The following is a 71,717-nucleotide window of genomic DNA, read 5'->3' on the forward strand; positions in this document are numbered from 1 at the left end:
ACCAACAAAGGCAAGCAGACCAACCGGAGATTTTGAGGTCGTGTCACAAATTGCAGGGTCCAAGTCATCTGGGAGATCAAGTAGGTCCTCAGCCAGTGCAGCAGCTACCAAGGCAAAAGCTAAAGCAGAGGCGGCCCTGGTAGAAGCCAGGTATGCAGCACAAGAAGCGGAGATGATGAAAGAAAAGGCCCGCATTGAAGCTGAAAATCGAAAAATGTTAGCTGAAGCAGAACAGCGCAAAGCAGAGTTGGAAGCAAATCTGTATGTCCTAAAAGTAAACAGGAGCGCTAAAGCAGCCTCAGCAGAAGCAGCAGTTTATGAAGCTGCAGCAGCAATAGAGTCTAATCCACTGGAAGAAATGACCCAGATATATCCTGAGGATCGCACTCAACGCACAAACGAGTATGTGCAGGCCCACTACGTGACACCAAACGCTCAGCAGCAAGCTCCGGTCTCACAGGAGTCACCTGCCATACCCATGAGTGCACAACGAGCATGCCCCGATCTGATTCAGCGGTATCCAACTCATGACCAGGACTCCCATTTAGCTAAGCTCCACATCGATAACGAAGGAATGCCTGGGACACAAAACAGAGGCTACCCACTTAGGGTTCCTGCCCCCAATGTCTTACACATCCAGTCTGAGAGATACCCATGTGAACTAGCACAAACAATGGATCTCACCAAATATCTTGTTAGAAGGGAGATGGTAAGCTCTGGACTGCTGAAATTTGATGACCGTCCAGAAAATTACTGGGCCTGGAAAACATCTTTCCAAGACATTACTGGAGAGCTCAACTTAACAGCACGTGAAGAACTTGACCTCTGATAAAGTGGCTCGGTCCAACTCATCTCCACAAGCCATGCGTATCAGGTCAGTGCATGTCCACAATCCAACATCAAGTATCGCTATGGTGTGGCAAAGGCTAGATGATACATATGGCTCTCCTGAGATCATAGAGAATGCACTTCTGCTAAAACTAGAGACTTTTCCAAAAATATCTAACAAAGACAACCAGCGTCTTAGAGAACTGGGAGATATTTTAATGGAGGTTCAGTCAGCTAAATCAGGTGGAAAGTTACCAGGTTTAGCCTATCTTGACACGGCAAGGGGGGTTAACCCGATTGTGGAAAAGCTTCCCTATGGCTTACAAGAGCGCTGGATTACACAGGGCTCTAAGTACAAGGAAGAACATAATGTTCCTTTTCCACCCTTCAGCTACTTTGTAAGCTTCATATATGGTCAAGCAAAAACCCGTAATGATCCAAGTTTTGCGTTCTCTACATGCAGTACTGCAACCCATGTAAAGCCAAGAGAACCATTAAGACACAACAATTACAAAACAGTGTCAGTGAGAAAAAACTGAAGTTGCAATTGCACCTGCGGTCAACAATAGTGTGTCGAAAAGAAATTAGAGGAGCCAGCTGAGCGGTGCCCTATTCACAGTAAGCCACACCCCTTAGCAAAGTGTCGGGGGTTTAGAGTCAGACACTTAGATGAGAGAAAAGCTTATCTAAGAGAAAACTCTTATCTGTTTTCGTTGTTGCGCATCCACTAAGCACTTGGCCAAAGACTGTAAAGTTGCCGTGAAGTGCAAAGAGTGCAATAGCCGACAAGCACCTTCTGCTTTACATCCTGGCCCAGCTCCTTGGTTACAGACGTTGAAGCGACAAGGCAAGAGCATGGCGGGGAGCAAGAAAATAGCCATCTCTGGAAGTCACTTCAAAATGTACAGAATCTGTGACACAGTTCATGGACTCAGGTCATGTTCAAAAATCTCTTTAGTGAACGTGTACCCTGTTAACTGTCCTGATAAAGCACAAAAATGTATGTTGTCTTAGATGACCAAAGCAACCGATCTCTTGCCAAGTCAGCCTTCTTTGATCTCTTTGGCATTAATGCAGTGTCCTCCACTTATACTCTAAGAACCTGTGCAAGGAATAAAGGAGGCAACAGGAAGGAAAGCTCACAATTTTGTTGTGGTCGTCGTTAGATGGAAAGACTCATTAGCACTCCCACCTCTTTTGGAATGCAACACTATGCCAGATGATCGCTCAGAAATTCCTACGCCTGACATTGTGCAACATTTCCCTCACCTAGCTCCTGTTGCAGGTGAAATACCACCGATTGAGCCAGAAACGCCCATCCTTCTCTTATTGGGGAGAGATGTGCTGAGTGTGCACAAAGTACGTGAACAGTACAATGTCCATACAACACACCATATGCCCAGCGGTTTAGATTTGGGGTGGGTCATTGTAGGCGAGGTGTGCCTTGGAGGGGCACACAAACGAACAAAGGTCAATGTCTACAAAACAAATGTGCTAAACAATGGGCGCACTTCCTTCTTGAGCCATGTCCAAGTGCAATCCATGTAAAAGAGAAGTTTAGTGCTCCCATCCAGCAATCTATAGATCATGCATCGGACATCATACAAACAGCTCCACCCAAGGTAACAGACAACCTGGGGCTTAATGTTTTCCAAAGAAACCCTGATGATGACAAAACAGCCTTGTCTATTGAGGACAAGATCTTTCTTGAAATTATGGACAGAGAGGTTTACATGGATAATGACAATCACTGGGTGGCGCCACTACCATTCCGTACACCACGTCCTCTACTTCCCAACAACAGAGAACAGGCCTTGAAGCGTCTCACTGTTCTGTTACGGACGCTAGAGAAAAGAAAAGACATGAAAGAGCAATTCACTGAATTCATGCAGAAAATCTTTGATAATGACCAGGCAGAAGAGGCACCACCACTCAAACCAGGGGAAGAATGCTGGTACCTACCCACATTTGGAGTGTACCACCCCCAGAAACCAGGCAAAATACGAGTTGTGTTTGACTCAAGTGCCTCATTCAAGGGTATTTCCCTAAATGACGTTCTACTTAGTGGGCCTGACTTAAACAACACACTGCTCGGGGTTCTATTGCGCTTTAGGCAGGAACAAGTTGCAGTCACCGTAGATGTTGAGCAGATGTTTTACTGCTTCAGAGTCAAAGAAAGCCACAGAAATTATCTCCGGTTTCTGTGGTTCCAAGATAATGACCTTAGCAAGGAAATCATGGAGTTTCGCATGAAGGTGCCGGTTTTTGGAAACAGTCCTTCCCCGGCTATTGCAATCTATGGTCTAAGACGGGCAGCTGAACTTGGAGAAGAAGAGTATGGCTCCAACACAAAACAGTTTGTCTTGCGCAACTTCTATGTGGATGATGGACTGGCCTCTGTGCGCAGTGAAGGTGAAGCCATTGAACTCTTAACACGAGCAAGAAACATGATGGCAGAGTCAAATATAAGGCTCCACAAAATAGCCTCGAATGTCACTCATGTGATGAATGCATTTCCCCCAGAAGAAAGAGCAGCAGATCTCAAAGATTTGGATTTGGATGTTGACCCTCTACCTCTTCAGCGAAGCCTTGGGGTTAGCTGGAACCTGGAAAATGACTGTTTCACATTTCGCGTTGCTAAAGACAATAAGCCCTTTACCCGCAGAGGAATACTCTCTGTTGTCAACAGCCTTTATGATCCCCTTGGATTTGCTGCTCCGGTTACGATCCAGGGAAAGGCATTCTACAGAGAGTTAACAGTTGGACAGCAGGACTGGGATGAACCTTTACCGGTAGACCGGGAGGCAGAGTGGTTAAGGTGGACTGATTCACTTACCGCTCTTGAGGAGCTCCAAATCCACAGACCATTTGTTCCAGTTTCATCATCACATGCTCAGAGAAGGGAACTATGCATCTTCTCAGATGCTTCAACAATAGCAATAGCAGCTGCAGCATACCTCAGGGTCATTGACACTGGTAGCCAATGTTATGTTGGATTTATCATGGGCAAATCCAAGCTAGCACCCTCATCCACGCACACTATCCCACGCTTGGAATTATGTGCAGCTGTATTAGCAGTGGAGTTGGCCCAAGTGATCATAGATGAAAGTGACATTGAGTTTCATGCAGTAAACTTTTATACAGACAGCCGAATAGTTCTAGGCTACATACACAATGTCACCCGGAGATTCTACGTGTATGTGGCTAACAGAGTTGCTCAGATTCACAGGTCTACCAAACCAAACCAGTGGCATTATGTCACTACTGACCAGAACCCTGCGGATCATGGGACTAGAGCTGTATTGGCAGCTCAACTGCAACAGACCACCTGGCTCTCTGGGCCTCAGTTTCTCACACTATCTGACACTGAGCCAAGAGATCCAGAACAGAGCAAAGAGACTTTTGACCTTGTGCAGCCCTCAATGGATGTTGAAATTCGTCCTCAAGTGATTTGCTTAGCGACAAAAACAGAGGAAAAGGAGCTTGGATCTCACAGGTTTGCGCGTTTCTCAAGCTGGAAGTCTCTGGTAGAGCAATCACATCACTCATTCACATTGCTAAGTCATTCTCTAAAGCTTCAAGCACCTGTAAAGGTTGGCACAGTTGCAATCTTGTAAATGCTACAGAAATCTCACAAGCAAAGACAGCAATCATCCAGTGTGTTCAAACTGAGACTTACAAAGAAGAGATTGAAAGCCTTAAAAGAGGAAAAGACATCCCCCCACGCAGTCCTCTTGGAAAGCTCGACCCCTTTATTGATGGTGGGTTGTTAAAGGTTGGAGGACGCTTACAGGCAGCAGATCTTGCAGACGTGGAGAAACACCCCTTGATAATTCCAGGTGATCATCATGTAGCTGTTCTCTTAGTTAGACATTACCACAGCCAAGTAGCTCACCAAGGCAGGCAGTTCACTGAAGGTGCTCTGCGCTCAGCAGGACTATGGATTGTTGGTGGCAAGAGACTAATTTCCAGCACACTCCACAAATGTGTCACATGTAGGAGACTTAGAGGTCGCCTAGAAGGGCAGAAAATGGCTAGCTTGCCCTCCGACAGGCTTGCAGTTGACCCGCCCTTTACTCATGTAGGCCTGGATGTTTTTGGGCCCTGGAATGTCAAGTCCCATCGCACAAGGGCAAATAACATTGATTGTAAAAGGTGGGCTGTAATGTTTACCTGTCTGAGCACCAGGGCCGTCCATATAGAGGTCATAGAGGCAATGTCAACTTCGAGTTTTATAAATGCCTTACGCCGTTTCCTGTCGATCAGAGGACCTGTCAAACACTTACGGTCAGACCAAGGAACAAACTTCATTGGAGCCTGTAAAGAGTTGCAAATCGACACTCAAGGCCCGGAGATCAAAGCCTATCTAAGGGACCAAAGCTGCACCTGGACATTCAACGCCCCACATTCATCTCACATGGGAGGAGTGTGGGAGAGGATGATTGGGCTCGTTCGACGCATCCTTGATGGCTTGTTGCTGCAAACCTCAACCACCCGCCTCACACATGAGGTTTTGGTCACCCTTATGGCAGAGGTCATGGCCATAATGAACGCCAGGCCTTTAGTTCCTGTTTCAAACGATCCGGAAGCGCCTGAGGTTCTTTCTCCTGCAATGCTTTTAACGCAGAAGGCTGGTGCTGTCCCAACACCTCCTGGAGACTTTGAACTCAAGGACCTTTACAAAGCCCAGTGGCGGCAAGTGCAAGGTCTAGCGGATCACTTTTGGAAAAGATGGCGGCAAGAGTATCTTGCTACACTGCAAACAAGGCAAAAGTGGAAGGGAGAGAAGCGAAACGTCAAACAGGGTGATATTATTCTATTGAAAGACAGTCAAGTAAAACGCAATGAGTGGCCAATTGGGATTGTAGTGAAGGCCATTCCCAGTGAGGACAACAGAGTGAGAAAAGTTGAGGTTAAAATCGTAAAACAAGGTACCATTAAAACATATCTTAGGCCTGTTACTGATGTAATAGTACTTTTGTCTGAAGCTGAAACTAATGTTTAAAAAAAAAAAAAAAAGAGTGGTATATTTATTAATATACCAGACGGGGAGTGTATTGTGATGCTGAGAAATGTTTATATAGAAAAGCCTGTATTCTGTTGATTTACTGCCCCCTTGTGGCCGGATTTGAGTTAGGTTTCGTTTTTGTGTCAGAAAGTCAGTCAGTCAAGCATGGACTCTCACAGCATGGCAGAGAGACAGTGTTTTCAGCGTTTTTAAGCCTTGGAGTATCTTTGTCCGTAAGTTAACTAAATGTTATTGTATCTGAACGTTGTTTTGATGAGAAATAACCGAGCTGTTATGTTGCTGTTCATAATGTTTCTGTGTTAGCCATAAATTAGCTAAATGTGTTTCTAGCTGCCTTAACACTATACATGCAAGCTAATGCTAATAAGAGATACTTTGATTGCTAACAGACGTCTGTAGCCGATTGTGTGAGCAGAAATGGGTCGACAAGGTTGACACATTCTTTCTTTAATTCGTGTGTTTATTTAAAAGGCAAAATATGCATGTAAAGTTTGCAAAATGTTGATGCATATCTTTTTTATATTTATTTTTTCAGTTTTACATAAAAGATGAAAACGTTATCAACGCCTGAAGTCTTTTTTGTCAGCTATCTGTCTAGCATGGTCCAGAACGCTTGTGAGAGGACAGAATAGATATTGTGACTCCATAACAGGCATCTGTTTCACACATGCTCTACGATAAGTAACAATTAACGAGTGAAACATTGAAGTCATACAACAAGGGTCTTTATCTAAATGGGCATTTTTCCATGCATCCCTTCATGCTGATAGTTTTATGTTAGACTGATACAGCTGTGTTCCTAAATGAACCTCTGTAAAACACACATCTGGAAATGCTGGAAGATGTTGATGGTTCTTATCAGCTTTGCAGAGTGTAAATGCTGCTTTTACTCATGTTCCTGAGTCCTGATGAACATACTGATGTCCTGGTATGAGCAGGATTTAATTCTAGACAAAGCAAACAATTTCCAATGTAGCAGATGTGGAGTAATATTAACATTTATTCAATTTGATACAATTCAATTCACTACAATTCAGTTTAATTCAGTCAAATTATAATCAGTCGGTTGCTTTGGGACTGATGCAACAGCACAGAGTTCTGAGGAATTTACGGAAAAATCCCATTTTTTTCTTCTTTTTCTTCTTACGCTGAAGTTCAGCAGGAGGTTCCTCACTGGGAACACCCTCAGATGAGGAAGGAGGTTCAGCAGGGGGTTCCACAGTGGGATGACCCTCAGATGAGGAAGGACGTTCAGCAGGGGGTTCCTCACTGGGATGACCCTCAGATGAGGAAGGAGGTTCAGCAGGGGGTTCCACAGTGGGATGACCCTCAGATGAGGAAGGAGGTTCAGCAGGGTGTTCCACACTGGATGACCCTCAGAGAGGAAGGAGGTTCAGCAGGGGGTCCACAGGGGGATGAGTTTCAGATGAGGAAGGAGGTTCAGGCAGGGGGGTTCCACAGTGGGATAACACTCAGATGAGGAAGGAGGTTCAGCAGGGGGTTCCACAGTGGATGACCCTCAGATGAGGAAGGAGGTTCAACAGGGGGGTTCCACAGTGGGATGACCCTCAGATGAGGAAGGAGGTTCAGCAGGGGGGTTTCCACACTGGGATGACCCTCAGATGAGGAAGGAGGTTCAGCAGGGGGTTCCACACTGGGATGACCCTCAGATGAGGAAGGAGGTTCAGCAGGGGGGTTCCACACTGGGATGACCCTCAGATGAGGAAGGAGGTTCAGCAGGGGGGTGTTCCACAGTGGGATGACCCGCAGATGAGGAAAGGACGTTCATCAGCATGGGGTGTTCCACAGTGGGATGACCCTCAGATGAGGAAGGAGGTTCAGAAGGGGGTTCTCCACAGTGGGATGACCCTCAGAATGAGGAAGGAGGTTCAGCAGGGGTTCCACAGTGGGATGACCCCTCAGATGAGGAAGGAGGTTCAGCAGGGGTTCCACAGTGGGATGAGTCTCAGATGAGGGAAGGAGGTTCAACAGGGGGTTCCTCACTGGGATAGTCTCAATAGGAAGGAGTTCAACAGGGGGTTTCCTCAGTGGACCGAACCTCAGACGTCAGCAGACTTTGGAAAGGGGTTTTCCTCAAACAGAGTGCAAATTTGCTTCTTTGCTACAACAGCAATCGTACTGAGCAGCTTTGGTGCAAAGTTTGAAATGCTGAGAAGAATGTCGAGTGGTATTTCCTCTCTAATTTCTCTCAAGATGTTCTGGACCACGTCATCTCTGATGGAATTGGAGAAGATGGCCTGGCTTTCCATAGTTGTGACAGTCTTGGAGACCTTATCCAAAGTTGCCTTTGTAACACTGGTGCAGAGCATACTCAGACTCTTGGATGCCATGTTCAAGAGGGGTTTGGGAGGAAGCTGCCAGAAGCCCTGCAGGACTCGTGGAACCACCTCTATCACCACTTCCTCTGCGGTGAGCAGTCTGGAGGTCTGGGTTTCCTGCTGCATCTCTATGAGCATGTCAATGTACTTTTTGGCCATGCTGAGGAGTTTAGGATTTCTGTAGATTAAGGTTATATGTGTTGTTTTAAACCCAGAAATAGTGAAACACGGTAGTTGAACTGTTAATGATTGTTTGTCAATGGGACTCACTGAAATGTAGGAGGTGTGGCCTTTGGAAATTTCAGGAGCATGCGGGCCTGAAACTCAACATCCCTCATTCTGTTGATGACATTTACTGCCCACACCTGGAACAAAAACATATAGAGTGCACTTTTGTTTTGAGCTTTTGTGAACATAGTGAAAAAAAAAATCTCCAGATCAATACGAGCCTCATCAGCTTCCTAGTCTTACCAGTTTCAGAAGAGGTTTGGCCTCTTTTTCTTCAAAATCCTCCAGTTTAAACTCCCAGAGCCTTGAAAGGAAACAAAACAGGTTTTATGTCAGCATTTACACTTCATCACAAATAGACTTTCAGCTGTGAGCTGGATGCTCTGTAGGTGTGTCAGTAACTCACTGCTCTCTCACTGTCTTTTTGCTCTCCTGCACCAGTAAGTTGCTCATATCTTCAGCAGTGATCTGAGGTGGAATCTGATCTTCCTGCTGAAGCCTCAGGAACTCCCTCATCACTGCAATCTAAAAATAAAAGCAGATAGTTCATCAAGACCACACTGTTTTGCAGACTTCAACATATTTGATGTCAGTGTGGGCTTGGATGGATAGTGGATCTTACCTGGGTCTTGTAGCCCTGAAGATGCCAACAAGTGTCCACAGCTGTTTCATAGATGGGTGTGCCAAACAACACCTGCCGTAGAAATAAGAAGTTACTCATCATTAGTTCATTTGATTCTCAGTTTCTTAGCTTTTAAAAATACATCAACCTCTTTAAATGGTTTAAATGCAGTACAAAGAAAAACTCTCTCATACCCTGATGGGTTTGTAGATTCCTCTACTACTTTCCATCGAAATGCCGCTGTTGTGTATCGCAACAGGGGGAAAAAAACAGCCAAATACACTCCAAAAAGTTTGTGAACACAAAGATAGATGCCAAAATCCTCCAAACACGATCGCCTCTCTTCCACAAATGAATGTTTTTGAGTTTTGAAGCAGAATTCTAGAAGTTCTCTGTTTATGACACAGCAGGTCACCGTGGAAAGACTTCATGCAAGTCTCATGTTGTTACATTAAACATTCTCTCTTTATTTTACACTACATTTGATTTCTTTATCTCATAAAAATACATGTATAAATAAATAAAGTGTAGACTACAGCTGTACTTAGGTCACTAGTGTGAAAAGATGCATAAAAATGGCAGCTGCTCAGCTCCATTTTCTTATTGTAGATGTAAGCATGAGCAGTAAAACAACGGCTTACAAGATCTCAGTGAAACACTGGGCCGTGGACTGTGGAGGGGAATGATGTATATATCTGAAGCCTGACAGCAGCTGCTGTATATGCAGCTTTGGTCATTTGGATAAACTGGCCCTTTAAGCAGCCCAGAGGTAGAGACCTCTGTGTATTCTGTCAATCCTAAAGCCCCACAGCAGTAATACCTCAAATAATTCATTCTGTAATTACCAGGCTTCCTGTTGCCACATTCATTACAGTAAACACACGTTTATAATGATAGCATAATCGTGCAGCAGATACGGACTCTAGGCGGGAAACAGGACACATAAACCTCACAAGAAATCTATTTGTGGGTTTAGTTTAGGGATCAGCATTTCAAAATAAAAAAAGTATTCTGCCTTTTGCCCGATACCTGGGACAGGCTGCAGCCCCCCTGCAACCGTGAACTGAACAAATGAGAAGAAGTTGCATTGTGTTTTTGTGGAACAAGAGAAAGTATATGACAGAGTACCAAGAGAGGAACTGTGGTGCTGCATGAGGAAGTTATGCAGAGGAGTATGTGAAAGTGGTGCAGGGCATGCATCTACGTATCTATGTCAGTGTATGAGCAGTGAGACAGTGGTGAGGTGTGCATTAGGAGTGACCGATGGATTCAAGCTGGGGGTGGGATTATATCAGGGATTGACTAAGTTGGTTCTTGTTTACGATGGTGATGGACAGGCTGACACGTGAGGTCAGGCAGGAGCCTGGAGTGTGGATACATTGAAGGACCTCAGATTTAGTGAAGGAGAAGATTATTAGGACAGTGGGATATAGATGATGAAAGATATTTTAAAAGAGACACACCTTTATTAAATCACCAGACATATTTTATGCTGACCTCTTGTGAAAAAACATGATTAAAGGCTGTTGTGTACACATAATCATTTTGTTATTATATCTACAACAAGCACCAAAGATTTATCGCAATCTGAGCTACACTCTTTTATTAGATACATCTGATCTAAGCATCTGCATTTAATGTCTCTGTGACATGAAGGGAAATAATCAGTACTTTGGATGTTTTAGGGGGGTAAACAGTGTTAGCTGCATAGTTTGTGTTTCAGAAACTGTGAGCACAGAAAAAAGTTTGATTCTTTTAGGAACAAACCTACAGTATCATCTTACCATGTGTACAGAGATGCATCTTTTATGGTTACCTGTTACAACATGTTCTCTGTTTTTCTTTGCTTTGTTTTTAATAACATGACACAAAAACAAAGTGAGACATTAAAGCTTTAATTCAAACAAGTAGATGTTATACATGCATATATTACAATAAACCAAATGTTATCGTGAACGCTTGGATGAATAACATTACTTTTTTGTATAATGTAATAAAGACACATTAATAACACGAAAAGTAAAGATGTATATTGCGGTAATGTCACAATACACCCATTGGTACTGCTCTCAAACAGATGAGGCGTCTGAGGGGGTCTACCAAGCGGGGGACACGGGCCAACCCTTCATCTTTAAACCCAAAACGGTTCCTGGGTCGGATCTTTCTCCTGGGGCTGTGAGGTCCACCAACCAGATACATAGGGCATGTCATCATCTTCAACCCACAAAGGTTAAGGGGTCGGCAATTTTTCCTGAGCATGTGTCTGAGGGATCCACCATGCGATCACGTGGGGTGAGTCCTCATCTTAAATTCACCTTGGGTCGTGTGTCAGTGATTTCTCCTGAGGTTGCGTCGGTGGGGTCCAGCACGTGGGGACATAGGGCAGGTCATCATCTTCAACCCACAGTGGCTCGGCGGTCGGTGTTTTCCCCGCTCCCTGAAAAGGTGGCCATGCCCACTCTGATGCATCACTGTCCACGTAACTGGGGAAATGCCACAGATCTTCTTCATTACTGGTGTCAATTGTCCATGACTACGGAGGCGGGACACTCCACACCAACTCCGACGAGTCATTGTGCCAGTTTTCAAATGTAGCTCTGCTGGATGGGCCTTCGGAGAACGAAATCTTTCCGCCGTCACAGTCACTGTTGCTGATGCTCACGCCTGTACAGAGTTCCATAGTCCCGAGGGTTGTTTGAGAAGAGGGGTTGCAGGACGTCGTTCTGCATGTAGTCTGTGTAGTGAAAATACAGCAGTTTGACTCTGCTTTTAAAGACTCTGTCTGTGTGTGAAGTGTCAGCTTTGTGCTGGCAGACATTACGTGTCCTAACATGTACAAGGCTTGTCCTAACACATCCTACAGTAAATTTTATTGTATGTAATGTGTAGAATGGGAAATTCTAATGACAGGGCTTATCATAAAGATGACCGTCCAGGGATTTGTATCAACTTCAGCAACTGATAGTGATTTAAAGTTTTTATTTTTATTTAAACTTTATTTAACAAGGGAGGACCCATTGAGATTAAAAATCTCTTTTTTTCAAGGGTGTCCAGGCTAAGATAAGCAGCAACATAATATAAGTAAGAAAAACAGCATTACAAACATCACATAGTTAAAATACATGTTCAAAGACATAAACTAATTAAAAATTTGTAACATAAATTAAGTAAAACAAGTACAGATTATGGAATTAGTCACAAAACTTTGCAGTTTCATTTTAAATGCACACAATGAAATTAAATCTTTAAATCATTGTGGTTTGAAGCTCAGGTCAAATCACTCTTACCACAATTTGCATTTGTATGTAGTTGCTATCGAGGCTGTAGGAGAGAGGAATACCATCTTTGGTGAGACAAAACAGTGGATCAAGCAAATAATAAACAATTAAATAATACATTAGACAGAGAGCAACAGACAGAAAGTGGTGACTAACTTCTCTGCTTCCATGAGGAAGTGGACCAGCGAGGCTAAAGAGAGGCTTCAGGACTGCATGGAGCTAACAGATCGGAGTGTATTTGAGGATGCTACTGACAGCCTTGATGAATATGTGGACACTGTGACATCCTATAGCAGCTTCTGTGAAGACACCTGTGTCCCCCCCGGGACTCGCATAAAATATAACAATGACAAGCCCTGGTTTAATGCCAGACTGAAACAGTTGCGCCAGTCTAAAGAAGCAGCATACAGGAGTGGAGATGGGGTTCTGTACAATCAGGCTAGGAACACACTTAACAAAGAAATCAGAGCTGCAAAAAAGAGTTACTCCAACAAGCTGAGTAGTATGGTGTCCACAAATGATCCATCAGCCATCTGGAAGTGCCTGCAGAACATCACCAGCTACAAAAGGACCCCCCCCCCCCCCCCCCCCCCAGACAATGGGCGACCGTAACACCTTCTACTGCAGGTTTGAAAAGCCCAGCTCTATACACCCATCCAGCACAGATTCACACCTTCCTGTCTTTCAGCCATCCATTCAGCCTGACCTGAAGATCTGCGCAAAAGATGTGCAACGACTCTTCAGGAGACAAAAAGTGAGGAAGGCACCAGGACCAGATGGTGTTTCAACCTCTTGTCTCAGGGTCTGCGCTGACCAGCTCGCACCTGTCTTTACAGAACTCTTTAATAAATTACTGGAGCAGTGTGTCGTTCCTTCCTGCTTCAAACGTTCCACCATAGTACCAGGTCCCAAGAAAGCAACATCACAGGACTGAATGACTACAGGCCCGTTGCATTGACCTCTGTAGTCATGAAATACTTTGAGAGACTGGTGCTCTCCCATCTGAAGAACATTACAGAACCTCTGCTAGACCCCCTGCAATTTGCATACTGGGCAAACAGATCAGTGGACGACACAGTGAACATGGCACTCCAGTTTATTCTTCAACAGCTTGAACACTCAGGAACATATGCAAGAATTTTATTTTTAGACTTTAGTTCAGCTTTTAATACAATCACCCTGGGACAGCTACACAACAAATTACTCGAACTCAGCGTGCCAAGCCCCACCTGCCAATGGATCACCAACTTTCTCACTGGCAGACAGCAGCAGGTGAGGTTGGGAAAATTCACCTCAAACACCCAGATCATCAGTACAGGCGCTACAGGGTTGTGTCCTCTCACCACTGCTTTTTTTCTCTGTACACAAACTACTGTACCTCCACAGACCCTTCGGTCAAGATCTTGAAGTATGCAGACGACTCTACAGTCATTGGTCTCATCCAAGATGGTGATGAGTCTGCCTGCAGACGGGTGGTTGATGAGGTGGTCCTGTGTAGCAGCCACAATAACCTGGTGCTGAATACAGAAAAAACAGTGGAGATGACAGTGGACTTCAGGAAGAGCCCTCCAGCCCTGCCAGCACTCACCATCCTGGACAGAACTGTGATGGCAGTGGAGTCTTGCAGGTTCCTGGGCACAACAATTACCAGGGACCTGAAGTGGGACAGCAACATCAGCTCCATCATCAAGAGAGCCCAGCAGGGGATGTACTTCCTGCGTCAGCTGAGGAAGTTCAAACTACCCCAGGAGCTGATGGTGCAGTTCTACACAGCAATCATAGAGTCTGTCATCACCACATCCATCACAGTGTGGGGCAGCTCAGCTTCCAAGCATGACCTCCACAGACTGCAGCGCATCATCAGGTCTGCAGAGAGGACAATTGGGGTTAAGTTGCCTACACTGCTGGACCTGCACACCTCTAGAACCAGGAGGCGCGCAGAGAGGATCTTCACTGACCCGTCTCACCCCGGACACCATCTGTTTCAGCTCCTCCCCTCAGGTCGGCGTCTCAGCCAGATGAGGATCAGGACATCCAGGCTACAAAGCAGCTGCTTCCCACAAGCCATCACTCTCTTGAACAGTTAATTATCACACAAACAATATTTCAGTTTTTAAACTGCATCTTTACAGACACTCTTATATAGTATCAAGTCCAACTCCACCCTCTGGAATTGTTGCTCAAACCAGTGTTTGTTCCAGAATCTTATGTCTCCTGCCGTATTACCCCACCGGACCTAACTGTTACCTCACTGACTCCTTCTGTGCCACTAGACACCCTTTAACTGCTGTTGCACTCAGCTTTTTAACTTTAGACCCCTACTTCCCACAATATAAGGTTTATAGGTATGACCGCGCGTGTGTGTGTGTGTGTGTGTGTGTGTGTGTGTGTGTGTGTGTGTGTGTGTGTGTGTGTGTGTGTGTGTGTGTGTGTGTGTGTGTGTGTGCCTGAGTGAGTGAGGTAGTAATTGCAGGTTATAGTTTATTTATTTCACTTCTTATTTATTTTATCTTATGTGAAAGTCTGATACTGTGCACTGTTGAGCTCCTATAACCAAAATCAAATTCCTTGTATGCGTAGCATACCTTGGCCACTAAAGTTTGATTCTGATTCTGATATAACAGTCTGGCTGTGGCTCCTATCAGAGCTGAGGAGCTTTATTTGTTCTCAGGGGTGTTCAGGGTGTTGGAGTCGGCGCAGGAAGCTGCTGCAGGTTAATGATTGATCAGATTAAAGTCATATCAGGGTGCAGCAGCTGACGTTTGACCTGCGAGCTGCAGCTTTAGACTCTGTTATGGTTTGAAGTTTTCAGTGTCAGGACGGCTTGCAGAGACAGAGGACTGATGATGGAGAAGAAGCAAAGGATTTTCTCTTCTTCCACACAGATCTGGTCAAAACAGCAGAGAGCTGCAGAGTGAAGAAGTTCATGGGAAGAAGCTGAGGAAGAGGAACTTTGATTCATTAACTCTTCAACATCCAGCTCAGAGCCTTTCAAACAGAGTCTGCCTGCAAAGATTTGTTCTCCTCACATCAGACTAACAGTCTGTGTGGGCATCTTCACCAGACAGCTGCAGGTTGGTACCAACATCATGAAATGTTCCTCACTCTGCACTTCACAGCACACCTGCTGCTGTTTGATCTGCTTTAACAGAGGAAGTCTGACTGTGATGTGATGTTTAGTCAGACTCAGTCTTCATGTGGACTCTGAAGAGGCTCATAGTCAAACTATAAACCTGGAGTCCTGATATGAGAACCTGCCTCAAATGCTGGACTCCAGTTTGACTTTGATACTCAAGTTGTTTTATGAAGGTTCAGAGTTCATGTTTGTTAGTTAATATTCTCCAGGTTTGCATGGAGAATATTTCATTGGACTTAGTGATCGCCCCCTGCTGGTTCAGTCTCCAATGACCCAGTAGGATGGATTTATGGTGACTTTGAGGGATTCATTGTAGTCCCTCTGTAGTTAGGCCCTCACAGCTACAGTTATATGTTACATTTCACGTTCTGTGTCATCTGTGCAGCAACATTTTTTAAACTGGCAGTTTTCCTTTTTCAAATCTGTTTTAAAACTGCTTACACTAGTCAGATCTAATTTTTTATTTTATTTTTTTTAACTCTGCTTGCTGAAGCTTGACACAAACAGCCTGATATTGTGGATCATTCCAGGATTTCTCTAAACACGCGTCAGTCTCACTGTGAAAGCACAAAGCTGCATCCACACAGTCACATCTGACATCTGGACTCTGTTCCAGGAAGCAGCTTTAGGGAAAACCCCTGAGAGGAGGCAAAATCCCAGTTTGCTGTTCCACAAAGAGAGCTAACTTTAAGTGTGGATCAGTTCCTGACTTCTGAGTCGCTGGCAGCTTTTCTTCATCACACTCTGAGTTTCCCTCTGACACCTCCCCTCCTGCTGAGCCTGAAGCAGCTGTCTGTCACTCATTTCCTCATTCAAACAGTCCACATCACAGCAGACATCAGAGGAGTTCCAGCACAGCTCACTAACCTGTTAATCTAGCTCCATAGCCCAGCCCTCTGCTCTGATCCTAAAGCTCTCCTACGCTGGGTTCCTCGCTCTCATTTGGATTTTGGACCTCTCTGAGAGGATTCTCAAGATGTTTGGGAATACTGCCACAGCCCTGGAAAATCCTCTCCTGCCTCTTCCCCTGGCTGGCTGACTCAATCAGCTCCTTTTGGATTTAGTGTTTAGTCCCATTCACACACTCACTCAGACTCGGTGCACACACTGATGTGCTGACAGACACACACTCCTGTGTGGTTTGTGGGCTTCATTCAAATACTGAGTATTATCTACAGCAGGGGTGTCATACAGTCTAAGTCGTGGGCCAAAAGGATTAACATTTAATGAGCAGTCTAAAACTGAAGATATTTTAATAGAATAGAATAGAATGCTTTTATTTGTCATTATACAGGGCCACTCCAGTTCAGTGCCATGATGTAGAAAGTCACACTTTCTAAAAATTTAAAATAAAACTTTCTAGAAATATAAAATAAAATAGAATGTATAAAAAATATACATTATAAAAAATAAAATAAATAGATAAATATTTAGTCATCCCTCACTATATTGTGGTTCACTATTTGCAGCGTCATGGTATCACAGATTTTTTTTTTTAAATATACATATATATCTAATTCTGTTTTGAGGAGTTTTCACTAGATTTTGTGGTGTATAGGTATTTCTGTAACACCCCATAACTATGTTCACCTCTTGGACTAAGAGATAAGTTACGCCTACGAAATAGAAGTAACAGCCAAGGGCGAGGATACTGCACCACCTTCATCGCCATCAGTACTGCACAGCTACATAATTCATCATCTTCATCTACATCATTCAAGTTGTAATAAGAGAGTGGGAAAGGTTTATCAGAGTGTGGTTTATAAAGCCTTAAAATATATATAAATAATAAAATAAATCTATTATAAATATAACACCACTACTTTGTGGATTTTCACCTATCGCAGGGGTCTCTGGAAAATAAATCCCACGATAGGTGAGGGATCATGTAAACATGAAGATGGGTCAGTATTGCACTTCGGTGAATGACTATAGGATTTGCACATTATAGGAGTGATAGCTATTGTTCAGTATGAATAATATAATAATGCACAGAGATGTGGGTATTGCACAGTTAGAGTGGGTGAGTGTGAGAGTTCAGGGTGGTGATTGCTCTGGTGAAGAAACTGTTCTTGAGTCTGTTTGTTCTGGCTTTGATGCACCTGCAGCTCCTGCCAGAGCGCAGCAGGTCAAACAGTTCAAAGCCAGGGTGGGAGCTGTCCTTGATGATGTTTTTGGCTCTGCTGATGCAGCAGGAGGTGTAAATGTCCATCATGGAGGGGAGAGGGCAGCCAACGATTCTTTGTGCTGTCTTGACTACCCTCTGAAGCCTGACCCTGTCTGCCTCAGTGCAGCTGCTGTACCATACTGTGATACAGTACGTCAGCAGGCTCTCAATGGATGAGCGGTAGAAGGTCAGCAGCAGGTTTGAGTCCAAGTTGTTCTTCTGGGGACCCTCAGGAAGTGAAGTAACTGCTGAGCTTTCTTGATAACAGCTGTGATGTTATCTGACCAGGAGAGCTCAGCAGAGATGAGGACGCCAAGAAACCTGAAGGTGTGGACCCTCTCCACACACTCGCCGTTGATGTAGAGGGGGGTTGCATCAGTCCTGTGCTTCCTGAATTCGAGGAATTCAGGAAGCACAGTGAATGCATCGACAGTGAATGTATCCTGTGTCTGCTGGGCTGCAACTTCATGGCTTCATCTAGTGGACTGATGGTAGAAGCAGGGCAGCTGATGGCAGCTTCCTCTGCCTCACTGCTGTCTGACTGCATTCAGCTGACACTGAGATGAAGCAGGAAAGAAGCAGCTGATATTTGGACAGCAGACATGATGGAAAGGAGGATTTCAGTTGATGTGCACATAAATGATTTGTGTTTCCTCTGCAGATGAAGGTAGAAAGTGTGTGTGAGCTGATGTGGATGTGAATCCAGCAGCATGGATCAGTGTGAGGACAGAGAGGAGGGAGTCGCTCCCACTAAAACTACTCTGTGTGGGGGACATGAGAGCCAGGCCAAAGCTCAGAGGTGAGATGACCATATCTAACTGTCCATGACTCTTCTCCATGTCACAGCTCACCACACACATTACTGCTCCATCATTATTCACAGGAACCAACCTGAACCTAGCTGTGTGTCCTTAAAGAGTGACTGGTCTAAAGATGACTCTCCTGATTTCAAAGTCCAGCAGGCATCTGCTGCAGAGAGGTGAGCTGTTAGTAACCTCATTATAAATTTCCATTACCAGTTCTACAGAAATTTGGATTTGATTCATCCTTCATGCACTGGATCAAAACACTATACAGCTCCCCAAATGCACGTGTTGGGAAAAACAATCTTACTTCCCAAAGCTTCAGTCTGCAGAGGGGCACCAGGCAAGGCTGCCCACATTCCCCTTCACTATTTGTCAATTTTTGTCATGGATCATTTGACCCAGTGTTTTCATTTGTACTTTGTCTGTTGAAAGGAAATTGTGTTTTCCTTTTCAGTGCTTCTTTTATGGTGTTATCGGTAATGTTTTGATTTCTAGTTCCCCAGTGTTTCCTTGTGTTTAGTGTCTAGTCCGTGTCTTTGTTTCTCATGTCTTTGTCCCTTGTCTTGTGTTTAGTTTCTTTTCCTGGAGTATTGTGTTTAGGTTTCTCTTTAGTCATGTTTCTGTTCCCTGTGTGCTTGCCTCCTCACGTGTCAAGTCTGCATTTTTGTCTTATTTGTTCACTTCCTGTTTTATTTCGATAGTCTTCTTTTCCCTGTGTGTTGTGTTCTATTTTGCTTCCCCCGTGTCATTAGTGTTCTTTTGTTCACCTGTGTTCCTCTTGTATTTAAGACCTGTGTTTCCTCTGCTTGTTGTTGTGTCCTCGTTCCTGGGGCCTCGTGCCCTGGATTCTAGTCTTTTGTTTTGTAAGTGGATGTTTGTGTTGCAGGCTCCCGACCAGCTCTTCCTTTGCTCCGTGGTTGCTAATAAAGCTTGCAATAAGCTTTTTACCTTGGGTGTCCTGCGTTGTGGCCCTCTGCCTTGCCTGCCACAGTGTTACATGACATTTTCATTGAGCCACTGGCAGCAGCAATCTGACAAAATGTAGATATTAAAGGAATCCAAACTGAAAATACTCTCTGAGGCTTTTTGGCCATGGAAGGTCTGTCTAGGGTCTCTCATCTTTCTCCTCTGGGGTGTGCTCGCGGTTGCCATAAAGATGTGTGGTCTCAGGCCTTCTGAGCTACTGGGCTGTAGATGGCCCGGGTCCCCTGGGTATTTCTCTGTTTATCTCTAGATCTGAGGAGGCATTGTTGCAGCTTCTCACCCTCATTACTGAGTACGTTTCATGACAGAGAAACACATTGCAACACGGCACAGCAGGATTTTCTGTGTGTGTGTGTATATATATATATATATATATATATATATATATATATATATATATATATATATATTAGGGCTGGGACTTTAACGCGTTAATTTCGATTAATTAATTACGGGGAAATTAACGCGTTAAAAATTTTAACGCATTTTAACGCACTTTGCACTGTGGAACGTTTCTCAGTGCACGAGTTCCCGGCATACAGATTATATCGACGCACAATGTCCAAATTAGGGGCCGCATCCTGCGAAGGACCCGGCCCACGTCTTTCGCAGCCCACGAACACCACAAAGGCCGGAAGTGAGCGGCTAGCCTTCATATCAGCTGCCGTCACCTCTGCGTAGCTCATGTCGCCTAGCAACCGTGAGTGCGAAGCACAGCTGTGTAAAAGCAGCTGTTAAACGGAGAACGAACTTTTTCTCCTTTTTGTGGTTTAATTTTAATTCTTTTATTCAAAATAAGCTGTTAAAACAAGCATAGCACATTTCAACATCAAGGAATACAGCTGAGAGAATGATTAATTTCCAACTATATAAAGTGAGACATTAATGTTGAATAAAACTATCCAGTTATGATGCTTAACTTTAATTTCAGGTGTTTGCTTATCACAGGAGCACTTCCACCCTTCATTGGTCTGTGTAGTAGACTGGTGGGAAAATGAACAAAATTTTGAAGTTTAAGCTTATGTATATTGATTCATTCATCAACTAAACTTAAATTAATATTTCTCATGTCAAATATTGAAATGCGATTAAAATGCGATTAATTTCGATTAATTAATTACAAAGCTTGTAATTAATTCGATTTTTTAAATTTTTTTAATCGAGTCCCACCCCTAATATATATATATATATATATATATATATATATATATATATATATATATATATATATATATATATATATATATATATATATATATATATGTGTGTGTGTGTGTGTGTGTGTGTGTGTGTATATATATGTGTGTGTGTGTGTGTGTGAATATGTGTATCTGTGCTTTGTCCCCTTGTTTCTTCTGTTTTCTCAACTCTAAACTTTTCTCTCTCTCTCTCTTTTTTCCTTCCTGCCTGTCAGACCTGACAGTGATATACCATCAATAGTGTAGTGCATAGTGTAAATGACTGTGTTTACCTCTAGATGGCGCTCTGTTCTTACACTGCCAGCATTAGTTTGGCGTTTCCCTCTGTTCATGCTCAGCCTGCAAACCAGTTACTCTTTGAGATGTTCTATGCCCTCATTGGCTTCTGTGGCTGGAAATGAAAAAACACATTTTTCTTCTCTGTATAACAGGATCTATGTGCGACCTGCTGAACTTGAACCTGGACCCAGCTGTGTTTCCTTAAAGAGTGACTGGTCTAAAGATGACTCCCCTGACTTTAAAGTTCAGCAGACGTCTGCTGCAGAGAGGTGAGCTGTTAGTAACATGAACTCTTTGGGAGCTGATTTAACTGCTGGATGTCGTTGGATAGAAACTGCAATGCAAGCTGTTGGGCGTGTTTTTTGTTTGTGAAGGAAGACATTTAAATCACTTTAGTTCTCATTTAAAATATTTAATAACATTTAACATATTAAAGAATCAGATGATTTTACATGTACACGGGCACTCTCGGTTCAGGAAATCACAGGCCATAAAAGCAGCTGGCTGTGACCCCCCTCCCGAGAAGAGCAAAAATCCTACGCTAAACACAACACTTTATTCTACCGCTATCTACAAGCAAAACAGATATGGAGAGCCGTGGTCTGGCCTTCCCTCACTGGCCCGTCCAGTGGTGGGTTCTCATGGCTCAGACTTCTTCCATCAGTGATAAAAGCTCTGTAAAAAACGCATGCCTTCCTGTCCTCACATCTCCCTAATCATGACGAGGCAGTTTTATCCTGCTTAGTAACAGGGTGCAGTGACATTTACACACCCTCCTGTACACCTAATTGTACATATTGTGGCAAAACCTTCAAGGATAAGATAAAGATATTTTCCCCAAGACCGGGAAGACCAATAAGATGTCCATCAGTTCAATTGATTGAAGATATAAAAAAATGCAATCTGCAGTTAAATATGTAAAAAAAATTATATTATTTTAACAAGAACTAAAGCAGTGAATAATGCACGGAAATATGTCTTATTTGGTCATGTCCAAGGGGATTTCTGTATAATACAAAATTTGGAATAGAAAACAAGACACTTATAACAGTGCTTCTACATTTATTTACTGAGGTTATATCTTATTATGGCAGTAAATCGTGGGCTTGTACTGCTGTGGACACACCAGAGAGACTGTAGCTATGTAATGTCATATTAAAGACTTCGCCTTTAATATGACATTTCTGTGTGCCTTGAACGATCCATCCTTTTCATTGATTTAGACCAAAAGAAAATAAAATCTTTGGAGTTCATTTTTATTTCTGTGTGTGAGACTACTGCTACAAAAAAGCACGAATCCAGGTGGCTACTCTGATCAGGCACTCAGATGGAGTGGAGACCAGTCCAGTGCTGCCTGCAAGGAAGGATGTGCTTCCTGTCTATTCTAATTATGCTGGATCTGCTCACTTACAAGTTCTTGGCTTCACAGCAGTCATTACTGCATTATTTTATTTGCCACCACCAGTGCAGTTACAGCTGTATTTAGCTTTGCATGTGTGATTCTGAAACAAGAAACCCAAAACATATTGAACTGTGTGAAGGTTACATTGAATCCAAAACACACCTGTTCCTGCTTCTTAAAATCTTATAATCTCAACATAATAAAAAGTCACACATGAATCTATATTAACACTAGTACAGACAGCAAACACTACCCCACAGGATTAATACCAGCATTCAGAATGAACAGTGTATACAATTCCCACTGGAATGAAACAGCACATTCTGCTGGTCTCTAAAGAAAAGACAAACGTGGCCCCGCCTACAGCGTTACGTCCGTGGGGTCCAGCGAGCACCAAATAACCATCCTATCTAACTACTAATACAAAGACCAGGTGGTAGTATTACGCAACTAGAACTAACATAATGAGCATGAACATGACAGAAAGACCAGAACAGTATAGCAACATAAAGAAGTCAAGAACATGTAAGCTTTGCAATTAGTTGCTGCTAACATCAAATACAGTCCTTACTTGAAGTAGACGCACACAACTAGATGACAGCTACAACGGTATCTCAGAGTTAATAGTTCATGCTATTACTGTGCTGCTCATAGTGGACTCTAAAAGACTATGGCACAGTGTGTTGCTTGCGTCAAGGTGACTCCCGATTGTGCAACAGTCCAGATGGAGTGAGGTGTCCTGCAAATGGGGGAAACAAGTTAGGGAAAAGACCTTAGGTGCAGGACACCCAGAAGAGGGCCTTTTTTAAGTGTCTCCAGTTAGTTCAGAATGCTGCTGCTCAGCTTCTGACTGGCATTAGGAGGAGGGAGCATATTACTCCTATCCTGGCTTCCCTACATTGGCTGCCTGTACATTTTAGAGTTCAGTTTAAGATTTTTTTACTTGTGTTTAAATGTTTGCATGAGCTGGCCCCATCCTATCTTTCTGAGCTACTTAATCCATATCTCCCAACTCGCTGCCTCAGATCAGCTGATCAGCTGTTCTTAAAGGTACCAGGTCAAACTTGAAGCACAGAGGAGATAGAGTCTTTAGTATTGTTGTCCCTAAATTATGGAATGACTTGCCATTACATATTAGGAGTGCCCCTTCATTGTCAACCTTCAAAACCCTTCTTAAGTCACATTTTTATTCTTTGGCTTTTAATACACATTGAGATTCTTATTGTCTGTTTTTATTGCATTTTTTGTGTGTTTTTGATGTTTTTATTGTTTTATTGTACAGCGCTTTGTTGCAGTTTCTGCTTTTAAAGTGCTTTAAAAATGAATAAAGTAAGTAAAACTAAGTAAAACACTGCCTGTGTCGGAGATGACAGTCTCCACACACCTGCTTCATCTGAACTTATTTTATCCAACACTTCCTTCCCACTTGTTTCATGTTCAATATGCCTGGGGAGGGAGCTCAGGATCGGACTGTAAACGGGGGGAAAGTTGGTGACGTCCACCTCCTGGTTCAGTGACACCATCCCTGAACAGGTGCCTCAACCCCCATTTGCCCCCATTCAGGTGGCTTCAATTAGTCACTTGATACAATGAGGCAAAGTCACAAATTGGTTTCACCCCCGAAACCACTGATTGTAATGACCCTTGCCTCCTTTCACACCTTGGTGCATGTGATTATCCACATGAACAATAAATAGTGGGTCACAACCACCTCCATGGGGACCACGCCCACTGGGGTTTAAATACCTGGGTCTCTTCACCTTTTGGTTTTCAGGGTTTCAATATTTGTAAAATGTTTTATTGCATATATTGGTAGTATAGTAAATGTTTTAGTGCCTTCTGGGTATGGGGCAGACTTTGTGTCCATGAATGGTGAGCAGACAGTAAAACATATTTTTAATTCAAAAAAATTAACAGACTAATAAAATTGCCTGATATATCTGAGATACAATTTAAAGCACTGCAAATCTGATTGACATCAAGTTCTTTGAGAACTAATACACAGCAGAAAACCTCTGGATCTTTACACTGTGCTTGAACTAATTCTTGATGGTTCCTCCACAGAGTGGACCAGGAGAGATCAGTGGGTCCCAGTGGTCAGTCTGCCCAGCAGCATCAAACACATCTGGACTCCATATTTATGGTCTGTACTTGTACAACAACTACTTTTACATCTATTCTGTTCACAGTCATCTACATGCTGCTCTTTGTAGACCAGTGGATTGTCAGGGTGGCCAACATGGATCTGACGTTTGGCTCCAGTCTGATTGGGTCATTCATAAAGTATTCTGTTCCAGATGCTGGAAGACAACATCATCACTTTTGTGAAGAATGAGCTGAAGAAGATCCAGAAGCTTCTGAGTCCAGATTACCCAGAATGCTTAGAGAGGGAGGATGAAGAGCAGAGGAAGAGCAGCAGAGAGGCATTTGTGAAGATCACACTGAGCTTCCTGAGGAGAATGAAGCAGGAGGAGCTGGCTGAGCATCTGCAGAGCAGTAAGAGGATTTCTCTAAAGACTGAAGCTGCTGGATGAATGAGACATTTACTGACGTTTAAAAAGATGGACCAACATGTATTCAGTAATTGCTTAGAGGAATTAATTTTTTATGGGAATTTTGGAAAACATAAAATATGCATTATGAATTGTTTTTCTTGTCATTCAGAACTTTGTGCTGCAGTTTGTCAGCGAGAACTTAAATCTGCTCTGAAGAAGAAGTTCCAGTGTGTATTTGAGGGGATCACTAAAGCAGGAAACCCAACCCTGCTGAATCAGATCTACACAGAGCTCTACATCACAGAGGGAGGGGCTGCACAGGTCAATGATGAGCATGAGGTCAGACAGGTTGAAACAGCATCCAGGAAACCAGACAGACCAGAAACAACAATCAGACAAGAAGACATCTTTAAAGCCTCACCTGGAAGAGATGAACCAATCAGAACAGTGCTGACAAAGGGAGTGGCTGGCATTGGGAAAACAGTCTTAACACAGAAGTTCACTCTGGACTGGGCTGAAGGCAAAGCCAACCAGGACATCCAGTTCATGTTTCCATTCACTTTCAGAGAGCTGAATGTGCTGAAAGAGGAAAAGTTCAGCTTGGTGGAACTTGTTCATCACTTCTTTACTGAAACCAAAAAAGCAGGAATCTGCAGCTTTGAAGACTTCCAGGTTGTGTTCATCTTTGATGGCCTGGATGAGTGTCGACTTCCTCTGGACTTCCACAAAACTACAATTCTAAGTGACCCTAGAAAGCCCACCTCAGTGGATGTGCTGCTGACAAACCTCATCAGGGGGAAACTGTTTCCCTCTGCTCGCCTCTGGATAACCACACGACCTGCAGCAGCCAATCAGATCCCTCCTCAGTGTGTTGGCAAGGTGACAGAGGTCAGAGGGTTCACTGACCCACAGAAGGAGGAGTACTTCAGGAAGAGATTCAGAGATGAGGAGCAGGCCAGCAGGATCATCTCCCACATCAGGATATCACGAAGCCTCCACATCATGTGCCACATCCCAGTCTTCTGCTGGATCACTGCTACAGTTCTGGAGGATGTGCTGAAAACCAGAGAGGGAGGAGAGCTGCCCAAGACCCTGACTGAGATGTACATCCATTTCCTGGTAGTTCAGGCCAAAATTAAGAAGGTCAAATATGATGGAGGAACTGAGACGGATCCACACTGGAGTCCAGAGAGCAGGATGATGATTGAGTCTCTGGGAAAACTGGCTTTTGAGCAGCTGCAGAAAGGAAACCTGATCTTCTATGAATCAGACCTGACAGAGTGTGGCATCGATATCAGAGCAGCCTCAGTGTACTCAGGAGTGTTCACACAGATCTTTAAAGAGGAGAGAGGGCTGTACCAGGACAAGGTGTTCTGCTTCATCCATCTGAGTGTTCAGGAGTTTCTGGCTGCTCTTCATGTCCATCTGACCTTCATCAACTCTGGAGTCAATCTGCTGGAAGAGGACCAAATATCTTCCATGTGGACTAAATTATTTAACAAACCAAAACTTCAAGCTCTCCACCAGAATGCTGTGGACAAGGCCTTACAGAGTCCAAATGGGCACCTGGACTTGCTTCTCCGCTTCCTCCTGGGTCTTTCACTGCTGACCAATCAGAGGTTCCTACGAGGTCTGTGGACACAGACAGGAAGTAGCTCACAGACCAGTCAGGGAGCAGTTCAGTACATCAAGTTGAAGCTCCGTGAGAATCTGTCTGCAGAGAAAAGCATCAATCTGTTCCACTGTCTGAATGAACTGAATGATCATTCTCTAGTGGAGGAGATCCAACAGTCCCTGAGATCAGGAAGTCTCTCCACAGATGAATTGTCTCCTGCTCAGTGGTCAGCTCTGGTCTTCATCTTATTGTCATCAGAAGAAAATTTGGATGTGTTTGACCTGAAGAAATACTCTGCTTCAGAGGAGGCTCTTCTGAGGCTGCTGCCAGTGGTCAAAGCCTCCAACAAAGCTCTGTGAGTAAATATGTGATCATCCATCACCATCCTTCGCCTCTGCTGGCTAGCACCATGCCAGCAATCTAGAAGCCTAAGCTTACGGGGGCAGTTGAGGACCAACCAGGTCCAATCTGCTTTGCGTAGGATAAACACCAGTAAACTTATATAGCGCTTTTCAAGGTACTCAAAGACACTTTACAATTTCATGCACTATTCATTCACACCTCAATCACACTTGGTGGTGGTAAGCTACTAATGTAGCCACAGCTGCCCTGGGGCAGCCTGACAGAAGTGTGGCTACCAATTCACGCCTACAGCCCCTCCGACCAACACCAACCACACAACCACATTCACACTTAGGCAATGTGGGTTAAGTGTCTTGCCCAGGGACACAACAACAGCATGCACTCAGACAGGGACTCAAACCAGCAACCCTCCGGTTGCAAGGTGAGCACCTACCCACTGTGCCACTGCCACCCACATTAACCAGTCTCTCTTTACAAAGTCAAGTAACTTGGTCTCAATTGCTTTGATCACCAGTGGATTCTTTATTGTATCAGTTTCTCAGGTCTGCGAGGTTGACCAGCGCTTTCCCCACAGACTGTATCAGATCTATAACTTTTCTTGGCTGGTTGCCCTTCACAGGAGGTAATATTTCCAAAACCCTGAAGATCTCTGCAGCTGTGCTGTAGGTTGACAATCTGAGGTCCTTCAATATTTTGTCATCAAGGCTACTGAGAGTTGAATTTTTATGATCTCAGCTGATCCAGATGGCTCTCCTTGTCTTTGCAGACTCTCCCAGTCTTTCCTCCATCTATAATATTCTCTTTTGTTTCCACTGAAGATGGGTAAGGCTGTTGATTTAATCCTCACAATAGGTGCTGCCAGGGTTAATGATGCTCCATCCCAGTCACTTCTGCAGCCCGTGTGTCCTCTGTAATCAGCTGTGCCAAAACAAATTCAGCTTTTCTAAGCTCAAGTTTGCTGCTGATTTCTCTTGGATTCTTAATTATTCCATCTAGGTTCCTTCTTTCCTCACCAGGGATCCACTGCTCCCAGGATGACATAGCTGAATGAGTGTCCTGCATCCTCTTCTTAAGGAAAGTTACATGCACCTCATAGGCCCCAAGATGTCTACCTTCCACAAGTAGGTGACTTGCCACACCGCAGCTTTTTTCTGCTTCCAAGATTGCAACAGTGAGTTCATACTTTGATACAACACAATGTAAACGTGTTGTATAAGTGCTTTGAGTACTCAGAGTAGAAAAGCGCTATGTAAGAACTAGTCCATTTACCATTTACTTTGACCCCAGGTTCTGTTGGATAGGCTCTTTGAACTCTTTCAGCCTTGACTCAACATCTTCTGAAGTCCTCTGAATGTCGCCCTCTAGGACCTCTCCAAGGACTGCATCTCCATCCTCACCCTTTTTGGTCTCGTCCAGTAATCCCAACCTGTATTCATCATTGTTTTCGATAACCTTCTTAAAATAATCATGGAGCTTATCATATCCTTCTTTCAGCTCCATATTAACCATGATGCTTGCCTCTTTATCCAGGAAATTGGTTTGTCTGGTGAAGCTGCTCTTTGCAATGGGTCGCTCCCTTTTGATGTGTTTTATGGTTTTGCCCACGGCATCTTCAGCCATGCTGGACCGGACAGCTTCACCTCCGCATCTACAGCTTTCTTAGATGACTGAAGCCTTTCATTTTCCCATCCCCCACTGCAAAGCTTGGTTTTCAACTGTCGAGTTCTTTAACAAATTTCCCTGTTTCAGTGTCAGCCGTAACTCGAACCGGCTTGGATTCCACAGAGGACGCCGGCCAACTCACTCGATTATATTTTCTTTATTTGTTCCAAACATGCATTCCAACATTTAAATGAAGTTAATGGGGTAGGTTGAAAACCTATAGAAGAGAAACACAAATTCACATTAAAGTACCTCCTGATAAACCAAAAAGCAATGTCATCATCATATTTAAACACATTTTCATACTTTTAATTGATATTTTTACCCAAGAATGTTCATGATTTTATCCTTACAGTTTTTAAAGATTTCAGAACTAAATCAAATTTATTTATTCAAAAGTTTTAAACTAAGATTTTACATTACAGCAAGCATGTATGTCAGTTACTTAATTAGCCCAAACAGCTTTCAACACAGTCAATTCAAGTTGAGCAATTATTCACTCAAGGGAAATTGTATAAATTAAACTAAACATGCCACACTATAAACTATATTTACCAGAGTTCAGCACTGATAATCAAACAAATCCACACCTACCAGTGGCGTCTCTGGGTCTCCTAGAACACTGGAACACAGCTCTCTCCTCTCTGCTGCTGCATTCTACCATGATGGCTAATCACATCCTCATCTGCCAAGGCCTGAAGCCTGCAAGCCCATACCAAGCCATTCATTCAAATTCAAACTATGAACTAATAAAAATTTGATAACATGCAGAAGTAGCCAAATTATTTTTTTTTAATATATACAACAGCACCATCTCTATGGGGATGGGGTTTTTCGGGGATGTCAGGAGGAGAGAAGCTGCAGAGAAGCAGTTTCTCTCCTCCTGACATCTAGAAAACAGGATTCAGAGTTCCTGATTTAGGAAACAGAGTTCCTGAATTAGGAACTCTGTTTCCTGGCCTTACCCTGGATAGTCACGTTTTGTGGGGTTTAATAAATTTGGCGTGATTTCTAGATATGAGAGCTGCTCCATCCAAAGTGGGATGGATACCATCTCTCCCAACAAGACCAGATTTTTCCCAGAAGGCTTCCTAATTATTTATAAAGCCCACATTGTTTTTTGGACACCATTCAGCCAGCAATTTAAGAAGAACACACAGATGAACATTTCCTTTTTTATTGCTCATCTTGCCAGAGGTCACCATCATAATGCCCACAAACAGTTTAATGTTAAAAGTTTTAGTAGATTAAAGTGTTTCAGGGGCATGTGTCAGAAAATCCAGCAACACAGTACAAAACAAGTCTTATTAAATGGCTGACTTAATCAGTAATCCAGCACTAAAACATTTTACTCACATTACCTTTTGTATTTTCTGACAGCAACTCCAGTATCAGCATTTCAGCTTATTTTAATGTAGAGATATAACTGTTTTCTCTGAGCAGCTTTAGAGTGTTTTATATTTGTCTCAAAGTTAACTTACGATATTTAAAAATGTAAATTGTTTTGTTGATCTTGTCTAGATCAAACACTTAAGATTTAATCTGATCAAAAATATCTTTTATTTCTTTGTTATTTAAGACTGAGTGGTTGTAAACTGTCAAAGAGAAGCTGTGAAGCTCTGTTCTCAGTTCTCAGCTCCCAGTCTTCTAATCTGAGAGAGCTGGACCTGAGTAACAACAACCTGCAGGATTCAGGTGTGAAGCTTCTGTCTGCTGGAGTGGAGAGTCCACACTGTAAACTGGAAATCCTCAGGTCAGAAGTGATATTGTGTTTGTTATCAGTTAACAGAAATGATTAATAAGAATTATCACTAAGTAAGTGTCCTTCATCCATGTGTGTTTGTATTTTTAGTATTTCAGTGTAAGTCACAGTAAACTGCCACATTTCTGACTTGTTTAACTGAATGCAATAAGGATTTGACCCAGTCCTGACACAAATTAATTATTGTTGCATCTAGTAGCTCCTCACTGCACCATGAATACACTTTAACACCACTGTTGTCTGCTTGTTCATTTTTCAGACTGAGGTTCTGTAACCTCTCAGAGAGAAGCTGTGAAGCTCTGTCCTCAGTTCTCAACTCCCAGTCATCTAGTCTGAGAGAGCTGGACTTGAGTAACAATGACCTGCAGGATTCAGGAGTGAAGCTTCTCTCTGCTGGAATAAAGAGTCCACACTGTAAACTGGAAACTGTCAGGTAAGTTCAAGTGATATTGTGTTTTGTGTCAGTTAAAAAAATAAAAGAACACTAAGAACTGTAGCTAACTGAGTGAAGTTTATCCATGTGTGTTATAATGTTTAGCATTTCAGTGTAAGTCACAGAAAACAGACACATTTCTGACTTAACATAAAGCATTAAGGATTACAGTTGCCTTGAAACCTACTACACCATGAATATATTTTAACACCACTGTTATTTTTCTTCTTGCTCATTATTTTTCAGACTGAGGGTCTGTAACCTTTCAAACAGAAGCTGTGAAGCACTGTCCTCAGTTCTCAGCTCCCAGTCCACTTGTCTGAGAGTGCTGGACCTGAGTGACAATAACCTGCAGAATTCAGGAATGATGCTTCTCTCTGCTGGAGAGAAGAGAATACACTGTACACTGGGAATTCTTAGGTAAGGATTCCACTGATGACTATTTGACTCTTTAAAAACTGATATATCAATGGATAAAATGCTAACTCATGTACAACTGTATTTTCAGACATGATTTTTCAAATGACTTTTTATCTAACCCTAAAGGTCCCATATTCTACCACTTTAAGACACACTAATCATAATCCCACATATCCTTAGACCGGGGGTCATCAACTACATTTGTCCAAGGACCGGAATTTTTCTCAGCAGACAGTGTGAGGGCCAGATGCTCTTGTAAAGTAAAATAAAATTTATATTTTATTCTAAGTAATATATTATCATTTGATAGATCAATTTAACTGTTTTTTAAATGATGTGATGTGCAAGTCTTGCACTTACATGTTCTTCTCTGTTATGTTGATGGTTGTTATGGAGACACCGCAACTGTGTGCAGTTCTCATTATACAGTAGATATAATGAGCACAGGGAACATTAAAATGTTCCATGAGAGCAATGAGTTTATCTATGCACAATCTACTTTTCAGAAGGCATTTTCTTTGTAGATTTAAGTGAATATAGAAACATGAAGAGTTCAAGTGCAAAACCTTCTAAATCTGCCTGGACACTTTTCTTTAAAAAATAGCATTTTTTTTTTTTTTAATCTGGATCCTATGATAAGTTTTAGTAACTGCATTTAACAGGCAATTGTGAGGTGCCTTTTTTCAAAAATGTAAACCTACTTTTACCTACTTACCTACTTTATCTACTTTTTAACAAATAATAATTTCTTTTGAGGCAAAACCAGCAGAATATTCAGACCATCCTCTGCCCAGTGTGAATGAAGGCAAAAGGCACGATTATCAGACTACGATAAAAAGATTTCAACATAGATTCACACAGGACAGTGGCAATGGCACAAAATGGCAGAACATTAATTTTAACAGTAAGAGAATAGTAGATACCAGGCTGCGGAGTTCATTACAACCGAGAGATGGATGCATATGGAGGGCTGTGACTGCATGTGGGTATATGCCGAGCCGCCTACCCATCTGGTCCCCGCAAGGAGACCATGTGAGAGCCCCTCACAGCAAAGGAGATGGGAGCCCCCGCAGGCCGGGGAGTATGCTCAGCACCCAGTAACGATCCTTCCACAGGTTCACCAACAGAAATCTCATTACGACTTTTACTTCCTTTAGTTAGACAAGTTTGACTGCCAAACATTTTTTCTACACAAAACAATGCTAGACTCACCTTCAGCTGTGTTTACAATCTGGTCACCAGAGACAGGTATTTAATGGGTTATGATGCAACATGATTGACTGACATATAGTACCCATGGCAGTACTATTTGGGGGGCCAGATGGAAAGCTCTTGCAGGCCGGTTGTGGCCCTTTGGCCGCCAGTTGACATTCCCCGCACTAGACTCTAGCCCAGGGGTGTCCAAACTTGCGGCCCGCGGGCCACTTCCGGCCCCACCCACTTCCGGTCCGTGAATTGATGTCAAAAATAACATACAATTTGGCCCTTTAAGTTACTTTTTTGACATTTCACTTAACCCTCTTAATTGGAGGGTAAGGCGAAATGTCAAAAAAGCCATGTCTCAGTGACGATCAGAACACAGTAGTCTCTCACCTTACATTAGAAGGTAAAGTCCAAATATTCAGTTTTGTTCTTTGGAGAGTCTACACTGTACAGAAGACTGGAGAAAAAGACAGGTCTGTTTGGGTTAGGATTTAGCCAGTGCTGGTGCCCATCTCAGCACCAAATTTACATGGTTTCCTAACACCACTTGTGTCTTTTCCATTTGTAGGTTATTTAACTGACAATATAAAAGCACCTTGCCACATCAAGAAAGTTGATTTGAATGTGACTATTCATGAAAACCATTAACAATACTGACAGCGACTCTGGTTGTGGAAATAATAATTCTAAGTGCCTTTTCCATTTCAAGCTGCTGATATGTTTGAACTTTAAACATCAGTCTGCTGGAGCGAAATCTGCTTCTTGTCCAGTTGTTGCCTTGTGTGAAAAATGTGGATTTATTGACATGGTCCTGGGCCACTGGCCTAGTGTTTTGAGTTCTTTTGGTGAAGTTCTGTTTTTTGTTATATTTCTGGTTGTGTTTATTAGTTTTTCTTACAGTTTAGCTTCTCAGTTTGTTGTTGATTTATATTCTGCTTTTGGTTAAAGTTATTAGTTACTGGTATTTAGGTCCCGATTCCTTTGTTCTTGTCTTCCCCATGTTCTTGTGTTTCTGGTGTCTGTGTCTTCCCTGTTTAATCACATGCTTAGATTCCCTCTGTGTGTCAGCCTCCTTTGTCAAGTCTTCTGTGTTGTCTTTTTTCTATTTCATGAGGTCACTTTATTTTGCCAGTCCCCTGTTCTGTGTGTGTTGTGTTTAGTATTGCTTCCGCTTGTCTCGTTAGTATAAGTCTGTTCACCTGGTCTACCCAGATGTTTCCACTCTCCTCTCGTTACCTCGTGTGTGTATATATTGTCTGTGTTTACCCTTGTCCTTTGTCATGTCATTGGTTTACCTCCAGCTGTGTGCTCTCTGTCAGTCAGTCATTCAGTCAGTCCAGTCATTTAAGTAAATTTTCTGTTTTGTACTGCTGGCTTTGTTCCAGCTCCACTTTTATGTTTCACCAATAAAGTAAAGTAAACTAAGTTCCGTCTGGAGTCCTGAATTTTGGGTCCATCTCTAACAGCAAATCATGACATTTATAGAAACTAACCCAACATTATGAGCAAAGTGGGTTTAAAGTTGTCTGTAGTTCTCTTTGTATTAGCAATGTCTGTTATTGTAATCACAGGCTTTACGATTATCATGAATTCATTTTTCTTTGGAATCAGCTGGGATAGGCTGCAGCAGCCCAACAGAATTTTACTTTGGCCACAAAAACCTGAATAAAAAGGAAGAAAAATATTGACATGGGATCATCTCTCAAGCAGGAATCAATAAGAAAATCTAATATATTTTATTTTATAGGCTCTATGTTCTTTTTCTTAAAAATTCCAACCTTTTGTAATTCAATTCAATTATTAATATAGCTCCAAATCACAACAAACAGTCACCTTAGCTGCTTTATATTGTAAGGTAAAGACCTTACAATAATTACAGAGAAAACTCAACAGTCAAAACCATTCCCTAATTAATAATAAATAATGATTAAATGCAGAGTCAGTTATAAACAAAGTAAAAAGAGGTTAATAAAAAGAAATACTCAGTGCATCAAAATCTGGATCAAACAGATCAGGCATGATTTACTGGTGGACCTACAGTAATATTATTTAGACCCACTGACAGTGATTTTAAGGGATTTTTACTGGAAAACATGTTGAGGTTCATGCTTTATATTTTCAGACAATGTCCATTTTAAAATGTCACTTGAAATTATTGAATCAATGTCTTTCAACATGTGAACATAGGTCAACATGATAAAATGTAGCCAGAATATAATCAGACTGTCTGCAGCTGTTTATTAAAAGTAAATTTTTGAGTTTTAGTGTTAAAGTCTCTTCAGCCTCATCATCACTCAAATATTCACATTATCTCCAAGATCCAACTGTGACAGACATTATCTGGCAGCGTGAGAGATTTCAACACCACAAATGAGTAATCGGTGTATGTTTTTAGATTTCCATCCATCCCATCCATCCATTCGCTTCCACTCATCCTGTTCAGGGTTGCGGGGGGGCTGGAGCCTATCCCAGCTGTCATAGGGCGAGAGGCAGGGTACACCCTGAACAAGTCACCAGCCTGTTGCAGGGTCAACACAGAGAACCAAACAACCTTTCACACTCACATTCACACCTGTTTTCAGATTTATCAGTTATATTTTAACTCCTGACTGCATCAGCTATGCATGCTAACACCATTGTTTTTTTGTTGTTGTTGTCTTTGTGTTCTTTATTTTTCAGACTGAGTGGCTGTTTCCTCTCAGACAGAAGCTGTGAAGCTCTGTCCTCAGTTCTCAGCTCCCAGTCCTCTAGTCTGAGAGAGCTGGACCTGAGTAACAATAACCTGCAGGATTCAGGCGTGAAGCTTCTGTCTGCTGAACTGAAGAGTCCACACTGTACACTGGAAACTCTCAGGTCAGGCTTTAGGCTTTTCCACTGAGAATTTTTTTTTTAAACTCTGAAGTCATATCAAATATTTTTGATCAAATTATGTAATTAGCCAATTCAATTTTTTAGCTAAAAATTTTTAACTTATTTATTGCTGCGTAATAGAATTTTTCATTATTTCTAAGTCACAGCAAACTTCCACATTTCTGCTGTGTTTAAAATAAGGCAATATGTGTTCCAGCCAGTCCAGAAAAAAAATTAAATATTGTCAAATCTAGGAACTTCTAACTGCACCATGAATACACTTCAATGCGAGTGTTTTTGTTTTTGTCTTTGCATTCTTTATTTTTCAGACTGAGTGTCTGTAACCTCTCAGAGAGAAGCTGTGAAGTTCTGTCCTCAGTTCTCAGCTCCCAGTCCTCTAGTCTGAGAGAGTTGGACCTGAGTGACAATGACCTGCAGGATTCAGGCATGAAGCTTCTGTCTGCTGGAGTGGAGAGTCCACACTGCACGCTAGAAAGTCTCTGGTCAGGCTTTAGGCTTTTCCACTGAGAATTTTTTAGAATCTGTATTAGTTTTTAATGCAATCATATAACATTTAAAGAACTGTCAGTTACCTTTTATTTATCTTTGGGTGGATTATTAGGCTCTAAATAAAGATTTTCCTAACGCTGCAGGGAATCTTGGAGTCCTTTTTGATCATGTTATGTTCATTAATGTACACATTAATTAAATATAACACCGTTTTCCTTCCTGTGCTCAATATTAATAAATTAAAAACATCCTGTGGTGTTGAAAAACAAATTTACATATTTGTTACTTCTAGGCTGGATTATTCTAATTCATTGGTATCAAGTTATTCTAAAAGCTCTCAAAAAGCCTTCAGTTGACTTAAAATATTTCTCTGTTATTAGCTTCTGCTCATCTGCTACATTACAGTACTGAGCAACTTTAAACAACTTTTAGCACGTATCTTCACTTTCAAAAGTTTAACTGAATTGAATGGGTGGGCTGAATGATGGTAATTGTATCTAAAAACAAAAATGAAAATGAAGACAAACTGTCACTGAAATATTCACAGATGGATTGTTGTTTTGTGTGTCTGCAGTCTGTCACACTGTCTGATCACAGAAGATGGCTGTACTTCTCTGGCTTCAGCTCTGAGCTCCAACCCATCCCATCTTAGAGTGCTAGACCTGAGCTCCAATTATCTAGGAGACTCAGGAATAAAGTTGCTGTTGGCCGGACTGAAGGATCCACGCTGGAGACTGGACACTCTCAGGTATAAAGAGAATGTCTGACAGTGGAGGAAGAGCTGGAAACATTTTCTGTGTCCTTCACTCACTTCCTGTTTGTTTCATGCAGATGTGGCATGAGCAATCACACATGCAGGAACACTTTCAGGAACAGAAATACTAGTCTAGCTGAATAATAAAGACATTAATGTAGGCAGTCTCCAAGGAGAACCTTTCCAGGAACAACAATAATAGCTACCTGCTGCTCACCATTTTTACACCATTTGGTTTGATCTCTGTATGTTTAATGGTGCAGTCATCATACTTTGATGATCTTAGCATATGTATGTATGTTTAGTATGTTCCCCATTTCCTCCTATATGAATGGATCAATCTTGATAAAACTGCATAAACACTGTATAGGGCAGGAGTGTCCAAACCTTTTTCATGGAGGGCCAAATTTGACAATGAGAAAGTGCCAGAGGGCTAACAGTCCCTGATGACATTATTTTAAAGAATAAAAGTTGCATCTAAGTATTGTTATTTAATACTTTGATTTCCATGCAGCAAACAAACATGAAGTAACCAAATGTAACGTGTAACATTAGAGGAACGCATCAGAGCATAAAAACTCTGAATTCTCTGAACAGAAACTCTGTAAAATACGACTCATTGTTCTGATAACAGAGCAAATGGCACTGATGGAAGGGCATGCAGGTACACAGGGCAGGTCTGGCTCCAGAGCAGTGGTAGATGTGTGCAAATTGTAACATCACAAGTAGTTCTTGTATAAGTGCAGAACAGAGAAACTCTGCACACCAATATGTGAGCCAAACAAGCTGAATATATTATTTGCAAATGTTTGGATCTTTTGCAAAGAAAATATTCAGCTTGTTTGGCTCCAAATGTTCAGCTCACGGCGGCGTGGTGGTTAATACTGCTGCCTCACAGCTTACAGATTACAGCTATCAACTGGCCTGGGAAAACCTCAGTGTTCCCCTGAATGAGCTGGAGGAGATAGCTGGGAAAAGGGATGCTTGGGCCTCTCAGCTTAGGCTGCCTCCGCCATGACCAAGTCCAGGATAAGTGGCAGAAAGGATGGATGGATGGATTTTCAAAAAGTGACAAAACCATCACCTGAATATTCACATTGCTGCAGATTAACACATGGTGGTTAGCACTGCTGCCTCACAGCTTGAAGAATAGCTAGAAGGCCTGGGTTACGTTCCACCTTGGCCTGGGCCTTTCTGTGTGGAATGTGCATGTTCTCCCCGTGTCTGCATGGGTTTCCTCCAGGTACTCCGGTTTCCTCCCACAGTCCAAAGACATGCAATAACTGTTGTTAGATTAATTGGTCACTCTAAATTGCCTATAGGTGTGAAAGTGAGTATGAATGGTTGTCTGTCTCTATGTGTTAACCCTGCAACAGGCTGGTGACCTGTACAGGGTGTGCCTCTCGCCCTATGTCAGCTGGGATAGGCTCGAGCCCCCCGCGACCCTGAGCAGGAAAAGCAGAAGAGGGTGGATGGATGGATGTTCAGATCTTGGATCTTATTCAGCTTATTTAGCCAAAAAAAAGTGAAAATATAATGTCTCTGCTTATATTGGTAAGTAGACTGTAGTCAGGATATATGCTCTTGGCCACTCCCACCGCAGGTGCAACCACTTCTCTGACGATCCACCCCCAACTACTGCTATAAACGAAGGAATAGTAAAAAGTGTAAAGGGTGGGCAGTCACACTGAACAACACTTTAGGAGAAAGTATTAAAAGTTATCAATTTTAATCTGGACAGGACACACAATACCATTAGCTATTTAACCATTAGCAATTACCCAATAGCCACATTTGTTGTCTTTAACCCTATAACACCGGGTGATTGTCACCGATGCACCTGTGACCTGCCGTGAACAAATGCATTTTGAATTACTGTAATTACGCAACCGTTTGTCCTATCAGAATAATTCAAACTTAGCACACACCTTGCCCCTCCCTCCTCCTCCGGTTAGCATTCGTGCAATGCTGAGCGCCAAACAGCTGCTACACACTTCTGCTCTGACCCGAAGCATCAGACAGATAATGATGTTGTTTGGCGCAAAATTAACACATATAGTGCTGCTGAGAACACATGGCTACTGGTTTCCTTAAAAACCGCATTTAGGCTTCACGCCCACTGAAAATGCTGGCCTTTTCAGAGCATCCAGGCATAACACATAGCCTACACTCATGAGACATGAAATATGTGATTTTGTCCAGCTGTGTCCATGCCATGGTCCTGGGCCCTTTGCCGAGCATTTTGTTCTTTTAGTTTCTGTTTTCATTGAAATTCTTCTATGTTTCTGGAGTCCTGCATTTCTGGCTCGCCTACCACAGAGCTAGCCATGACACTTTTTCTCTCTCACCAACCTGCTGCACTCTTCATCTCCTCTTCTCTCTCTTTGTGAAGAGAAAGCATTCAGCATGTCAATTTTTGTCCAGGTCTCTAATTACTAATGTGATGATCAGGTTTTTAACTCCTGTTATTTTTCAACTTACTTTATACATTGACTCAAACACAGCACAGAGGAAGAATAATTGTTTCCCACAGGTCAGTAAATCTGCATTAAAATGAATGCTAACCGCAGAGCTTAAGAGTGGAGAATGTTTATTAGAGAGTTTGCACAGCTGGGTAAATGAAGGAGTTTAAAGGGCACATATCATGCTTTTAAATCCTTCCTTGTCATATGTAAATCATGCACTTGTGGTCTATATAAATTAGAACTGCAATGCTTTGGTCTGAAGTCCTCATTATTGTAGCTCCACAGACCCCTCTTTTACTCCTCTTTTGACACCTGTCTTATGCTACGTTTCCACCTCTGGGGTGCCAGTGCTCGTGCCAGTGCTGGTGCTGGATTCAATGAACCCGCAAAATGCTTAAGAAGGGGCCTGCATTTCCACCGCACTTTGTGAACTGCTCCTTTACATATGAGTGTGGGCAGGTCCGCGTCTGGACACGGAAGCCCAAGGGCACAAACGTGAGAGAACACGCTCTCCTTTCTTGTGTAACACATGTTACAGTCCAAACAAACTACTGCAGCAACTGTGTGCAACAGAGAGGTAAACACATACATCGTTTACGAGCAAGACGACAAGTACGCACTTTGCATCCTTTTATCTGTGATATGAACTGATACAAAGCAGCAAGTTCAGCCTTAGAGCCCAACCTAATTCACAGCTGTGAAAATCACTTCACTTTTCTCATGCAATACACATGTAATATGGTAGAAAACGTGATGTTGAGATGGCAGAGTCACACCCTTCTGCCGCTTTCGTCACGCATTCTTGTTTCCAGACCAGCTAGCTTGTGGGGCCCGAGTTGAACCCGTTTTCCGGCCGAGTACCAAGCGCGTTTGGGGTCGAAAAACTGCTGAATGGTTCAAATACTATTTATTTTATTTAAATACTATTTATTTATTTATTTATTTTACTATTTATTTAATATTTAATACTAATTAGCTACCAGCAGAGAAAGTTTTTATTCACAACATGAATGAAGTAAACAAGGTCTCAACATAGTTAAGGAGTTAGCTAGCGCCAGCATCAAGAACGTCACTGAATCCCAAGACAAAAACGGCAAAAACAAAGTCAAATAATGTTATTCAAAACATGCAGTACAGTTAAATCCTCAAGGAGCTAAAAGCTAGCACACAGCACTAGCAGAAAGCAGAAGGCACAGTGCTACAACTATCGAAACAATGGCCAGGATGTCATATCAACACACAAAATTCATGTCTAAAATAAAGTTTGTTGCCATTTTCGCGTTATTTGGAGCTTACAGCTTTGCTGTGTCCATGGTTTCTGTAGAGAGAAGAAACTGACCCCTCAATCAGATGAAGTCCTTCAGCAAATCCCTCTTGACACTGGTGGAGGTTGCTGAAGCACTCGAAGTGAAGTGCTTCACGCAAACACGGAGGACTTTCCTATGTGCAACTTCAGCATAACTGAACAGGACTACTAAATTTCTGCAAGGAAAAAAAAGAGGATTCACGAAATTGGTTCATGCCCTTGTTTAGCACTTCCACAGCAAATATTGTGACATAACAGAAAAGAAGACGTAACAGGGAATAGAGAAAACTGAACAGACTAAAAATTATGAACCAAAAAGAATATAAAGATATCTACACAGCACTAGGAGAGAATAAATTTAAATTTCCAGCACTCCTAGACACTCAAAGTACACACAAAAAATGTGTTTAAGGGCTAAAAAAAATTAGATTTTGCATGATATGTCCCCTTTAAGAGAACTGTGTGTAAATGGAGACTTATGGCCATATGGTAAATACTGGGGGGGGGACGACCTTAAATGAGAAACTGCTGAACTTACTCTTTCATTCAATACAGTGGTGTACTGACAGATCCAGGATCAGCCCAAATGTCATGTCCTGGGCCGTTGGCCCAGCGTTTTGTGTTAGTTTATTTCCTAGTGTTGTGATATGTCTGCGTCTCTGTCCTGAGTCTGTGCCTGTTCCCCGTGTTTAGTCAGTATGTTCCTTGGTTTGTCACTTCCTGTTTATTTTGACAGTCTGGTTTTTCTGTGCTTTGTGTTCAGCTTTGCTTCCCCTGTGTAATTAGTTTCATTTGCCTCACCTGTTGTTCCCTGCTGTTTCCTCTTGCCCTGATTACCCAGTGTGTACTTAAGCCCTCAGTTTTGTTTTGTTCTCTGTTGCGTCGTTGATGTTTTGTGCCCGCATGTTCCTGTGTTCCCTGTGCCTGCCCTTCGTCTCCCTGTGCCTCCCTTCCAAGGTTTTTGTATTTGTGTTTCCCCCGTTGAAATAAATCCCCTTTTTAGTTATGTTTGCTTCTGGAGTCCTTCATGTGAGTCCTTCCTCGTCCGTTTCCTCCCCGGCCATGACAGAACGACGCGACCATTACAAAACCCCCTCCGGCTCCAATTTTTTCGACGGCACTCGTCTAGCGCTGGGGGGCCCGGCGTCTTTGAACAGTCCCCGTCATCGTCACTCACCTGCCTCCCCTTTCGCTGATCCCTCCCTTCCTCGGCAGCCGCGGAGGAGAGGGAGTTCCCGGCAGCAACGGCGGAAGGCACCCCGAGACCCGAGCGGTATAACGCCGCGGACCGCTTCACCACTTTACACCCAATCCTCCGTTTCCGTGAGTAACACTGGCTTCAACGCTACTATGCCTGCGGACAATTATTCCCGTCACCCCCCTGCCTTTCCCCTCCCTGAGGTGGCAAAGCAGACCATTATCTGTTGGGTGGATTCACTGGTTATGGACCTTCTGGCTGACCCATGTGAGCAGGAACAGCAACAGCTCACGGCCCAGCTGCAAGGGCTAGTCGATGATTACCCTTGGTTATTTGGCTCTCTGCATGGGTTAGTGCAGGATTTCTTAACCTCCACCCTTCACCTACAGCAGTCCCCAGTGTCAGCTCATTCTCAGTCCCCAGTGTCAGCGCATTCTCAGTGCCCGGTGTCAGCTGTGTCTCAGTCTCCCCAGTCAGCTGTGCCTCAGGCTGCTTCCACGCAGTCAGCTCCTCTCCCTAGCTCGCAGTCAGTCTCCTCGCAGTCAGTCTCCTCGCAGTCAGTCTCCTCGCAGTCAGTCTCCTCGCAGTCAGTCTCCCCTAGCTCGCAGTTAGCTCTAACGCCCTTAGCTCCTGCTCTCTCTAGCTCGCAGTCTGCTCTTTCTGTCTCCCGGCCTGCTTCCACGCGGCCAGTTTTGACGTACTCAGGCCCCTCTAGCCTTCAGTCGGTTTCCCTAATGTCTGTTCACCCTAGCACTCTGTCAGTTCCTCCAGTGTCAGTTCCTCCAGTGTCAGCTCCTCCTCAGTCGCAGTGTTCCCAGTCAGCTGTAGCTCCAGCTCCTCCTCAGTCGCAGTGTTCCCAGTCAGCTGTAGCTCCAGCTCCTCCTCAGTCGCAGTGTTCCCAGTCAGCTGTAGCTCCAGCTCCTCCTCAGTCGCAGTGTTCCCAGTCAGCTGTAGCTCCAGCTCCTCCTCAGTCGCAGTGTTCCCAGTCAGCTGTAGCTCCAGCTCCCTCTGCTCACCCTGCTCCCGCTCCCTTGGCTCCAGCTCCCCCTGCACCCGTACCTGTTCCGCGGGTGGGGGCAGCCACGGACGGGCGGACCTCTGCACCCGTACCTGTTCCGCGGGTGGGGGCAGCCACGGACGGGCTGACCTCTGCACCCGTTCCTGTTCCGCGGGTGGGGGCAGCCACGGACGGGCTGACCTCTGCACCCGTTCCTGTTCCGCGGGTGGGGGCAGCCACGGACGGGCTGACCTCTGCACCCGGTCCTGTTCCGCGGGTGGGGGCAGCCACGGACGGGCTGACCTCTGCACCCGTTCCTGTTCCGCGGGTGGGGGCAACCAGGTCCAAGCCTTCGCATCGGTTTTCTGTGTTAGCTGCAGCAGCAGGGTCTCAGTCAGCTCTAGCTCCAGTCGCTCTCCCTCGCCTTCAGTCAGCTCCAGTAACTCTTCCTCGGTCCCCAGTGTCAGCTGTTTCAGTGCCCTCTCAGTCAGTTCCCTCAGCCCCTGTCTTAGTTCCTTCGGTTTTGGTCCCAGTTCCCTCAGCTCCTGCTCCTTCTGTAGCTCCAGTAGTGTCAGCTCCCTCTCAGGCCCCAGTGTCAGCTAGCTCTCGGTCTGTTTCCACGCAGCCAGATCTCCCTAGCTCTCGGTCTGTTTCCACGCAGCCAGATCTCCCTAGCTCTCGGTCTGTTTCCACGCAGCCAGATCTCCCTAGCTCTCGGTCTGTTTCCACGCAGCCAGATCTCCCTAGCTCTCGGTCTGTTTCCACGCAGCCAGATCTCCCTAGCTCTCGGTCTGTTTCCACGCAGCCAGATCTCCCTAGCTCTCGGTCTGTTTCCACGCAGCCAGATCTCCCTAGCTCTCGGTCTGTTTCCACGCAGCCAGATCTCCCTAGCTCTCGGTCTGTTTCCACGCAGCCAGATCTCCCTAGCTCTCGGTCTGTTTCCACGCAGCCAGATCTCCCTAGCTCTCGGTCTGTTTCCACGCAGCCAGATCTCCCTAGCTCTCGGTCTGTTCCACGCAGCAGATCTCCTAGCTCCGGCCTGTTTCCACGCAGCCAGATCTCCCTAGCTCCCGGCCTGTTTCCACGCAGCCAGATCTCCCTAGCTCCCGGCCTGTTTCCACGCAGCCAAATCTCCCTAGCTCCCGGCCTGTTTCCACGCAGCCAGATCTCCCTAGCTCCCGGCCTGTTTCCACGCAGCCAGATCTCCCTAGCTCCCGGCCTGCTTCCACGCAGCCAGATCTCCCTAGCTCCCGGCCTGCTTCCACGCAGCCAGATCTCCCTAGCTCCCGGCCTGCTTCCACGCAGCCAGATCTCCCTAGCTCCCGGCCTGCTTCCACGCAGCCAGATCTCCCTAGCTCCCGGCCTGCTTCCACGCAGCCAGATCTCCCTAGCTCCCGGCCTGCTTCCACGCAGCCAGATCTCCCTAGCTCCCGGCCTGCTTCCACGCAGCCAGATCTCCCTAGCTCCCGGCCTGCTTCCACGCAGCCAGTCGTCTCCCGGCCTGCTTCCACGCAGCCAGTCGTCTCCCGGCCTGCTTCCACGCAGCCAGTCGTCTCCCGGCCTGCTTCCACGCAGCCAGTCGTCTCCCGGCCTGCTTCCACGCAGCCAGTCGTCTCCCGGCCTGCTTCCACGCAGTCCCCTGCACCTCGGCTATTCCCCGAGCAGCCCCTGCTGCTCAATAAAGCAGCAGTGTGCCCTGTTCCGCGGTCCCAGCCTACGCATCCGGTGCCTCACTATGTAGGCCCCGCTCAGTCCGAGCCGATGGGGGTCTCCGCTCAGTCCGAGCCGATGGGGGTCTCCGCTCAGTCCGAGCCGATGGGGGTCTCCGCTCAGTCCGAGCGCTCCGCGCCAGAGGGTCCCGCTCAGTCCGAGCCGATGGGGGTCTCCGCTCAGTCCGAGCCAGGGGGTCCCGCTCAGTCCGAGCGCTCTGCGCCAGAGGGTCCCGCTCAGTCCGAGCCGATGGGGGTCTCCGCTCAGTCCGAGCGCTCCGCGCACGAGGGTTCCGCTCAGTCCGAGCCGATGGGGGTCTCCGCTCAGTCCGAGCGCTCCGAGCCAGGGGGTCCCGCTCAGTCCGAGCCGGTGGGGGTCTCTGCTCAGTCCGAGCGCTCCACGTCACCCGAGGGTTCCCCACCAGAGCCCGGGGTCGCCCTTCTCCGCCGCCGCCGCTGGAAGCACGGTCAGCCTCCGGTGCCTGCTCCCCGCCGCCGCCGCCGCTGGGAGCGCGGTCGGCCTCCAGTGACTCCTCCTCCTCGTCGCCGCCGCCGCTGGGAGCGCGGTCGGCCTCCAGTGACTCCTCCTCGTCGTCGCCGCCGCCGCTGGGAGCGCGGTCGGCCTCCAGTGACTCCCCCTCGTCGTCGCCGCCGCCGCTGGGAGCGCGGTCGGCCTCCAGTGATTCCTTCTCGTCCTCGTCGCCGCCGCCGCTGGGAGCGCGGTCGGCCTCCAGTGATTCCTTCTCGTCCTCGTCGCCGCCGCCGCTGGGAGCGCGGTCGGCCTCCCTCGTTGGGATTTTGCTTTGTGGCCCCTTGGCCTCTGCGGCCTCCTGAACTGTGTGTTTTTTGTTTTTGGATTTCCCACTGACTCCCCTGAACTGTGGACTGTTTTTTCCCCTGCTGTTTTTGTTTTGTCATAGCTCCTGGACTGTTCCTTGTTTCGACCCCCTGTTTTGGACTGTCTCCGGCCTTGTGCCGTCGCCTTTTGTTCTGGTCCTGTGTTTTTGTTTTCTTCCTGTACGGGTTTGATTTGTTTTGTTCGCGCCCTGTGATTTCTGTTTTGCTCCCTGTCTTTGTTTTTGTTTCAGGCCCTCCCTCCTGGTCCCCCGCCTCCCGCCCTTGTCTGGTTTTGTTTTCTGGTTTTGGCCGTCGGGAGCCGGCCTTTGAGGGGGGGGTACTGTCATGTCCTGGGCCGTTGGCCCAGCGTTTTGTGTTAGTTTATTTCCTAGTGTTGTGATATGTCTGCGTCTCTGTCCTGAGTCTGTGCCTGTTCCCCGTGTTTAGTCAGTATGTTCCTTGGTTTGTCACTTCCTGTTTATTTTGACAGTCTGGTTTTTCTGTGCTTTGTGTTCAGCTTTGCTTCCCCTGTGTAATTAGTTTCATTTGCCTCACCTGTTGTTCCCTGCTGTTTCCTCTTGCCCTGATTACCCAGTGTGTACTTAAGCCCTCAGTTTTGTTTTGTTCTCTGTTGCGTCGTTGATGTTTTGTGCCCGCATGTTCCTGTGTTCCCTGTGCCTGCCCTTCGTCTCCCTGTGCCTCCCTTCCAAGGTTTTTGTATTTGTGTTTCCCCCGTTGAAATAAATCCCCTTTTTAGTTATGTTTGCTTCTGGAGTCCTTCGTGTGAGTCCTTCCTCGTCCGTTTCCTCCCCGGCCATGACACCAAATCATCAGCAGTTTCATCCACTTATTGATTGAAGTGTACGTGTGAAAATGTTGGACTGTTCCTTTATCAGTGTCTAACAGTATGTGTATGAAAATGATGTAATGTCCATGAGAAAGAGACTGTGCTGCTCTGACCCCCCCCCCCCCCCCCCTCCTTTCAGGGTGGAGCCTGCTGGAGTCCAGTGGCTGAGTCCAGGTCTGAGGAAGTGTAAGTGTGTTTTTAATGTGATTCATGAAAACAAAGCAGCACACATTCAGCCATCTTCAAACTGTCACATCACTCATTCACATCTCTGATATCAGGAGTCATCATCAAAGTGTCAATCAATGAACAGATGATGGATCAATAACTGCAGCTGGATTGTGTTTGTTCTCTCCATCAGATTCCTGTCAACTCACAGTCGACACAAACACAGTGAACAGAAACCTCAAACTGTCTGACAACAACCTGAAGGTGACACGTGTGGAGGAGGTTCAGTCATATCCAGATCATCCAGACAGATTTGATGTTTGGCCTCAGCTGCTGTGTAGAGATGGTCTGACTGGTCGCTGTTACTGGGAGGTCGAGTGGAGAGGAAAGGTTTATATATCAGTGAGTTACAGAAGAATCAGCAGGAAAGGAGGTGGTGGTAATGACTGTGTGTTTGGACGGAATGATCAGTCCTGGAGTCTGATCTGCTATGATGGTTGTCCTTCTTCTGTCTTGCACAATAACAGAGGAACATACCTCTTCTCCTCCTCCTTCTCCTCTGTCTCTAACAGAGTAGCAGTGTATGTGGACTGTCCTGCTGGCACTCTGTCCTTCTACAGAGTTTCCTCTGACACTCTGATCCACCTCCACACTTTCAACACCACATTCACTGAACCTCTTTATCCTGGGTTTACACTCTGGTCTGCTTCCTCAGTGTTTGTGTGCTAAGTTTAGTCTAAATAGAGAGGGATAACAGACACAACCTGTCAAAAAGGCATCATAATTTATATTTTATATCATAAACCATATTTCACATTTCATGATAATTCACATTTATATCATTATGAATATTTGATAATATATGTAAGAGTCAGAAATAAACTGTGTTGTAAAATAGTTCATAAATATGCTGCCACTTTATGCCAAAATGTCAGCTTTTTTATTAAATGCCAGAATGCATGTATTGCTTCGAACTGCTTCTAAATTCAGATAAAACTAAAGTTCGTGTGCTCAGCCCCACAAACCTTAGAAAAATGGTATCTAAACAGATACTTACTCTGGATGGCATTACCTTGGCCTCCAGTTACACTGTGAGAAATCTTGGAGTCATTTTTGAGCAGGATATGTCCTTCAGTGCACATATTAAACAAATATGTAGGACTGCTTTTTTGAATTTGTGCAATATTTCTCCTCCTGCTCTCTGACGGGGACGGTCGCATTCTATCTCTCTCCTGCCTCCCTGCCCTCCCTATCTCTCCTGCTTGCTGCTCGCTGTAGGAGCATCTCTTACACACTGACTGAATAAGAATAAGATTAAGAAGCAACATGGATCTGGCAAACTGGGCCCTAAACACCACTGATCGATTTTTCTCCACTATGAGATCGGGGAAAGGGGAGCCTGCGTGTCCGAGTGGAACCCCGTCGGCTACGTCATCGATTCTTGGAGCTCGTGGAGACCTGTGTGCCTCTCAGCTCTGGAGGTTGAGGACGTGGAAGACGTACACATATTCGGCTACTTGGAAATGGGATCTCTTCTGTTTGGGCTCGGAGGATACCTGATTTACCAGGAAATTAAGAAAATCTGGGCAGCAGTTCGACATCTGCCAAGGCTGCAGACCCAGGTGGATGGGCTGTGCAGAGTCATACAGATTCAGACTCAAAGCCTGTTGGACCTGAGCCGTAAAGTGGACGGGTAGTCCAGCTGAGAACGTGCTCGCAGGCAAAGGGAATAGATCTGGAGATAAGGTTCGGTTCCTGCACGGCGAGGATGGTAACTAATGAATTTGGATTACTGGATTTACTGAATGGGTTCCCCAGTGAAACTGAAGGCTGGTGGAAAAAAACAAGCAGCCTGTTCCAAAACAACATCGGCACTATCAGGAATTCGGCTCCCTAGCCGGCCTTGGGGCTGGTAATCATATCTCTCCGACACAATGTGTGATGGTCGCTCTTCACCTCAGCCCTCTCTGTGATTTGTGCGAGCTGGATCTGGTGTACCACGGCCACTGATGCACTTCCATCACTATCAGCGAACTGGTTTGGCTAGGAGCTGGCATCTGGCTCCACAATGCCCTGACCCTCTTGTCTCCATCTGCATCCCCCCCACCCCACCCTCCCTACCCTACCATATTGCTATCCTGGCTTTAAATATGTAAATATGCTTTGCTATGGTGGTTTTTTGGACCCTGGTAGAGTGCTCATCTTGAGCTCATCTTGAGCACCGTACCAGATGAATGAATTTTTTTAACCTAACTACCCCATGATGTGTGTTTGTTTCCTTTTTCTGGGGACTGATTGTATCAGCGGCGCCAGTGTGGCAGCGGCTGCGGACACCATTCTCCCTATGTTAGTCTTGTCTGTTCTTCTCTGGATGGTTTTTCTGAACGCAATTCCGTTATATTATGATGGAATGATGTTATATAATTCATTGTATAATGATTAATTTAATTGTATGTATAATGACAATAAAGTTCTATTCTATTCTAAATTAGAAACATCCTTTCTCAGACTGATACTGAAAAGCTCATTCATGCATTTATTACTTCTAGGCTGGACTATTGTAATTCATTATTATCAGGCTGTCCTAAAAGCTCCCTGAAAAGCCTTCAGCTGATCCAAAATGCTGCAGCTAGAGTACTGACAGGGACTAGAAAGAGAGAGCAGATTTCTCCCATATTGGCTTCTTTTCACTGGCTCCCTGTTAAATCTAGAATAGAATTTAAAATCCTTCTCCTCACATACAAGGTCTTGATAATCCCCATCTTATCTTAAGGATACTTAAGAGTAGAATGGGAGGCAGAGCCTTCAGCTTTCAAGCCCCTCTTCTGTGGAACCAGCTCCCAGTTTGGAATTGGGAGACAGACACCCTCTCATCTCATTGTGCATCCTGTATAATGACAATACAGGCATTATATTCTATTTCCTTCTACAGCTTAAGCAGAGAAGCCCAGACCTCCCTCTCCCCAGCCACCTCCACCAACTCATCTGAAGGGACCCCAAGGCATTCCCACGCCAGCCTCTCCAGTGTGTCCTCGGTCTGCCCCGGGGCCTCCTCCTGGTAGGACATGCCCGCAACACCTCACCCAAGAGACACCCAGGAGGCATCGTAGACAGATGCTCGAACCACCTCAACTGGCTCCTTTCAGTGTGGAGGAGCAGCAGCTCTACTTTGAGCCCTCCCGAAAGGCTGCACTCCTCACCCTATCTCTAAGGGAGAGGCCAGCCACCCTTGAAGCTCATTTCTGCTGCTTGTATTTGCGACCTTATTCTTTCGGTCACTACTCAAAGCTTGGCTGTGAACCATTCCACTGCGACCTGGAGGCCACCACCTAATGAAGCCAACAGGCTATCATCTGAAAAAAGCAGAGATGCAATTCTTAGGCCACCAAAGTGCAAGCCTTCTGCCACTTGGCTAAGCCTAGAAATTCTGTACATAAAGATTATGAACAGAATTGGTGACAAAGGGCAGCTCTGGCGAAGTCCAACACCCACAAGCAATGAGTCAGACCTATTGTTGGCTATACGGACCAAGGCTGTGGTTGTACAGGGACTGAACGGCCCGCAACAAGGGGCCAGACATTCCATACTCCCACATTGTCCTTTTTAACAGGAAGAAACCTCCAGCAGAACCAGGCTCAAGGAGGGGCAGTCATCTGCCGTGACTGGCTGGGGCTGAAGGGAGAGAGACGGGACAGAAGACATGCTGTGGAGAGCCAGAGTTTAATAATAACTAGTGATTAAATACAGAGTGGAGTATAAACAGAGTGAAAGGAGGTTAATGAAAAGAAACACTGCATCATAGGAACCCCCAGCAGCCTAGGCCTATTGCAGCATAACTAAGGCCCTGGTTCAGGGTCACCTGATCCAATCCTAATAAGCTTTATCATGAAGGAATGTTTTAAGCCTAATCTTAAAAATAGAGAGGGTGTCTGTCTCCTGAAACCAAGCTGGGAGCTGGTTCCACAGAAGAGGGGCCTGAAAGCTGAAGGCTCTGCCTCCCATTCTACTCTTAAGTATCCTTAAGATAAGATGGGGATTATCAAGGGAGAATAAGAATGACAAGAGGAACAACATTGTCATCCCTTATGTGGCAAGCTTCTCAGAGAAACTCCAAGCATGACGTCCCAGTATAATTCAAACCTAGTCACAAGGCAAAAACTGGTTCACCCCAAGGACAAACCCCCCCAAACGCAAGATGCGCATGCGTGGAGTGACACAGTAGGAAGTGCGGCAAATTGTTCATTACTTACTCATTACTTGAGAGGTTTTGTGTGGACTGATGATGAGGCTGGATCGCTGGTGCAACACAACGCTGAATTACAAAACGGTAAAAACACAAGAAAAGCATAAGAAGCACTCGTGAATCCACGAGTGCTGTTTATCAATTTGCGCATGCGCGGAAAACTGTGGCTGTCGCAACCATAGTGTGCATGTGCGAGTCACCCGTTTTCAAATCACCCCGGTTTCAAGCGTTTACACGAGAACGCAAGCCGGTGCGTTTCTGAAACGCTCCACTCTGGACCCCGTTTCCAAAACACAGTGTTTTTCACTCCGTTGTTGTGTAAACAGAAGGGCGAAACGCATCAAAACGACGCCGTTTTCATTTTGAAACGGTGTCGTGTAAACGGGGCCTACGTCACCAACTTTCCCCCGCTTACAGTGCTGTCCTGAGCTCCCTTCCCAGACGTCTCAACCCCCATTCACACCTTTGTTCCAGTAACCTCCATAGAGCACATGAAACAATGGAGTGAAGCCCTGTATTGGTTTCATCTGAAACCATTGATTGTAATGACCCACACCTCCTCTCACACCTTGGCACATGTGATTGTCTCTGAGCTCCTTGGGCAGTTCCTTCGACCTCGTGATTCTCGTTTGCTCTGACCTGCACTGTGAGCTGTGAGGTCTTATATAGACAGGTGTGCACCTTTTCTAATCAAGTCCAATCAGTTTAATTAAACACAGCTGGACTCCAATGAAGGAGTAGAACCATCTCAAGCAGGATCAGAAGAAATGGACAGCATGTGAGTTAAATATGAGTGTCACAGCAAAGGGTCTGAATGTCATGATCCTGGGCCAGTGGCCCTAGGCGCCTTGTTTGAGTTATGTTTTTCAGTTCTGAGTTAGGATTTTAGGTTACCATGATTTTCTGTTTTAGTGTATCTGTTGTCATGCCTTAGTCTTTTGTACCTTGTTGTGTGTGTTTTGTCGTATTCTTCAGTTTGTGTTTCTGATAGTTCAGTTTCTCAGTTATTGTTTGGTGATCTATTTAGTTATTTACATATTCAGGTGTTTCCATGTATCTTGTCTGTTTTGTTCCCATATTTTGGCCCTTCTGTGTTTAGTTTTCCTTCCCATTGTTTCCTTGTGTAATGTTTGATTCCCTCTGCCAGGTTTTCTGTGTTAAGTCTGAATGTATTTGGTTAGGTCACTTCCTGTTTTATTTTGACAATGTTGTGTCCTTGTGCTTTGTGTTTAGGTTTACTTCCCCTGGTCTCGTTAGTTCACCTGTGTTGCCACCTGTTTCCCTTTTCCCTCATTATGTCTCTGTGTATTTAAGGTCTCTCTGTTGTTTAGTTCCTCATCGTGTCGTCAGTTGTTTGTTGCTTTTTTTCTGCTGTGTGCTCCATGCCATGTCCTTGTTAATTCCACGTTCAAGTCTACGTCAATGCCACGTTCAAGTTATTTGATTAAAGCCATAATTTTAACCCTCTGCCTTGCCTGCACCAGCCGGAATCCTGACACTGAATACTTATGACCATGTGATATTTCAGGGGGTTTTTTAATAAATTTGCAAAAATTTCTACATTTCTGTTTTTTTCTATCAAGATGGGGTGCCGAGTGTACATTAATGAGAAATAAAATGAACTTTTTTGATTTTAGCAAATAGCTGCAATGAAATAAAGAGTGAAAAATTTAAAGCAGTCTACTTTCCATACCCACTGTATGTGTTTTCACTCCTCAACCATAATCAGTTCAACTATAAAACTATGCTCATCTTTGTAACTAAGTTATGTTATTCACCGCACTTTGAAATATTTACATTATAATTAATATTACTGAATATATAAAAGTGTTACATTGTTACACTTTGCAATAACGGTGACAAAATCTGTGCCATTTGCTCTTTTGTTTTCTTTTTTCTTTCTTTCTTTCTTTTAGCTTTTTCAACATTTATCCACAAATTTTATCTAAGAATATTATTAATTTAATGACAACCCCGATAATCCCCTCCAGAGAAAATTATTGTAAGAGCTGCTCAAATAGAAAATTTGTAAAATTTAATTCAACCTTTTGAAGAAAGAAATAAAATAGAGCAGAAAGAGGATGATGGACAGATGAAAGAAGGACTTTTGTTTGTCTATTTTAGTCTCTAACTGGATGCTCCTCTGGCCAATCAGAACAATGTATAAGATGGGAGACATCCACCATGCAGAACATTTTTAACAGCGTCCTCTGCCTCTCCACTACATTATTTAGCTTCACCCTGGGAATGAGATGACCTTCTGCACAAGCTTATTGAGTCTTTGTGTGCCAACCACCCTCAGGTCTTTGCCCCATCAGACCACAGGATATGGCAAAGGAACAGGAGCCAACTCTGGATCTCACTGCAAAAGCCAAAAGAGTTTCTAGTCCAGTTCATTATGCTGTCCAAATGCACTCAGACATATCTGCACTAGATGCAGTCCAAAATCCAAATATATCAAACTGAGAATTTAATAAGTTAGCAGAAATGTGCTCTTCTGTTGCCTGTCCCGTTTGTCTCAGAGTAGGCTAACTCTTCAACAGAGGATGAGCAGTCAGATTACTGAACAAACAGTTGTGTAAGTTACTGTCACAAGTCAATAACTGAAACATGTCAAAGCACCATGCATACATATTCTTTATTTAATATATTTTTGCACTCAGAGTCATGTTAAATTTGCATTATTAAATCACAGATTCACTGCTAAATATAAATAAATATGTGTATACAGTAAACATGGGAGCACATGTTTCAACATAATTGGTGTCAATAGTATCTGAGGTGTTATTTCTAAATGTAAAAGTCTATCAATGTTTAGACACACCTCACAGTTAATCTTTAGGTATAACACCAGGATAAGAAGCATGGAGGGCAGAAAACAGTAAATATATCAGAAATAATAATCTCTTTGCTCTCAAAATAACGTACTTTCAAACATAAATCACAATAACATTTTACACAGAAAACCACATGAAGTAAAACACAATCTCAGTACAGTTAGGGCTGTGGCTATATTAGACTTCACTTAATAATTGTTATTTTAAAAAATCATGATAATGTTATTTGCATAGTAAGTTTATAAAAGCTCTAAGCTGCAGAATTTCCCGTCCCTCCCTGTGAGCTGCCATGGTTCACTGCTCTCTAAATGTATTCTGCTGTAAATAAATATACCAAACAGGAGATGTCTGATTGAAATGTACAAAAGCATACAAAAATTACAGAATTACTTATTATTTATCATATGTGTATTTTTGACACAATATTGATATTTTCATTTTTTTACCCTTTGAAGTCTAAGTCATCATTGGTGACTACTCTAACCCTGGACTATATGTAATTTTAGTTTTTATTAAATAGTCACACTGACTGACACATCATAAACTTTTTCATTTTTGTCCCCCAAAAAGTCAGTTTTGCCTTTATCTAAAATATAGAGTTAGGTTAGGGATAGTTTTACACCTATGATGATTTAGGGGGTTAAATATCCTAAAAGACTTTGAGTCAAGTGTGTGCACACCTACTCACTCAAGGGTTGTCTTCATTTTTTATTTCATATATTTTGAAGCAAAGGGTGAAAACATCAGAAGTAACAAATCAGAGTGCATTCTCCGCCAAGGCCAAAGTATTGTTACAATTTTAAATCAAATTCAACCTTTCTGTTCAGTTTAATTAAATTCACCTTCATAGTTTTAACATCTACCATCTGAAGACAAAGCAATCATCAAACCAGCACCTATCACACACCTTCACCACGATTCTTGCCTTGGAGAAGGAATTACATCATATAATCACATTACAGTTTGCCTCACCTATTAGAGTTATTAGTTAACAGGTTAAGTCTTACCAAATATTAGCTGGCAGAATTCCTTTCCCAGTCATTTTTAAAGCCAAGCCAAGCAAGGCCAACTTTATTTATATAGCACATTTAAAAACAGCGAGTGCTGACCAAAGTGCTTAACATTAAAAAGACATTTTAAGACATGAACATTAGCTAGTGAACTCAAAACTTAAAGCATTTCAAGTGAGCTGAAGCTGGCTCTCATGAGAACCATCCCTGTAAAGGAAGATTACGTACCAGCCCAGGAAGCAATAACTTACAGCAGCTCCAGTCAGAGCCTCATCAATGCTTCACACACATCTTTAACCTCTCTCTGTCCTTGTGCGCTGTACCTGCATTTCTCAAATCCACCATGTGCCTGTGCCCAAAAAATCTACAGTAAGTTGTCTCAATGACTGTCGGACAGTTGCTCTTACCCTGAGAGTTTCCAGATGCTTCAACTGGTACTCAATCACATCAAAGAATCCATCCCTGCTGATCCAGATCAACACCAGTTTGTCTCCCAACCACACAGATGATCTGAAGATGGCATCTGTGTGGTTCTCATGTAGGCAAACCCTACACTTACGTCAGGATGCTCCTCCTGGACTACAGCTTGGGATTTAACACCATTGTTCCAAATAAGCTGGTGGGCAAACTTCATGCACCAGGAATGACCGACACCCCCCCCCCCCCCATTTGTCATTGGATACTAAATTTTCTCACCACCTACCCTTTGTCTTCAGGCTGGGCAGTCACACATAACCCATCCTCACTCTGAGCACTGTTTTCCCCCAAAGGCTGTGTGCTATGCCCCTTCCTGTATGATCTGTACACACATAACTGTCAACCTATCTACAGTACAAATACCATTGTTAAGCTTGCAGATGATGCATGCAGGGAGAAGGTTCACAATTTGTCATCTTGGAGTTCAAACGATAAGCTGGTCTTAAACATTACAAAGACAAAAGAGATTGTCATAAACTTCAGGACTACAAAGAAAACTACACACACCACTGCACAATAATAGAGATACTGTGGAGAGACTCTCCAGTCTCAGGTTCCTGGGGGGGTCACCATCACAGAGTGCCTTTCCTGGGTAAGGCACAATAGTGTCTTTATTTGAGCAAGTGACTATTTTTGGTAATTTCCCACATTTTATTCATGACGCTCATCCTGCACCTCAGTAAGATTAAGAAGCATGTAGTCATGAAGAAAGAAGCCTTATGTTGTATAGATTTATGTGTATGTTGAACTGGTCTAAAAAGTGACGCTGTAATGAATCTGTTATAATGTTCTAAAACACATGTTCCTTTCACCATACAGTGTTTTCCTTGTATTTTTTATACATACACATCTTTTTATTACTCAGGGGCGAGGAATCAAATATGGTAACTTCATTGACTTCACTGATTTTCTACATGCAAATTAATGTCACAAAAGTAATGAAGTCTTCCGCCCTCCACTAACACTCGAAGGTTAAAATTTTGAGTTTCAAAGTATTTCAGTGAGTGGCCCATAGAAGGCTGAGGAGGCTAAAGAGAGCCAAACTCCCCTAAAACTGCTTCTACAGATGCACAACAGAGAGCATCCTCACAGCCTGTTTGACTGCCTGGTAACGTAGCTGCACCAAAGCTGACACAAATGCCCTCCAGTGTGTTACGAAAACAGCACAAAGCATTCTTGGCACAGAGGTACCACCTCCGGTCCACAAAAACTCTACACAGCCTGGACACCATTTGTTCTGAACTATCCAAGTACGCACAAACAGACTGAAACGGGTTCCTCTAGAAAGCTGTAACACTACTGAACTCCATCTGTCAATAATGTCTGTATAGTGCTGTGGTCTCCTTGTCCACCTGTGTTGACCTACCATTTTTTATCTGTTTCTCCACCTTTTGCTCTCACTCTCTCCTCTTTCAGTGTGCATATGAGTGTGTTTGTGGTAACACTGCTTGTATATTCCAGAGGCGAGGCCTTCCTGCCTTCCTTGTTGATGCACCTCCTCAGCAGTTGGTAATCACCCACATATGTGCGATCTGATGATAATTCAACTGCTACTTAAAGCTGAAGAAATCCCACAGTCGTTGCATGTGCTGTGGTAGTGTGGTTTGGCTTCTGATGCTCTGTGTTTGTGACTGCATCTGTTTTTGCCTTAGACCTACCTGACTTTCTTCTGTGCAGATGCTTCCTGGCTCCATGCTTTCAGAGAGCCATTGGTGGAAAGAAAACTGTGGAGGTTTTCTAGCCAAAAGCACACCTCAAAGCAAAGGAAGTAAAATGATGGAGCACACAATAGCCCACCTATGCTCAAGTGAGAAGTCTGAGACAAGCTTGAATGAAGACTACAGGGAACTCCTTCAAGAAGATTAAATGGTGATGGTGATCTCTTCAGTATCAAAGTCTTCCATTTTGTCCTACACTGTAGAAATTAGTAAATAAACATAAAGTCCCTGTCTAATATGAATTATTGTTTTACTCAGGTTTCCCCACTTTAAAAGTTCCTAAAACCTGTGGATTACTCCTGTGATCCATGATGCAACACAGTTTTAACGTGTTTCAAACTCGACACGAACACAGGATGAAATGTTGCCTCTAAATAATGCTGCTACACGTGTACACTCTGAATTTACATAGAATCAACAAGTCAAATACTAACCTTATACAAACAAATCATATATTAATTACAATTACTGCTACAATACCCACACCAGTGTCATTTTTAAAACAGATACAACATTTACAATAAACTTTTTTACCTGTCACATTTCTCCCTGGGACAGTTGCAATGATTCTTAAATGACAGGAAATGGGGATGAAAACAAGGGAGACTGATCTCAAAAACAAAGGTCCGCAAATGACAGAGAATTGTAGATGTCAATTTCCCCCTTGGCCATGATGTGGTTGGGTGAGGGGGAGGTCTGTCATAGTCATGTGACTTCTGTGAAGGATCCTGGACTCTACAGGAGTAACAAGGAAAAGCAACAATTCAGTCTGGGCTACTACAGCCAGAAGAGGATTGATGTTTCAAAGTGAGGAGTACCAAAGGTGGCAGGTGTAGTGTCACTGTTGCTATCTATCCATCTTTTCACCCACTGGCCTTAACAGTCTTGCAGGTGTACAGAGATGTTTACCTTGTCACCGGTGTCCACACTGTGATTGATTTCAGGGCAGGCCTCATCAGTGTTAGCTGTGCCTGAGTCTGAGGGGCTCTGTGGAATCACAGGTCTCTTTCTGAAATACTGAACCACAAACACGACCTAGAAAGACACAGAGAAGAAAAGCTGCATACATTTAATTGCTCAAATCATTCCTTCCACACAGATCAACTCTTTGGATGACTGCAGGCAAATACAGCTTTAACATGTTTGTTTAGATCGTTTCTGTGACCCTGCTCTTTGTCCCCACCAAGGCTGCTGTGCACGACTTGTTATAGAAAAAAATGAATTCACGTTCATCCATGCAAAAATGGCTTGTGTGTGTAAGTGTGTCCTGCAGCAGTTTAGTCCATTAGAGCAGTTTTCTACTAAGGAAAGAAACTAAACATGTTCAGCCAAGTCACATGATGCTGTGCAGGAGCAGGGTGGTGGGCTAACTCTCTGGAAAGACATTTATTTTGAAAAGCTGCTTTAAAATGTGCTTTAACTAATACAGTTTTTTTTTAATGACTTTTAATAAATGACAATAATTACAGTCAAACTTGAATAAATTAGCCACTGTGCTCCCAGTGCTGGGGAGTGTTGCATCAGAAACGGCATACGGCATGAAATCTTTGCTTAATCAAAAATTTTGAAAATGTTTTTTGTAATGTCAGAAATAACTGTTAGCATAAGCTTGTCTGTATGGGTCAGAATGCTGCTCTTCTGATTATTGTTATTTGTGCTGGTTTTTCATGTTATACCACCTACATTAATGATCAATACATATTAAGGAATATTGAACCCGGTCTAACAGTAACACAGCTAAAGTGCAGACTCTCTCCTTTAATCCAGTTTGCTGAAAAAAGATTCCATTAACTGTTCGGGAATTTTAGCCATTTTTATACAGTCCTCTAATTTCAGGGATTCAAATGTAATCGAGAAATTCACTTAAAAGCTGTTTCGTGGGCAAGTGTGAACCACGTCTCCGTGGATTCAGCAGGAAAAAGTCAGGAGTTGATTCCGAGTGTGACATCTGCATTCGGAAGCTGTTTAAGCCACAACAGGCAGCTAAAGGAACCCTTAATGCAAGTGAAACAAGCCGTGCTTTGCATAAATCAGTTCAAACACTTGTCTCTTAGTCTCAGGGCAACTAACGTGCTGACCATGGGTATCTTTTTTGAGAAGTCTACAAACTGCTTCATCAAACAGTCTTTTTTGCTTAGGAAGATTTCTAGAACATTGCTGGTGAAAAAAGAAAGGACATAACGCTTTCCCACAATTCTTAGCAGCAGCAACACTAACGATCTAACAGATTAATACTATTCTGCAGGGAAGAATGATGCTAATGCAGTCATATTAAGTGGGATTCTTGATGCTAATCATGAGTGGAGATGGGATGAGCCAACAATTACTCACACTTTGACGTCCATTTAGTTCACCTTTTGTTATTAGCATCTATATTTCTTTTTTCCAAATGTTTTGAATGAAGTAGCATTTTTTTTTCATGGTAAACTATTTAAGATGTGTTTTAAATATTCTATCTTCAGAGCTTCGTATGTTCACTGCAGCAGACCCAAGTCAACAACATCCACCAGGTTTCATAAAGACAGAGTGCAAAGTTTTCAGTTTATTCATATAAATAAGTGAACATTTAAATTTTAATTGTCTAATTTGTTTTTATTAGCATATCTTTTCCATAAATGACAATGATGCGCTGATTGAGTCTACAGTGATATGAATCAGCTCATTAGGCGAATAACAGAAACTGACCAGAAAGACAGCGATAGCAGCCCCAGTGGCCTGTCCTGCGATAACGTCGCTCCAGTGGTTACGGTATTCAGCCACTCTGTTGATACCTGTCAGCAGAGCCAGACTGACCAATGAGAGACTGACAAGGGGCCCAGCCAGACGCCCTGCTCTGGATCCAACACAGCACATGATGTACATCTGAAAAAGAAGATTATTTCTCTTTGACCAAATATCGCTTTGTTTACTCTGCTGAAGACAGACTGATTATTTTAAACAGTCCTACTCACTGCCAAGTAAACAGCTAAGTACAGACTGAGTGCAGCCTCTTTGCAGGGAAATGTCTTCCTAGCTCTGAAGATGTCATGAGGGTCACCGGTACAGCTATCTGACTGGCTGACAAAGAGCGCCGTATCCTGGCAGCCGAGAGCAGTGTAATTGGGCTGACACACAGACAGGAAGTAGGGAGCCAGGCTTCCTGTGACCATCTGACCAGTACTAACAAAAATGTCTGTTGTGAACAAACCGAAGACAAAGACACCTGTGGGAAGACATACACACATTAGATTGTTTTACATTTGTATGCAGGTGTAAGCACATAACACATAACTGCACATAACACTGCTTATTGTGTACAGCAGGCCAGAGGTGACATTATTACAAAAGACACTTTTAGAAAATAACACTGACTGGTGTGACAACCGGGAGATGGCGGAAATGTTCTGGACTGTGTTGCTGTACTGCTTATTAGACAATTAATAGATACAAGACAAGCAGTTATTAAATTATAATGATTAAATGCTACCTTTAATCAAACCAAAAAGAAAACAACACCTAAATGTCTGAGCAATTTTTGTTACTGTCTTACGTTACCTAGGAAACGGACAGTCCTGCGCACCATAGGGTTAACATAGCAACAGTCTCCCATGACAACAACCTTTTCCTGCTCATAAAGGTTGTTCGAGTTGTAGTGAAAGAGGAAGATAACTACTTCCACCCCGGAAATCTGAAAGAAAGAGCGACAAAGAAGATAAAGAAAATAAGAGTAGAACCTGAAAAAAAAAGACTATTTTAACAAGGTGACGATACACCAGGTTCACTTCCTGATGGCCATTATCTAAAATCCAGATTTAAAGTACTTCCATGTTAGCTTCTCTGATTCTACATCCATCTTTCATATTGTCCATGGCAGAAGTCTCTGGGGCTGAAAAATTAAGTCATCACAGAACTGCTATAAGACTGAAGTCAGGTTAACGTGACCCCCAGAGAAACTGCATCTCATCTCATTTTAAGATGCAGTTTCTCTGGGTATGCACATCTCTGAAAATCTCTCCTGGACCTCCAACACCACAGCTGTGGTCAAGAAGCAGAGACTCTATTTCCTGAGAATTCTGAGGAAAAACAACCTTCAGGAGAAGCTGCTGGTGTCCTACTACCGCTGTGCAATTGAGAGTGTGCTGACCTACTGCATCTCAACATGGTACAGCAGCTGCTCAGTGGCAGAAAGGAGAGCACTACAGAGGGTGATCAACACGGCCCAGTCTGGGGGACCTGTTCAGTTCCCGCTGCCTCAGCAGGGCAGCCAACATACTGAAAGACTCTTTCCACCCTGGACATCATCTTTTCCAACAGCTGCCCTCTGGAAAACGCTTCAGGTCGGTCACATCCAGGACAAACAGACTGAAAAACAGCTTTTACCCCAGTGCTGTACAGGAACTGAACACTGCAAACACACACACATGAATTTTTTTTATTTTATTTTTTATTTATTTTTTTAATCTTCTTATTTTATTTATTTATTATTATTATTATTATACAATAATCTGCAGTTTATCGAATGTTTTTATAGTTTATCGAATGTTTTTATAGTTTATTGAATGTTTCTTTATACTGGGTTTAGGCACCTATGGATTGCTACTCAATTTCGTTGTACTCGTACAATGACAATAAAGCTATCTATCTATCTATCTATCTATCTATCTATCTATCTATCTATCTATCTATCTATCTATCTATCTATCTATCTATCTATCTATCTATCTATCTATCTATCTATCTATCTATCATAGAATCCCATGTTAAAATGTTTTTTGACATGGGGTGTTTTTAAGCTTTTGGTCTCCATGGGTAGTTTCCCCTTTCATGGAAACTGTGCAGAGGTGTGTATATATATATATATATATATATATATATATATATATATATATATATAGTCATGGCTGAAAATGTTGGCACCCCAAAAAATTTCCAGAAAATTAAGTATTTCTCCCAGAAAATTATAGCAATCACACATGTTTTGTTATGTACATGTTCATTTCCTTTGTGTGCATTGGAACAACACAAAAAGAAAAAGAAGAGGAAAAAAAAAAAAAAAGCCAAAATTTATATAATTTCATGCTAAACTCCAAAAATGGGCCAGACAGAATTGTTGGCATCTTTTCAAAATTGTGGGTAAAAACCCGTTTAAACTCACCTGTAGCAAATAAAAGGTGTGGACAATATAAAAATCACACCTGAAACCAGATAAAAAGGAGAGAAGTTGACTCGGTCTTTGCATTGTGTGTGTGTGTGTGTGCCACACTGAACATGGAGAACAGAAAGAGGAGGCGAGAACTGAGGACTTGAGAACCAAAATTGTGGAAAAATATCAACAATCTCGAGGTTACAAGTCCATCTCCAGAGATCTTGATGTTCCTTTGTCCACAGTGCTCAACATAATCAAAAAGTTTACAGCCCACGGCACTGTAGCTAATCTCCCTGGAAGAGAAAAATTGATGAAAGGTTGCAACGCAGGATAGTCCAGATGGTGGACAACAGATCTGAATACCCTATTTATCATTAATAAATGGAGGATTCATTCATAATAAATGTTTCAGAGAGCAGGGCTTTCTTTTTTCTGCTGCTGTCAAAATGGGACAAATTTAACCCAAACAGTATGCAAGAGTTAACCTTGTCTTACCATAGTCAGAGCATGCTGCTACTGTCAATGTGTTATTATGTTTTGTTAATAATATTGTGATATGTTGATGGAATAGATATTTTAGAATACTTTATATGAACATCCATATGTCTGGGGGAGGGCGGGGCTTCTTTTTTTTTTTTTTTTTTTTTTTTAGCCTGTCATGTCTGGTAGATCTTGCAAGCAGAACTGTGATCTGAATGCGTTGTTGTGCCAAACATATTTGCTATTTCAAGATGAGCTCTATAGGTTCTCAATAGGCTCTTCTTGTTGATGTTTTAACCCTTTATTTATTTATCTGAGTTATTTTTCCACATACTATGTAACAGCCAGAGCTGACAGGCTGAAGAAGAGGAAAATAAAGAGAAGAAAAGGGAGAGAGAAAGGGAGCAAAAAAAAAAAAAAAAAAAAAAAAGGGGAAAGAGCACAAGTCTATTAATCAGATACTTCATCACTTTAACATATAAAAAATACTATCAATACTTGCAAAAATAAATTTGTGTGTGAAAAACAAAACTAACAAAGCATGTTACGCACACCAACAATTTTGTTGAGTTGTGATTGAGTGGGCGTTTGTTTCTGTGTCATGTTTGTGTCTGTGTCATGGAACGTACTTACCAATGAGGGCAAAACGCTGCAGCTCCACCCATCAGAAGCCAGAGGCAGGTACGGAAAGCCCCCGGAACCCCAGGCCACCAGCAGCCCACCAAGAGCCAGGAAGACCCCCGGCCACTCAGTCCAAAGACAACCGCACACCTACCCCAGCAGACGGGAGAGGGTGGTCTCAGACGGAGCCCCCCCAGTCGAGGAGCGAGGGCTCCAGGGAACCCAAGGCGATGAGAAGCCAGCCCCCCCCCAGCGGCCAGCCCCCTGCACTGGCCGGCGGCAGGGCTCCCGGGCCCACGGCACCCAAGGACCGCCCGACCCTCCACAGAGCCCCCCCCCACGCCGAAGAAGCCAACGCAGCCCCGCACCGCACCCCCAAGGGGGGCAGGCCAGTACCCACGCCAGAACACCCAGCCCCACCCAGGAACCCCGAGGCACCCCCATCCCAGGGGGGTAGGGGGGAGGAGGCAACCAGCAAGGAGTGGCCAGGAGGCAAGGCACAAGGCCCAGACCCAGGTCCAGCCATACATACAAACACACCCAGACACCCGTGTACACATTTATACACAGATACTCATACATGCCCATACATACTTACCCACACACAGATATGCCATACATACACATTCACTCACCCACCCATACTCACGGAGACGGTGACAAATACACAAAGACACACATTCATCCATAGCTACCCACCCTCTGAAGGCGGGGCAAGTGGAAACCACCCCAGGGCCAACAGCGACCCCAGGACGCCACCAGCCCGGTCCCCAAGGAACCACCCGACCCCTACCCTGGGCGAGACGCAAGAAATCGGGGTGTAAGATGACCCATCCACCCCTCCTCCTCCCCAACTTGTAGGTCTATGTGTTAATGTTTGTGAGTGAATGAGGTGTATAGGGTGCAGTTAAAATTGAGGGGACAGTTATGCCACAAGCGCCAACTGTTGGTCGTCAGCGCTTGCCCACACTGCCCCCCCAAAACCCTCCATGTCTAAAGTGCAAATAAAATTTGGAGACAGACAGTGACGAGGATCCGAGTGGGGCCGCCTCAGCGGCCCATCTCATCAACCTCTGAGTAACATGCCTGCCCCAAAGGTCCTATGTGTATCAGGGTGTAAGTGTGTATGTGTTGTGAGTTATAATGACTAAAGTGCAATTAAAACGGAGAGGCAAGTGGTGGTGCAGCTCTCCACGTGGCCTCTCCATCCTATATCTGTGAGTGATGTGTATTCTGTGTGTGTGTGTGTGTGTGTTTGTGTATGGGGAGGGGGAGGGGGGGGGGGGGGCATATGACCAGGAAAAATCCTGGAAGAAGAGAGCCAGCTGTCCGCTGGCTCAATAGGCACCCCGACCTCCCACACCCCAGCACAGGGCAGGGGGAGGTGAGCCCGGGGCCGCGGTGACAGCATCCCGGAGCACTGCAGCACCCGAGGTTGGCGCCCTCGCCCCCACTGCAGAGGGCGGCCCGCTCCTCCTAGATGCCCATTCACTCAACAATAGACACAAACAGGCGACAGGACATACTGGCCTGGGCATGGAAATGCAGTGCCCAGTCCCCCCCAACCACCCCACCGCGGCCCCATCCCCCACCCCACCCCCCTGCAATGCAGGCACCCCAGGGCCCCAAAAGCGTAGACCGGACATCCCGACGTCAGGCCAACCCACCCCACCCGGCGGCGCGGCCGGGACAGCAGAGGCCCCCCCCGCGCCAGGGGGGGCCCACCGGGAGCCGGCGTGGCCCCAGTGCCGGGGCCCCAGACCCCAGCCCCCAAGCCATACAGGGAAGACCAGCCAACCGACCGAGGACCGGCACCACCCCCCCAAGCACCCCGCCCACACCCCAGGACCGAAGGCAGCACCATCCAAGCCCCCACCACCATCAACCAGGACAGGCACACAGACATCACCAGAAGGTCGCCCCAGGACCCCAGCCTCAGGAGGCTACCAGCTACCCAGGCCCCCGGAGTCCCCCCCCACCCCCCCACAAAGCACATCAGGAGCAGAGCCCGCAGCCCACCACCCCCACTAAGTAATGGAGCTGAGCAGTGGGAACCAAAGAGAGTCAAATTCCTCCAATTTGTTTTTAGAAGAAGCAGACATTCTCTCTAAACTAACATGATCTACTAATAAATTTCTGTACTGAGTAATACATAGTTTATTTTTTGTCTTCCAGTTCATGAGGATCATCTTCTTAGCGATGCACAAGGCAGTAAGAACTATGTGTGATATATTTAACTCCATAATTAATTCACTGACATCACCTAAGATGCATAGTCTGGGGGAAGTTGGGATATGACAGCTAAACCATGTGGATAGATCTTCACAAATCCTCTGCCAAAATCTCTGAACTGGTACACAAGACCACAGAGCGTGTAGATGATTATCCTCTGAATTGCTTGTACAGTGGGTGCATATGTTTGAGTGTGTAAGGCCCATTTGGAACATCCTTTGTCCAGTGTAGTATGTTCTATGGAGAATCTTATATTGTACAAGTTGTATTTGGGGTCTTTTAGTCATTTTGAAGATATTTAAACATATTTCTGTCCATAAATTTTGATCCAGGTTGACAGAAAGATCACGCTCCCATTTTGTAATTGGGAGGGAAACTGAATCATCAGTTTTTATTAATAATTTATATAATTTTGATAACAATTTTGGGGTACAGAGGTTAAGAAATTCTGTTACCCAAGTAGGCATTTCTAGATTCAATTGATTAAGGTTAAATCTTCCCTGTAGGACGGACTTAACTTGTTGATATTCCAGAAATCTACCGTTGCCAATTCTATATTTTGATATAAGTTCTTGGAATGTGATAAAATTTCCATCTTGGATAATATGTTCTAAGTTATTTATACCCTTATCACGCCATAACGGAAAATTCAGCATTTTCTTTTTCTGACAAATATCTGGATTGTTCCAAATGGGTGTTAGTTTACAGGGGATGAGTGAAGACTTAGTTATCTTTAAAAATTCCCACCAGGCTGTCAGAGAGGCATTTATACTAAGGACTTTATAGCAGTTATGATGTTTAATACTGGAACTAATGAAAGGTAAATCTGAGATTTTTATTTTTCCACAAAACGCCTGTTCTAGATCCAGCCATGGGTTGTCTAATGAATTGGATTTGATCCACTTTGAAATATACTGCAATCTACTGCTTAAGAAATAGTAATAAAAGTTTGGTAATTCTAGACCTCCACTGTGTTTTGGCTTTTGTAAAGTTTTTAAGCTTATTCTTGACGGTTTGTTTTTCCATAAAAATTTTGAGATGTTTGAATCTAGTGACTTGAACCAAGGAATAGAAGGTTTATTAGGGATCAATGAAAATAGATAATTAATTTTTGGTAAAACCATCATTTTAATGGCAGCAACTCTCCCCATGAGTGATATAGGTAAACTGTTCCAACGTGTGAGATCATCCTCTATTGTTTTTAATAAGGGGATATGATTTAATCGTACCAAGTCTGAGAGCCTGGCGGAAAAATTTATGCCTAAATATCTAATATTTCCTGACTTTAGTGGGGTCCTAGAGGTTCTCTGGAAATTACAATTCAGAGGCAAAACTGTTGATTTACTCCAATTGATAGAGTAATCAGATATAGATGAGAACTTATCTATCAGTGTGATAGTCTTCAAAAGAGAGCCTTGTGAATTCCCAAGGAAAAGTAATACATCATCAGCATAAAGGCTAAGTTTATGGTCCATATTTTCAGTTTGAATCCCTTTAATATTTGCATTTTGACGGATTGCTGCTGCTAGCGGCTCAATGAAAATTACAAAAAGAGAGGGAGAGAGTGGGCAGCCCTGCCTAGTGCCCCTCTGCAGACTGAAACTTTGTGAAATGAGATTATTTGTCCTAACACGTGCATTCGGAGAGCTGTGTAGTGTTCTGATCCAGTTTACAAAGGATGAACCGAATCCAAATTTTTGCAGAACTGCTAGTAAGAATTTCCAATTTACCCGATCAAATGCCTTCTCTGCATCTAAAGACACGATTGTCGTCTCTAATTTGTTAATAGAACAATAGTCTATTATATTTATCAGTCGACGTGTATTATTGGCTGAGTGCCGACCCTTGATAAAGCCTGTTTGATCTGGATGTATAATAAATGGAGTAATACTTTCTAATCTTTTGGCAAGGGCTTTGCAAATTATTTTAAGATATACATTAATGAGAGAGATTGGCCTGTAGCTGGATGGGAGTGTGGGGTCTTTGCCTGGTTTAAGAAGCAGGCTAATGTTAGCAGAGTTTAAGGTTGGAGATAAGATGTGGTCATTCTGAATCTGAGTTACCATTCTGAAAAAAATGGGAGCTAGCTCAGACCAAAATTCTTTATAAAACTCGGCTGGAAAACCATCTGGGCCTGGGGCTTTATTATTTGGGAGATGCTGTAGGGCTTCACTAAGTTCAGACAATGAAAGAGGTAAATCCAGAGCTGCAGCCTGGCTGTCATTTAGTTTTGGTAGATTTATATTATTAAGAAATTCTTCAATTTCAGTATCAGATGGGTTAATCTGTGGTGAATATAAGGCTTCATAGAAGTCTCTGAAAGAGTTATTTATTTGTTGTGGGTCATGAGTAATAATACCAGCCGAGTCTTTAATAGAAAAAATAGCAGTTTTTTCTTTATTCAGTTTTAATTGCTTGGCCAGGAATTTTCCAGATTTATTTCCATGCTCAAAGTTTTCCAAACGCAGCCTCTGCAACATAAATTGTGTCCTTTTATCAATTATTTCATTTAGCTCCAGTTTCAGTTTCCTCAGGCTGATAATTGTATGTTCTTGTGGTGAAGCGGCATAGGCAGTTTCTAAAGATTTAATTTTTTGTTCTAATTCTAACACAAGTGCTTTTTCTTTATTTTTCCTATGCGAGCAGTAAGATATTATTTTGCCCCGCATTACTGCCTTTCCTGCTTCCCAAAGAACACATGGTGATATTCCTGGAATATCATTATATTCTAAGTATGCTGACCATTCCTTTTTGAAATAATTAATAAAATCTTCTTCTTTAAGTAATGATGTATTAAATCTCCAGTTCCTGATTGGTGGTGTGACTCTTTTCTGTGTCAGAGACATAGACACCGGTGCATGATCGCTAATAGTGATAGGGTGAATCTGAGTGTCTGTGATATCCATCATTATGGAGCTGCTAACTAAAAAGTAATCTAAGCGGGAATGAGATTTGTGTACTGGTGAGAAATAACTATAATCTCTCAAAGTAGGGTGATGTGAACGCCAAGCATCGCAAAGTCCAAAATCCTTCATGTACTGTTTAAGAATGTCTGCAGACTGCCAGTTCCTCTGACTCACTGCTGTACTGAGCCTGTCAATATCTGCATTAAGTACCAGGTTGAAGTCTCCTCCTATTACAAGTGTGGTGTCAGAGTGATCTGAGAGTGAAGTGAACAAAGCATGAAAGAAGGAGGGGTCATCAACATTTGGTCCATATATACTAGCAATACATAAATCTGTATTCTGTATAGATAAATTAAGTATTATAAATCTACCTTCAGGGTCTATTGTAGTGTTGCTAATGTTAAAGTTTATCTTCTTGTTAATCAATATAGCTACACCTCTTTGTTTGGAGTTATAGCAGGCTGAGTACGTGTGAGGGAACTGTGGAGAGGAAAGAGTGAGCACAGATGTTTTGGACACATGTGTCTCCTGTAGAAAAACAACATCTGCTTTTAAGTCTTTTAACCGATTAAAAATTTTTAGTCTCTTTTCCCTCGAACCAGCCCCGTGCACATTCCATGAGACAAATCTGAGTGTGCTCATATTTAAACTAACTGATGGACTGTTGTGTGCTCACTAAGGATGTGTGTGTGTGTGTACATATGTTCTGTATGTTGGCGTGTGCCCTTTATATTGATGTGTGCGTGTGTATGTGCGCTGTATGTTGGTGTGTGTGCATCTGCGCTGTATGTTAGTGTAGTAAACTGTAGCATTGTAAGTGACATAGACATATTGCTGAGTGCAGAAAGAAAAAAGACGTGTAAAAAGTGACCTAAGTGACATAAGAATGAAATTAGATGAGGGGAAAACAAAACAGAACAAACAAACTTGGAGAAATGACTGCAGGTGAAACACTGGCTGAAACCCTCTAGGAACAGATCTTCTCCAAAGATCTCCACAGTGGCTCAGAACTGAGTCCTGTTGGGAAGCCCGATTCCAGCCTCACAGCCCCAGCTTGCCTCAAACATCATCAACCACATCATTTGGAGGTCTGTAGTGACGGCTCTGCAGAAAGTTGATGACCTCAGTGCACTATGTGCCTCAGGATCCACTGACTGTGATTCACTCTGTGATTTTTACGTGGCCGACCACTTTGTGTCTGAGTTGCTGTCATTCCCAATCGCTTTGTTGTAATCCCACTAACAGCTGACTGTGGAATATTTATTACTGAGGAAATTTCAGGACTGGACTTGTTGCACAGGTGGCATCCTATCACAAACATCCCTTTGTAATATTTTTGAATCACAGTACATTTGTGTTTGTACATTTAATGTACAGATACTGGAAGACTGTGGAAGACTGAAAAAAAGTCATGTTTTTGAAACTATGCAATCAAGAGATTATTAACAGCTGACGTCTGTTTTATACATTTTCCATATCATTTCTTGTGATTCTGTAGTCGAAGTGACAAAAGCTTATACGGTATAATCATACGACCCGTCATCCTGACTGTAGGGAATAAACCCAGCAAAGAGAGACTGGAGATTCTTTCCGGCTTTCTTAAGATTGACGATAACTAAATAAACAAACACACTAATAACATGATTTATGAAAGGTAACACTCAGATGTCGTGCCACTAATTTTACAAATAATGTACGGATTGCACAATTTAAAAATGCATCAAATTGCCTGCCATAAACCACTTTGTGTATTTGTTTTTAAATGTAAAATGCTCAATCTGAAAAAAGTGTGCAGATTTTTGGATAAAATAAATTAATACTCCACATCTCTGGTAAATCGCTACAGTAATTTTAAGAGCAAAACACTTTGCAGACAGGGAAACGAGCCGAGCTCTCCCAACTTCTAAACTATGGGCCAAACATCGCTCTCTGCTTTCCTTTCCTCTGCTGCCTGAGCAGTAGCTGGCTGGGAAGGCTTTATAATGGGAAGTGGCTGTGGCTCAGGAGATGGAGCAGGTCACCTACTAACTGGAAGGTTGGTGGTTGCTCTGGTCTGCATGCCAAAGTTCCCTTGGGCAAGATACTGAATCCTAAATTGCTCCTGGTGCATTCATCGGAGTGTGAATGTGTGTGTGAATGGGTGAATGATGGCGTGTTGTATAAAGTGCTCTGAATGCTCAAGCAGAGAAGAAAAGTGCTGCAGTCTATTTACGAAAGCTTTTATCACTTGAAAATCAGCTGAATAAAAAGGCATCTGAGAACTTATGACTGCATCATGCAGTGATGTAAATCTTTGGTGCTGAGGATGTAGATGTATTTATTTTGGGAGGTTTTCTTCTGCTCACATCGGTACCTCCACCATAAGTGTGTCAGCGGCAACGGGACTTGACTCAAATGTTGAAATATTGCCTTTGCAACGGTGTGAAGTGAAATTTGAGAACTAAGAGCTGATTTTTGCTGAAACTTTGTCAACCATAAAAACTCTAAATCCACATTACATATGGTGATACAATGATTATTAACCCTGTGTTGTGAGATACACGGACGAACGTGGTTTCAGGTTAGGCTGCAACCAGCTTCAGTTTAAGCTGTTCCTTTGAAATTGTTTTCAGATGATTATGACTTTCAGTATTTACCTCCAATTATTCTTTCATTTTAAAGCACCAGCACTGCGAGAATCATCCTTGGATACACTTGTTTTCTGAGAACAGGATGTACTAGACTCGTGTGTGTGTGTGTGTGTGTGTGTGTGTGTGTGTGTGTGTGTGTGTGTGTGTGTGTGTGTGTGTGTGTGTGTGTGTGTGTGTGCAGAAACAGAACTGCTGCACCTCCAGCTCTCTGCCTGACCTACTGATAAAAATGTCTTACCAAACGTTCAAGTCTATCGATATCTGGATTATTTCTGGATTTCCTTGATTTTTCCTCCTCATCCTCTTTATTTTGGCAGATCTGATGGTCTGAATGAGCTCCTCTCATTTTTAAACCACCCAAAGCTATTTACTGTAGTAAAACACTAAGAAATTATTTGTTATTCCAGCTGTTTCATCACATACATATGAATTTTTCAATTTATAAATACTTCTATTTATAAAGCCAAAATCTCTGTATTGGATGAAGGGTTCATTCCAATTGTTGGCCTTGAATGCATTTTCTTTAATAACCCTCACATTCACAACATTAACTGTGTGCTCTTTGTTTCTATTACACCCTCATCCACACATTATTATAAGTTGGCTTGTTGAGATATGCTCCTTATGGCACCAATTTGTTCAATTAAATATGTATCACAATATCTGTACTTGGTACAGGAGGTGTACATGGCTTATCAGAGCACAGAGTAAATGCACATCATTGGTTCAGTTTGTATTTAATGAGGAAGGTCAGGCCTGAGTCTGAATCTGAAAATCTGAAACATATTATTATGACCAAGCATTGATACTTCTGTTATTGCTTAAGGGTTAGCTACTTCTTAAAAATACTTAATGTTTTTTTTTTAACATGCATGGGTTCCTATGGCACTAAAAAAAAAAAAAAACGGCTCTCTGCTGACTTACCAGTACAACAGGGAGTCCGCTCACCACCGAGTACAGTATTACAGGCGGTACGCGGCTGTTCTGTTCAGGTCCAGGATTGGGTTTGGTCAAAGTGGGATCTCTGCAGATGAAGCCCTGCTTTGCTGGACTGAAAGTGTCAGTGAACTCACAGTAGTAAACCAGCATCACTGTAGCTGCAAGTATCACCACCTGGAAGTACAGCATGGTCAAGTCAGCGTCTAACAAGCCTGGATACTGTTACCACAGTAAAAAGGAGTCCAGCTGAACAAGAAATCCAGCTTTATGAGGTCTTGGTTACTGCTGATGTAATGAAGAATAAACAAGCTTTCAGATTACAGTCATCATTTTTTTTTTTCCAAATCCAGTTTTGCAGATTCCTGGTTTGTGTCACTATGATCAGTAATCCAGCCTTAATAATTTCTGGAAAATTAAGTCACGGTCACGGTTTATAATCCAGTTTTGAAACAATTAATATGCAGCAATACAGAGTCCAGGTCCAAAAATCAAAACACACATGACGATGATGAGCCTACTGATGACCATGCAAGGATGGTGAGCCTCTCGGATGGAGGGACGTCGTTTCCTCCTTGCCTTTTCAGTGATTCTGGGAGAGGGAAACCTTG

At 43.5% G+C, this 71,717-nt stretch overlaps 3 protein-coding genes and 1 long non-coding RNA gene across 4 annotated transcripts; 3 read left to right on the forward strand and 1 right to left on the reverse strand.

Moving 5' to 3' along the window:
* Positions 1 to 4,427: 4,427 nt before the first annotated feature.
* Positions 4,428 to 5,862, forward strand: LOC115796417 (uncharacterized). The gene has a single exon (XM_030752822.1). It carries the CDS (start codon positions 4,859 to 4,861, stop codon positions 5,831 to 5,833), a length of 975 nt encoding a protein of 324 aa, XP_030608682.1. The 5' UTR covers positions 4,428 to 4,858; the 3' UTR covers positions 5,834 to 5,862.
* Positions 5,863 to 6,036: 174 nt separating this feature from the next.
* On the forward strand, positions 6,037 to 6,465 carry LOC115795335 (uncharacterized). The gene is made up of 3 exons (XR_004021253.1): positions 6,037 to 6,069; positions 6,247 to 6,287; positions 6,393 to 6,465. It is a non-coding gene; the product is annotated as an uncharacterized LOC115795335 (long non-coding RNA).
* Positions 6,466 to 18,337: 11,872 nt separating this feature from the next.
* Positions 18,338 to 46,620, forward strand: LOC115796327 (protein NLRC3-like). The gene is made up of 9 exons (XM_030752673.1): positions 18,338 to 18,426; positions 18,511 to 18,606; positions 24,362 to 24,440; positions 24,595 to 24,793; positions 24,962 to 26,762; positions 34,930 to 35,103; positions 36,185 to 36,358; positions 45,863 to 45,909; positions 46,085 to 46,620. The coding sequence occupies exons 1-9, from the start codon at positions 18,338 to 18,340 to the stop codon at positions 46,618 to 46,620; spliced, it is 3,195 nt and encodes a 1,064-aa protein (XP_030608533.1).
* Positions 46,621 to 53,313: 6,693 nt separating this feature from the next.
* On the reverse strand, positions 53,314 to 71,652 carry LOC115796463 (phospholipid phosphatase-related protein type 5-like). Its single transcript, XM_030752884.1, has 6 exons — positions 71,095 to 71,652; positions 59,711 to 59,843; positions 59,128 to 59,378; positions 58,862 to 59,038; positions 57,086 to 57,211; positions 53,314 to 56,911 (listed from the first exon to the last, which is right to left on the reverse strand). The coding sequence occupies exons 1-6, from the start codon at positions 71,296 to 71,298 to the stop codon at positions 56,882 to 56,884; spliced, it is 921 nt and encodes a 306-aa protein (XP_030608744.1). The 5' UTR covers positions 71,299 to 71,652; the 3' UTR covers positions 53,314 to 56,881.
* Positions 71,653 to 71,717: the final 65 nt, after the last annotated feature.

The sequence above is a fragment of the Archocentrus centrarchus genome, chromosome 17, assembly GCF_007364275.1.
Source record: "Archocentrus centrarchus isolate MPI-CPG fArcCen1 chromosome 17, fArcCen1, whole genome shotgun sequence".
Classification (NCBI taxonomy): domain Eukaryota; kingdom Metazoa; phylum Chordata; class Actinopteri; order Cichliformes; family Cichlidae; genus Archocentrus; species Archocentrus centrarchus.

Bases quoted from the DNA above. Each gene is read 5' to 3' on its own strand.
- LOC115796327 (XM_030752673.1), top strand. From the start codon at position 18,338: ATGGATCAGTGTGAGGACAGAGAGGAGGGAGTCGCTCCCACTAAAACT. The intron at 18,427-18,510 runs GTGAGATGACCA...CATTATTCACAG, and splicing joins AGCCAGGCCAAAGCTCAGAG to GAACCAACCTGAACCTAGCT. The intron at 36,359-45,862 runs GTATAAAGAGAA...CCCTCCTTTCAG, and splicing joins TGGAGACTGGACACTCTCAG to GGTGGAGCCTGCTGGAGTCC.
- LOC115796463 (XM_030752884.1), bottom strand. From the start codon at position 71,298: ATGCTGTACTTCCAGGTGGTGATACTTGCAGCTACAGTGATGCTGGTT. The intron at 59,379-59,710 runs GTAACGTAAGAC...GTCTTCCCACAG, and splicing joins CAGGACTGTCCGTTTCCTAG to GTGTCTTTGTCTTCGGTTTG. The intron at 56,912-57,085 runs GTAAACATCTCT...TTACTCCTGTAG, and splicing joins GTGTGGACACCGGTGACAAG to AGTCCAGGATCCTTCACAGA.
- LOC115796417 (XM_030752822.1), top strand. From the start codon at position 4,859: ATGGCTAGCTTGCCCTCCGACAGGCTTGCAGTTGACCCGCCCTTTACT.